This window comes from Adiantum capillus-veneris, chromosome 25 (assembly GCF_014529385.1).
Source record: "Adiantum capillus-veneris isolate H3 chromosome 25, ASM1452938v2, whole genome shotgun sequence".
Lineage (NCBI taxonomy): Eukaryota > Viridiplantae > Streptophyta > Polypodiopsida > Polypodiales > Pteridaceae > Adiantum > Adiantum capillus-veneris.
The window spans coordinates 127,180,371-127,252,459 of record NC_140955.1 but is presented as its reverse complement, the minus strand read 5'-3'; the positions used below and the strand labels follow the sequence as shown (position 1 = coordinate 127,252,459).

Genomic DNA, 72,089 nt, shown 5'->3' with positions numbered 1-72,089 from the left:
AGCCAATCATAAGCTTTGTCATGGTCAAGTTGAAGGAGGATACATTTTTGGTCAGTGAAGTTTGCATATACTATGCTAACCATTCTTGCAAGAATATTGTCATAGATTGATCTTCCTTTTATAAATCCTTATTGGTGGGGAGTGATCACGTTATCCAAGATGGGACACAACCTTAGGGTGATAAATTTAGCAATGATTTTGTAGGACATTGTCATCATTGTTATAGGCTACCAATGTTTTATCTAGGAGCATCATACTTGCTTAGGTATAGGTTTGACAAGACCTCTTTCAAGCTCAAGTAAAACACTCCCTCAAACAATGCTTTGTTTGTTGAACGAGTAATGTGAGTTTTCCCTATCATCCCAAAAGTCCTTGAAGAACTCTATTGTTATTCTATGTCATCCTAGCAATTTCTCGTTGCTCAAGGATTGTAAGGCAAGTGAACATTTGTCTTCGGTGATGATTTTTTCCAAGAGGTAAGCTTTTGTGGGTGTTGTAGCTTTATTAACAATGCTGAGGAGTGAGGCTCTTGCTTGTTCAACCTCTTTTGACCAAACTTCTAGTTGCCCTAGGATTCTACTTAAATGATCCAGTATCTCTTTGGCCATTTTGTATGGGCGTGCACTTTATTCCCTATGTCGTTCATGATTGTTTTAATGGTACTTAGTCTTTGTTTGGTTTGAAGGTCTCTAAAGAAGAGCAATTGATTGGCAGCTTTAGGTTTAAGGCAGATATCCCTAGACAATAATCTTGCCTTTCTGACTTCTTTGAGTTGTTGTTCTACTAGAGCTACTTTCACTTCAAGACACCTCTTGTGATATGCCTTAGTGGCCATGTAATGGAAATGGCCTATATGAACTTTGAGAATAGCGGAATTAGGAGAATTAAAGAGAGCACTTTTGTGAGACTACTTTGAGAAAATAGAGGGTGAACTTAATTGATGGTAGCAACATAATCATAGTACTTAATTAACTTGGCATGAACAATACTTTTGCAAGAGAGAGAGTTTAGAGAACTTGACAACAATTGAGGACCGGATTTATGTGGAGCCGGTCCCCCCTTCAATAGGCTTTTGTATTATAGATTCTCCCATCAAGAGAGACTTGGTACAACACAATCTTTGTGTTCCTTGTGACCTAGGTGACGCAATGAAGATGGAAAGCTTCATGCATCACGAGCATATCATAGACTTTGTAAAAAGCATTAACTATCCCCAGTCTCAGTCCCAAGGCCTCAAACACCTTCAAAGGAGGTGAGAGCTAGCAGGGAATGAGGGTAGGCAAGAGGAAGAAGAAACATTCATAGGAGAAAGAAATAGTTCCTCACTTATCATCACTCTTCTTGCTAGCATACATAATAGCATAGTAATGAAGATGCAAAAGATGGCAAGCTTAAGAATTGAAGCATGGCTCTTGGTTGGATTTGCATTCCATAGCCAAGAGTGTTGGTATAGGCTCTCAACTTACCTACTAGCTTGGAGAAGGAGATGGATCTCTTGCACTTTGCACTTCACACACAATGTGTGTGTGTGTGTGTGTGTGTGTGTGTGAGAGAGAGAGAGAGAGAGAGAGAGAGAGAGAGAGAGAGAGAGAGGGAGAGTATACCACCCAAGCTAGCCCCCTTATTGCTTTGGTCAACCCCCTCTTCTAGCACTCTCTAGCACTTGATTGGACCTCCTCAAGCTTGGCCAATCATAGGCTTAATGCATATCAAGCAACAAGGGTAGCCCTGGGACAAGTGTCCCCCTTTTCCCTTCGAGAGAGAGGACTTGATAAATGCAAAAACAATTAATTAAATCAACTAAATTATCATTGGACCCCTTGGGTGGCTAACCAATAGGCTTTAGGCACACTATGAGGGCAACATGAAGAGGAGGTTGACAAGTGTCCCTGCTGCTTTCTTTGTACCAAGGATGCCTTGTGTGAGGGTGTATGTGTTCTCTCTCTAGCCCCTACAATGAGGGCTCGCCCCCCCTTGTGTAGGGATATGCTTTGACTTTTGAGTACCATACCCCCCTCAAGCACCTTAGTCATTAAGCACCTCAAGCACCTTAGTCAGCAAGCAGGATAAGCACCTTAAGAACTCTAGTCAGCAAGCATGACACGCACCTCAAGCACCTTAGTCAGCAAGCACAACAAGCACCTTAGTCAACAAGCACGACAAACACCTCAAGCTTGGGCCGGGTTCCCACCTCAAGCACATCCCTAACTTACCTAAGGTCAAAGGACTTTTAATTACTAAGCATTGGAGGTCTTTAATGAAGCTAACAAGCTAAGGTCTTTAAACTCCATTAGCTAACCTTGCTCTTTGACAGATTGTCTCTCATTTGGACCCCTTTACCATTGGCCCCGTGTTGAGATAGACCCATAAGCACATGTCTATATTCTAACCCTTACTCCTGTTTATTCTCCCACATTAAAGGATCAGTTTAATATGAGAAAATCATTTGGGTTGGTTAGATATTAGATTTTATGCCAAGCCATACCTTCTTGTTTTCTGATAGTTAGTGCCTCCACTTCTTCTTTATTGTTTTGGAATTTGAAATCACGAGCCTTCTTCATCCTTGGTCATAATCTTTTTATTTCCATGTGGAGACTTCATGCCAGAATGTCCTAAGCCCTTGGATTATCTGCACCCACATCTTTTTTGACCTTGCTAATTGTTGTTTTGACCAGGTTTTTAAACATTCACTCCTTGAAGAGGTGTTTCCCCATGACTTGTTTCTTCTTTTTCTCTTCATGACAGTGCCCTTCACCCTTTAATCCAACCCAATTTGATTGATATTGGCAAGTGATTTGATAAGACGGAGGCATCCAACTTCATATCTACTGACAATGGTAGTTTGGTGGGAGCAGTAACATCCGGCATCTCAAATCACTACTTTGATATACTCACTTGGCAAGCATTGTAGCAAGATTTTCCTACTATGGTATTGAAGGCTAGCGGAGCTTTAGTGATATGCTTGCAACCTTCTTCTCATCATCTCTTAGCCTTGCCGGACGTGCTCCTTTGCCGTGACTCTTGTTCCTTGTCTGCTTCATGTTTGCTTCGTCTTCCATGATGTATTTCATTGCCTATCAAAACTTCTCTCAAACCTCTTCATATGAACTGCTATCAATTGCTAGAAAGTTCTAGTGGGATTGCTAATGAGCACCATATGGTCTATGACATGGTTTTTCCAAAGTGTTCACATAGATATAAAGCTATTTGAAATAATACGTTAAGCCACAAGCAAACACTACTATTATGATTATTGGCCATAGAGAAATTTCAATTGATGTTGGCAAGGCCAAACAATTGGAAAGTGGCCACTGTATATATATTGTAGATGTCAATTAGATGAAAGACCATGCACCCCCACTTCTATTCAGGCTCAACAAATAAAGGTAATTTAAGAGTGATTTAGGAGTAGTTTAATATAACCCACCCTTCTAATGGAAACATGCACTTAGTTTCATTGACTATCTGAGTGGTAATACTTCACAGATTTGTGTTAGACTCCTATTGCATTTTTGCTTAAGACCTCTTTTGGAAACAATGCCGCCTCAAGGCACATGTAGTGCTTGAGGTTGATTGTATATTCTTTTTAGAGTTAATGTAACATCTGCACCACAATTGTAAGCGTGGCCAAAAAAAAAAGAAGATAACCCACCCTTCTCAATTTCAAAGAGAAAGCTTTTGTTAGGGAATGTAGAGGACCAAATGTCCTCATCTAGCACATTTTTAGAGGTTCGTTCATTTGATTCATTTCACAATACAAAACTAAAGTACTATATGGAGGGACCCTTGTGACCTTGTCCACTACCTGCTACAAAAGTTCATTCATATTAAAGAGGCCCTGAGCACCCTAGAGGGAGATTTCTATCAATTCTCTATTCAAAGAGTCAACCCTTGGCAGTTTTGGTATAGAAGACTCTTAGTCCAATATTCCGCCAAAAGGATTCAAACTTCGAATGGTTTTTATTTTTATTTTCCTAAATGTCAACTTATAGGGCCTTCATCGTCGATTCAAAGACCCAATTTCTCTCAACAGTTAGAAAGGCTCTTTCCACTGCTTTGAGCAAGATTTACAACTTTGTTTTTAATGTTTAAGATATTTTTGAATTCAAAAAATAAAGTGGTGTTGGTGGACCAAAACATTTGCAGTGTTGGAATTAGGGTTGCAGAGAAACGTACACAGCTTGGAGAAGACGAAGGAAGCTCAAGGCACACAATAGAGAGTGTGTTACTTAGTGTGCAATGGAAAGATAGATAGCCCTAGAGTGATGGGCGTATATACAATGCACGGGGGAGAAGACCTCCTAAAGAGGGAAAAAATGCCCCGGCGGTCCTACTGTGTTCACACACATCACTACCACATGTATATGGTAACAAATCCCCCCCTGGAGTGATGCGGTGAACGAGAGCTGGCACATGAGTAAAGGGAAGTGCCATGCCCTGAGGACATGATCAGTCCACAAAGGGGACCAAGCCCAAAGCTTTGCGGAAAGCTTCAAGCTTCTCACGAGACAATGCCTTTGTGAAAAGATCTGCAAGGTTGTCCTGTGTTGGCACATAAGCCAAGCTAATCTCTCCTCCTCAGAGCCTCTCCCTGACATAGTGGTAATGCACCTCAATGTGCTTTGTGCGAGCATGAAAAACAGGGTTTCTCGCAACTGCCAATGCGCTCTGACTGTTAGTGTAGATAGTGTTGGCAATGTCCTGTCCAACACCCAAATCAGCCATAAGGCGTCTGAGCCATACACACTCAACCGTAGCTGTGAAGACTGCCCTGTACTCAGCCTCACAACTCGAAGTGGCCACAGTAGGTTGCTTCTTGCTCAACCATGATATACATGAACTGCCAAGCATGAAACAAAAACCACTTGTGGACACTCGCATGTCAAAACAACCAGCCCAATCTGAGTCCGAAAAAGCATGTAAGTCTGGCGGCAATGATCCCCCCTTGGGATAAAACAAGCCAAGGTGTAAAGTGCCACTAAGGTAGCGGAAAATCCTCTTGACAGCTTGCCAATGCTTAGACCCTGGGCTATGCATGAATCTACTGACCTGTGAGACTGCAAACTGAATATCTGGCCTCGTGTTGCACACATAAATGAGGCAGCCAACAGCAGTTTGGTAAAGAGTGAAATCAGCAAGATCGCCAGCATCATGTAGACTCAACTTCAAACATGTTTCCATGGGAGTGTCAATAGGTTTACAATCCTCAAGTCCAAACTTACATAGCAATGTCTCTATGTAACTTTTCTGACACAAGGCAATACCGCCATCACACTGCTTAAACTGTATACCCAAGTAATGATGCAACAACCCCAAATCTTTCATCTTGAAAGTAGTATTCAAATCAGCCTTCAATATGTCTCTCATTTGGTCCAATGATCAGAAAATCATCAACATAAAGAACCACAATGAGAAGTACATCACCTCACGCTTTACATACAATGTGCTTTTCTGTTGGACTGTTACAAAAGCCTCATTTAACCAAATGAGTGTCAGCTTTCTCATACCAAGCACGAGGAGATTGCTTCAACCCATACGAAGCCTTCTTACATTTGCACACTTTGTCCTCTTGTCCTTTTATGACAAAACCGCGAGGCTGTGTTACATAAACTTCCTCAAATATGTCACCATTCAAGAAAGCAGTAACAATGTCTGATTGATGTACATCCCAATCAAAATGAGCTGCCAATGCACATAGAAAACGCACAGTAGTCATACGACAAGTGGGAGCAAAAGTCTCTTCATAATCTATGCCTTTTTGCTTTGCATAACCCTTTGCAACAAGTCGAGCCTTATGGCGATCAATCTCACCATCCGGCTTGCGTTTCAACTTGTAAACCCATTTCGTACCAATGACCTTTTTGCCAGGAGGCAAATCACATAAAGTCCATGTGTCATTTTCTATAAGTGCATCATATTCTGATTGCATGGCAGCCATCCAATTTTTTGAATTCTGTGCTTCATGAAAAGATAGAGGCTCCTCAACATCATGTAAGCTAGACAGAGCCAAAGCATAACAATCTGATGCATAAGATGCATGGCAAGAGCCTGAACGAGTACGACTAGACAAAGGTGCATCCAATTTACTGTCACGCAAAGTGTGCACTGGCCATTTTGGCATACCCCTAGCCTGCTTATTTTCAGCCCTTTCCTCATCAAGTACATCATGTACATCTGCATCAGTAATAGGCCGATCTGTAACATTTTCAGAAAACCCCATAGGTTGTACATTTGCCTCATTGGAAATTACATTCGTATTTCCACCACTGAAAAGAGGCAACAAAGTATCATAAATGTCCTGTGAGCTTACATTACTGTCTCTAGTACATGACAGCAAGGGCTGAACAGAATCTTCCACAAACACTACATCACGTGAAACCAGAAAACGTTTTGTTTGCGGATGATACAACCTGTAACCTTTGCTTTCAACACTATAACCAACAAAAATACATTTGACAACCTTATCATCCAATTTTCTACGCTGTGTTTGTGGCACCAAAGCATATGCCAAACAACCGAAAACACGCATGTGCTCAATAGAAGGCTTTCTATCATGCCATGCTTCATATGGAGTAATAGACTGCAAAGCTTTCGTAGGACACCTGTTAAGTACATAAGTGGCACACATGATGGCCTCCAGCCAAAAAGAATGGGGCAAAGCTTGACTTTTGACCATACATCGTCCCATTTCCGTAAGTGACCTATTTTTCCTCTCAACAACACCATTTTGCTGAGGTGTATAAGGCACTGTACATTGGTGTTTTATCCCACGACTAGCCAGAAATGCATTAAATTCATGAGACATATACTCCCCCCCTCGATCGGAACGGAGGGTGCCCATAGTACATTTCAAGACATTTTCAGCCATAGTCGAAATTGTTTGAAGCACATAAAAACTTCGGACTTCGCTTTAAGCGGAAATACCCACGCATGCCTGGAGTAATCATCAATGAAAGTCACAAAGTACACATAATTGCCCAAGGACGGAGTTTGCATGGGCCCACAAACATCACTATGCACAAGCTGCAACCTGCATGTGGCCCGCACTGAACCATCCTTTGGAAACTTAGAACGCTGCATCTTACCCAAAATACAGCCTTCACAAACATGTTTGACAGGTGCTTCAAGAGGCGGCAAAGAAGCAACCATATCAGATTTCTGCAAACGCAGCAAACTGGCAAAATTCAGATGACCAAAACGTGCATGTCAAAGTTGTGCATCTGAAATAGCCCTTGAATTTGCAACATCATTTGCAAAATTTTAACCACACTTGTTATACAAAGTGAGCTTATACAACCCACGGCACAAAAGGCCAGATGCAACAATTTCATCACCAAAACTGAGATCATGAACTGTACATCTGTCATCCATAAATTTGACTACAAGTCCAAGTGTAGCAAGTGCAGATACAGACAAGCGATTCTTCTTGATCCCAAGTACATAAAGTGCATCAACAAGTGTGAAAGAACTGCCATTAGCAACAGTAAGCACAATCTTTCCAACTCCCTGAACTGGATAAGAGGCATTGTTGGCATACGTGATTGAATTCCCATGAGGGACAGACTCGAGAGAGGTAAACAATTCACGATGTGAGGTAATGTGCTTTGTAGCACCACTGTCGAAATACCACACATGTGAATCTACAGCAATTGACAAGCATGCATCATGGACAACAGGATTGTAAGTGCACTCTGCGCTAAAAGCCCATTCTGCATCAACATCAGCATTACAGTCTCCTTTCACAGAAGACTCAACAATGGCTGCATTTGTAGTGGAACCAACATTTCCAGTGGAACCACCCTTTTTCTTCTTAGCCTCTTTGGCCTTCAACTTAGGACAAGACTTGATCAAGTGATCATTAGCTTTACAATAAGGGCAACGCAACTTCTTTTTGCCCTTATAACCAAAATTTCCAGACGAATTGCTGCTAGAGCAGAAGCATTAGGAACAGAATTTTTGCCACTCACAACAGAACCATAAGAAGTGGCTGCATTACTGTTACCACCCTTTCTTTGAGAAGCAATAAAAGCTTGTTCAACTGCACGCTGCCTAGTCCTGTTTTTTCTAGAAAGTGACTCTTGCAACAGCAATGTGCATAATGCATCAAACTTGACAACTTCAGGATTTCCTTGGGTCATCAGCCTACAAGTACTAGCAAAAGTCTGGTAGGAATCTGGTAAGGCATCAAGAACATCTGCACAAGGGAACTGTCTGAAATGACTTCACCTGCAAAAATAAGTTTCTCATTGTTATCCTTGACACTAGCAAGGAAAGTGCCCATATCATCTTCCTCATGCATCATCTTCGACTCCAGCTCTTTACGCAGCAAAGCAATTTTAGCCTCATTGCCGCTTACATAAAGACCTGCTAGAATATCCCAAGCCTGTTTTGCAGATTTTGCTAAACGGATGTGAGGAACAATGGTGCGCTTCACAGACAACGCAATCAATGCATGAGCCTGTGCATCCTTTACATCCCAACAAGCTTGTTCTGCCGTAGGCAAAACAACTCTAACAGCAGCAATCCTTGCAGCAAGACCTACAACATCCTCAACATCGCCTACATCCTCAGAACCAGGACGTACATCAATGCCCTGCACAATATTCTAGACGCCCTTTGACACAAGAACGTGTTGCATCATATAAGCCCAAATAGGGTAATTGTCCCCATCCAACCTGTCCTTAGTAGCAAACATCTTGAACACATCTATGTTGTTGTTGTCAGCCATGGTAAATGCTGCACCTGATGTGAAAACTGCCCGAAAATAGGAGACACGGAACAGGAAGACTGTAAGGCACCTGTTATGCAGAAAACAACACTGACAGAAATTTTGCACAAAATGATGAAATTGCCTGTGCAGACTTGCCTGTAGTGGAAACGGAGGCCGAAATGAGCCCAATATTTGTCGAACTGCGAACACTCGCCAAAGCTCATTGAAATCAAAGAAAGTGAGCAGGTGTGTACTGGAGTAGATGGCGACTAAGCCGGGAGGACGCAACCTGCTCTGATACCAATTGTTGGAATTAGGGTCGCAGAGAAACGCACACAGCTTGGAGAAGACGAAGGAAGCTCAAGGCACACAATAGAGAGTGTGTTACTTAGTGTGCAATGGAAAGATAGATAGCCCTAGAGTGATGGGCGCATATACAATGCTCGGGGGAAAAAACCTCCTAAAGAGGGAAAAAATGCCCCGGCAGTCCTAGTGTGTTCACACACATCACTATCACATGTATATGGTAACATGCAGCAGTGACAGGGATGCCAAAGTACTCCCCCTCGTGCATATTTGTATAGATAAATACCTTCCAACAAGACATTGCTTACCATTGTACAAATTTTTGTTTGCTTCTATACATCATATGAAGTTCTTGCAATGTGACTTTTATGCCATAATTACATGGGTGCTCGAAAGTTTTGCTTTACAACTTGTTAGGTCTCTACTAGCAAGTGAAGATTATTGTTTTCTCAACAAGTTATGGTAATGTAAAAAACTTTATGGGCATTCGTGATATATGTATGGTTGACAAGTGGAGTGGTGTCTATCATCATATATGAATCATACTGGACAACTCACATTGGATGCATATAAAAAAAAAACTATGTTATTATTGATGGAGACATCTTTCTATTTTTGAAACCTTTATGAAATATAATAAATAAAGCTCACAACGGTTATTGAGGGATCCTTGTACAAGGGGGAGAGTATCCTTTGTCCCAGTCTTGTGTTGCTCTCTCCTCTACCTCTCATCTCCTCTCGTACTTGCATAACAACACTAGTCTATGAGGTGTGCATGCTATATTTGATCTTGCTCTCTTGCATGCATCCTTAGAAGGTTCACTCATGGCAAGTCGATCACTTACTAATCTTTAAAGAGGTAGTCATGGATTACCTATGATTTGTGCTAAGGGACTATTCCACATCTTTCATAACATCTTGCTCAATGCAATTTTCACATTGTTGCTACGTCAATAAATGATAACGCTCTCTTGATGGCGTAGTACAACTAAGGATCGCACATGCAACTAAGCAGAAAACCACCTAGTTGCCAAACCAAAGGCAAAGTTTTAAACAACTAAGCCTTCCGTGTGAGCATGCATGATGGTCAGATAATCACATTCCAAATAACTAAGACTCCTCAGAGCATGGTTGGTGAATTATGAACGTTGAAAACGAATACGTAAATGTTCATAGTCAAAATTCCATGGCGCAAGCCTTTTGCTAGCTATGCAAACAAAGAAATCATAAATACCTTGACAAAAGGATTATGAAATGCAAAGATGCCGGTCTGTTACAAGAGCACAATTAAGGGAGAGCCCAACTAAGGGAATGCATGTGCCAATAAAAGAATCACAAATAGCCTACCTTGACCAAAGGACTATGAGATGCAAAGGTGTTGATTGATCAGAAGAAATATTGGAAGTCAATGGAGGCCTTAAGAGTGATTGATAGATAGACGGACCCTACACATTTTGTGTAAGTTATAACTAAAGAAAACCACAAAATGGCATGTTGCCACGTTGTGTTTTAGAAAAAGAAAAGGAAGGGAAAAAAAGGTTATAATTAAAGAAAACCACAAAAATGGCATGTTGCCACGTTGTATTATAGAAAAAGAAAAGGAAGAGTACAAGGAGCATGGGTTACAACAATACCATTGAGCAAGATCAAGATGGCATATGCCATTCATTTAAAAGACAAGGGCTTTTGATGTAAACAAGGTGAAGGTTCACGTTGGCATTCTAAATGAATAAAATGCAAAGAATCTCAAGTCATTTACTGCTTTGAAATGAAAAGATCCAGCAATTAATCTGGAATGCTAGGTTGAATGCGAATGTGGATTGGGTCCCAGGTTGATTTGGATTGCTTTTGTTCAATTATCTAGCCTCTTTTGTAGGCTTTGTGATGTATATCTTGTTCCTTTTTAATACAAATCACGCATTTTTAATACAATCCGGTTGGGCCTTGCTCTGTAAAGGATTGGACTTTTGGCATGAGCTTGAGACTGATTTGTATATTTCTCGGCGGCTTTTCAATACAATCACTCACTGTTGTGAGTTTTGCACAAAAGACAAAAGAAAAAAAAAAGACGATATCAACTTTTCATATGAAAAGCTAGTTCCAATAAGCAATGGAAATATTAAATTTTTTTAATGTCTACCTATGTGTCCTTTTACAAAACCAAAAATTGGACCCATGATCTCATGACAAAGTTTGTGTAAGCACTATCATATGAAGGTTGGGTTAAAACAAGTCTCGAGAAGGAAAAGCCTCATTTGAACTACGTTGGAGGAGGAAGAGCGAAAAAGAGAGAGAGGTTGAGAGAGGCCAACAATTCTTTTGAGTGGTGAAGTTGGAAGAACTATGGTGGGCCCAGAGAAAAAGAAACTGCAACTACAACGAACCAATTCTAGCCATGCAACTTTGATACCCCTCTCTGCAAGATTTCCACCACACTTACACTAGGAACCCCTTTCAATTTTCTCGGACAAGATTAGGGCTAGAAAAACATTTTTCCTAATCGGTGAAAATAAGGGCAAACTTGAAATTCTCTTGATTTATAGGTCCAAATCCGAAGCTTTTGTCGGTAATCAAACTAAAACGTGTGTAAATTTCTCGGTTATCTTAAAGGCAAGCTCAAAATTCAATCGAGATTTTACAATTCCAGTCGGTTAAAATACATTGGACCTCGGTTTTTTTCCAACATTGAACAACCAATTAAAATACACCGGACCTCAATTTGTTTCTAACACTGGACAGGATAACCCCCATCCTCCCCTAGGGTAATTGTAAATTTTCCATCTTTTTTATAATCCACTTATCTTCTCCCGAATTTTTTTTTCCACCGCATTGTGTGAACCTACCCTAACTTTCCAAGAGTAACCTTGAACACACAAACTCAATCACAAATGATGTCACCAAGGGTAGCTCATGGCTAAGTAAAATGGAGGGTGCAAATTGCAAAAATGAAATCATCCACGTGGCGTCTCAACTCAACGCTTTGATGTACTCACTTGGCAGGAAGCATCGTAGTGGGCTTTTCCTACTGCGGTACTGAAGGTCAGCGGAGCTTCAATGGCGGGCTTGCAAGCTTCTTCTCATCGTCTCGCAGCCTCGCCGACGGTGCCCCTCTGCCAAGAGTCTTGTCCCTCTTCTGCTTCATGCCTTCGTCTCACTTTTGACAGCCGTGCCGCCCGTCCTCTCTCCATCTCCGCTAACACCTCCCTTGCTCCGGGTCGTCTGTACCACTCTTCCTTCTCCTTCTCCCTTTCTTCCCCGGAATGTAAGTTTTTTCCTTTCTACATACATTTAAGTGTGCGCTTGCAATGCACCTCTCTCTCTCTCTCTCACACACACACACACACACACACACACACACACACATAGTTCGCTTATGAAAATCAGCTCTCTCTCTCTCTCTCTCTCTCTCTCTCTCTCACAGCCCAAAGCTAATTGTGTGCTTGCATGTGTGTGTGTGTGTGTGAGAGAGAGAGAGAGAGAGAGAGAGAGAGAGAGAGAGAGAGAGAGAGAGAGAGAGAGGCAGTCTGGTAGCCTAGTTTCTGTACTGTCTATCCTGTGCAAGAATAGGAAAACTCAGTTGAGAGTCCCGACTTCCCTCCTTTTCAGTTTTATGGCAGGGCAAGTGGATTGACAATAACTTTAATTTTAATGGTTGCCCTTTCATTCAGCAGACAACCTTGATGTACATACCCTTGGATTCCTCACAGCGTGTGCACTTTCTTAAAGTGCAGGCATTTTGTCATTTATCAGATCTTCAGCACTTAGTAATACAGTACTATTTTTGGAGAGAGAGAGAAAGAAATTCATTTTAATGTCTTGTTAGGATGGGATACATATTACAAAGTGGGGCACCTAACTCTTGCTCATGTATCCTTCTTGATCTCTTTCTTGGCCATTCCTCAGTCACTTCTGTACCTCATCATTAGACCGCCCATTTGACTCATTTTCGGGCTTGAGAGAGAGAGAGAGAGAGAGAGAGAGAGAGAGAGAGAGAGAGAGAGAGAGAGAGAGAGAGCTCTATCAATGGCCTTTTTAGGTCAAAGTTGACCTATCGGACAAACCAAGTATATCTATATAATACTCCACTTTGGGCATTGCTGAGATATCAAGCTCAACGCATGGTATGTCCGGATGACTTCTCGCCTAGATTGCACGAGCTAGCGGATACGAGGATCATTGCCAGTGATAATATAGCTTGACTTCACCGTCTTGGTCTACTTACCGAGAATGATGGACACTTATCTTGCCAACTCACTCATTAGCGGTTTCACATTGATCATTGTAGATAGTCTATTATTATGCTGTATTTTCCACTTATGTGTTCTAGATCATCTCATTATTTTGAGTAGTGAAGAGAAAGAAGACACAACTCTCAACCCCATCTCCATTGTGTGCTATCTTGGTTGTGAGCGTGTGTGCTTGCAAGAGCGCAAGCTCTCTCATTCTCTATCTTTTTACATGGTATCAGATCTTGATTGTAGCTAAGAAGTTGTTAGCGGCAAGTAAGACCAGCGGAAGAAGTTGTTGAGGGTAAGGGTTTCTCCGTTCTCCTCCCGATTCTACACCCATCCTTGAGATTTTTGGGAGACATCAGAAATGATCTACAATCTTGACGGTTTTTGTGGGAGATCGTGTGCTTTGGGATTCTTGACTACTACTATGCCACCGGACTTCCACTTCGGGCGAGTATTGGCCTCCATTTTGGAATTAAGAGTGGGATCATGTGCAAGAACGCAAAGGTTAGGCGTTTCTGCAAATCTCCCATTTTGATGTTGCATAAATCTCAGTTGGTGTTGTAGTTTTCATAACTATAATAGTGTGGAATAGTTTATTGGGTTGTGTACGCATATTGTGGTCATAGAAAGTGCTAGATACAAGCTTTTTTTGTCTGCTGGAGGGTTTTGTGGAGATTTTGATTTTTTGAAAATATGTCTTAACAATGATGAAACTGATGCTATTGTTAGTGAGGAGCACGACGAGAACACCTTCCATGCTTGGAAGTTCAAATGGGTGTTGGAATTAGGGTTGCAGGGTGCATACGCAATGTGGAGAAGATGAAGAAGCTCAAGGAACACAATAGAGTGTGTTGCTTAGTGCGCAGATAGAAAGATAACTTAGTCCTATAGTGATGCGCATATATACAAGGCACGAGAAAAAATTTCCTAGTGAGGGAAAAAGTGCCCCCACGGTCCTAAGTGTGTACACACGTCACTCCCACATATATGGTAACAAATCCCCCTTGGGAATGATGCGGTGAACGAGAGCTGGCACATAGTGTGTAAGGGAGTGCCATGCCCTAAGGACACGATCAATCCACAAAGGGAAGAAGCCCAAAGCTTTGCATAAAGCTTCAAACTTCTGACGAGGCAATGCCTTTGTGGACACATATGCAAGGTTGTCCTGAGTTGGCACATAAGCCAAGCTGATCTCTCCTGCTGATGGTCTCTTCCTAACATAGTGATAATGTACGTGAATGCGCTTTGTGTGAGCATGAAAAAGTATGTTCCTTGCTATTGCGAATGCGCATAGTGTAGAGAATGTTGGTGGTGTCTTGTCCAACACCCAAATCAACCAGAAGGCGTTTGAGCCATACACTCTCAACTGTAGCTGTGAAGAGTGCCCTGTACTCAGAGCATAAAAAAGTGTGTTCCTTGCAATTGCGAATGCGCTCTGACTATTAGTGTAGAGGATGTTGACGGTGTCTTGTCCAACACCCAAATCAGCCAGAAGGTGTTTGAGCCATACACTCTCAACCGTAGCTGTGAAGAGTGCCCTGTACTCAGCCTCACAAGTGGAAGTGGCCATGGTAAGGTGCTTCTTGCTCAACTATGATATGCATGAACTACCGAGCATGAAACAAAAACCAACCCAATTTGAGTCCAAAAAAGCATGCAAATCTAGCGGCAATGATCCCCCTTTGGGATAAAACAACCCAAGATGTTCGTGCCACTCAAGGAACGAAAGATCTTTTTAAGAGCTTGCCGATGCTTAGATCAGGGGCTATGCATAAATCTGTTGACCTGTGAGATTGCAAACTGAATATGCGGCCGTGTATTGCATACATAAATAAGGCATCCAACAAATAGTGACATCACCAAGATCTCCAGTATCATGAAGACTCAATTTCAAGCCTATATCCATTGGAGTAGCAATATGTTTGCAGTTCTCAAGTCCAAACTTACATAGTAATGTTTCTATATATCTTGCTTGACACAAAGCAATACCTCCATCACACTATCTTGACTGTATGCCAAAGGTCCAAGTCTTTCATCTTGAAAGTTGCATTCAATTCAGACTTGAATTCAACAATGTGTGTCTCATTCATATCAATAATCAGCGAATCATCATACAAAACGACAATGAGAAATACTTCACCCCCCTCACGTTTGACGTACGAAGTAGTTTCAATTGGATTGTAAATGAGTGTCAACTTTTTCATACCAAGTACGAGGAGATTGCTTCAACCCATATAAACCTTTCTTATGTTTGCACACTTCCTTTTCTTGTCCTTCCTTGACAAAAGCACGAGGCTTTGTTACATATACTTCCTTAAACATATCCTCATTCAAGAAAGTAGTAGTAATGTCTGATTGATGTACGTTTCATCCAAAGTAAGCTGCCAATGCACATAGAAAACAAATTGTCACGTGCACATCTAACCCTATGTGTACGTGGACAAGCTACTTCATGACAAGGGTTCAGTTAGCCTAGCTTAGGAAGTGTTTTGGCACTTTTGTGAGTCTGTTCGCAGACCGTGCATGTCGAGGCACTTAGAGTAGATGCATATCCTTTGGTTGCACACAACATGAGCATCAGATTACCATCAGATTCCGTCAGGAGCATTTTTACAGTGCACATACCTATTTTTCCTATTTTAGCCATTTTTTCACTTATTTTTAATAAGTGACTTTGTTGGAAACTGGGTAGGGCAAATTGACTGAGGCAATATAGCGCTAGCACTTTCTGGCAAAAGAGGCAACAGGGACAAGTGTTCGACAGTGCACCTACTCAGCAAGACCCCCCGGCAAGCAACCTAGCGTATTCAGCCACAAGGACCAGCCAACGTTTTTCATCCAATGTAGATCAGCCCCAGCGTTTTTCAGCATTGCAGATCAGCCTGGCGACAACAGAACCCATAACGTTTTTGCAGCAGGTTACAGATCAGCCCTGGCGTTAGCAGAACCACAACAACATGCCTAGCGTTTTTGCAATTGCAGACCAACCTCAACGTTTTGCAGATTCCCGGCGACAGATTCAGCCCTAGCTTCAGCGTTTTCAGTTTTCAGCATATAGACACCGTAGTACAACCCCCAAACCTCGTAGACCTCACCTTCCCGCAGCAGCAGATCGTCGCTGCATGGTCTGATTAGCCAGCGTTTGTAGATTCAGCCCGCTATTCACAGATTTCAGCATCTATGTTTTCAACGCATCATCGTTGCGTCGTCGTCATCGCCATCGCCATCCTCACCGACATAGAGTCAAAATTCAGCAGACACAAGATTTGCAGATTTCAGCCCCTTAGCGTTTTCAGTTTTCAGCTTGTCTCGTCGTCATCCTCATCGTCATCAATATCGCCGGCAAGTCCATTGCATTGTAGAGATTTGTGCAATCAATAGTAGACCGCTCTCGCCATGTAGACCGGGGCCTTCGGAGGAGGGTTTGACAACATTCTGGTGTCGTATTCTTCTCTCTCTATCTCTCAGTCTCAACACCTTCATGCACAGTGTTTATCCACTTTGTTTGTGATCGTTTGCACTTTCTCACTAAAGGAACGGAAGGCTCTCCCTTCCGTAAGTAAAGGGAACCCTTGAGCATAGTTCGGAGTACTCATCTTGAGCAAAGTTCAACATTCACTTCCGCTGCACCTTAGATTGGTATCAGAGCTTTGACAGTGTTTTGATATCACTCAAGAAAAGAACCACAAGAATTTTTTTTGCTTGTTGCGGTCGCACGTAACCCAAGTCCACTTGGGCGTGTCGATTCCTCATCGTGTTTTTGAAGAGTGATAGGAAACCCAAGAAAGAAGGGCTTGTCCAGCCTCCCCTTGTTTCTCTTTTCACTCATTGAGAGCGGATCGTGCACTTAGCGGCTGGCCAATCGACGTGAGGTGGGGAAAAGCAACCTTGGTGTGAGCGCAAGGCCGCAAGGGGTGCTCCCGCAGGAAAGAGTAGAGCTCGGGTAAGAGAAGATCCTTCTCTAACATAGATTGCAAGCTAAAGAAAAACCTCAAGAACCTCAAGAACCTCAAGACTCAAGACCCTCAAGAACCTCAGGAAGCAAGAACCACAAGAACCCAAGTTCCTCATGAACTTAAGAACCCAAGACTTCAGTGTATGGTCATCACCCGAAGCGGAATGGATACTTCGCATGGAGGTGGCGAAGAAGAATTTTGCCCACCAGGAGGCTTTTCCGACCCTCCCCCTTCCCCATCTACGCCAAGGATTGCACCAAATCCTATGGAGGCTTTGGTCAAGACGACAATGGACATGATGATAGGACAAGAAGCGCAACGCATCACCTTGGGGCGCGAGCACGAAGAAAGAAAGGCAGAATTGGATCGTGAACGCGAAGAAAGAACGGCAGCCTTAGAGCGTGAGTGCGAGCAAGCGCACTTGGTGGCCGAAGAAAGAAAGGCAGAATTGGATCGCGAGCGCAAAGAAAGAAAGGCCGAATTGGATCGCGAGCGCGAAGAAAGACGGTTAGCCTTGCAGCATGAGCGCGAGCAAGCGCGTTTCGCGGCCGAAGATAGGCGAGCGGCCTTGGAGTTAGAGCGTGAGGTGCAGAGAGACCAACGCATGCAAGAGTTGGTCCTACAGGGGCCGGTCAAAGATGTTGGTAGTTCATCAAGTAGCAGAGACTCGAACTCCAACAACCCTGTCACAGAGAAGATCACGTTCAATAAGTATGACGGTAAGATGGATGCTAGTGTTATTCATTCTTGGTTGCATCTATTTAATGCTTATTTTGCGACAACTAAGAAGACAGGGAATAGCAAGGTTTTGACGACAGCCAAGCATGATCATCAGATTACCATCAAAACCCATTAGGAGCATTTTTACAATGCACATACCTATTTTCCCTATTTTAGCCATTTTTCACTTATTATTAATAAGCGACTTTGTTGGGAACTGGGTAGGGCAAATTGATTAAGGTAATATATAAGAAAAGCTAGCGCTAGCACTTTCTTGCAGAAGAGGCAGCAGGGACTCAGTGTTCGACAGTGCACCTTCTCAGCAAGACGCCCCCGCAAGCAACCTAGCGTTTTCAGCCACAAGGACGAGCCAACGTTTTTCATCCAATGCAGATCAGCCCCAACGTTTTTCAACATTGCAGATCAGCCTGACGACAGCAAAACCCATAGCATTTTTGTAGCAGAGTACAGATCAGCCCTGGCGTTAGCAAAACCACAACAACATGCCTAGCGTTTTTGCAATTGCAGACCAAACTCAGCGTTTTGCAGAGCAAAACCACAACAACATGCCTAGCGTTTTTGCAATTGCAGACCAACCTCAGCGTTTTGCAGATTCCTGGCGACAGATTCAGCCCTACCTTCAGCGTTTTCAGTTTTCAGCATATAGACACCGCAGTACAACCCTCAAACCTCGCAGATCTCACCTTCCCGCAACAGATCCTCGCCGCACGGTCAGATCAGCCAGTGTTTGCAGATTCAGCCCGCTATTCACAGATTTCAGCATCTGCGTTTTCAACGCATCGTCGTCGTGTTGTCGTCATCGCCGTCGTGACCGACATAGAGTCAGAATTCAATAGATACAATGTTTGCAGATTTCAGCCCCTTAGCGTTTTCAGTTTTCAGCCCGTCTCGTCGTCATCCTCATCATTGTCGACATCGTCGGCAAGTCCATTGTATTGTAGAGATTTGTGCAATCAATAGTAGACCGCTCTCTCCATAGAGACCGGGTGTCACGTGACACATCCAACCCTATTGTCCGCGGACAAGCTACAACATGACCAAGGTTGAGGTCAGTCAAGTCAGTCTAGAATAGGAAGTGATCTGGCACTTTTGTGAGTCTGTTCGCAGACCGTGCATGTCCAGACACTTAGATTAGATGCATATCCTCTGGTTGCACACAATATGACCGTCAGATTCCAGTCAGATCCCATCAGTAGCATTTTTACAGTGCATAGACCTATTTTCCCTATTTTTGACATTTTTCACTTATTATTTTTAAGTGACTTTTGTTGGAAAGTAGGTAGGGTAAATTTACTAAGTTTGTATAAGTAGAAACCTAGCGCTAGCACTTTCTGGCAGAAGAGGCAGCAGGAGCACCTTGTTCAACAGGCAACTTCTCAGCAAGACCAACCCCCGCGACAACTCTGGCGTTTTCTCTCAACAGAAGGCCTAGCGTTTTTGCACCAGATCAGCCAGCGTTTTTGCACTTGCAGATTCCCGACGACAGTAGACAGCAGATCAGCCCTAGCGTTAGCAGATTCCCACAACAACACAGCAGATTTCCCCGCAAGGTCAATTTTCAGCCCTAGCGTTTTTGGTTTGCAGATCAACCTCAGCGTTTTTGCAGATCTTCGCGACAAATTCAGCCCTAGAACCAGCGTTTTCAGTTTTCAGCAGTTAGACATTGCAGAACAAGTCCTGAACCTCGCAGATTTCACCTTCCCACAACAGTTCCTCGTCGCACGGTAGGATCCATCGAAGTTTGCAGTTTCAGCCCGGAAAACGCAGATGCTGACCCGGAAAACGCAGATTTCAGCATCTGCGTTTTCAGCGAGTCGTCGACGCATCGTCGCCTTCGACATCGTCACCTACATAGAGTCAGAATCAGCTGATAGAAGATTTGCAGATTTCAGCCCTTAGAGTTTCCAGATTTCAGCCCGTCTCGTCGTTGCCCTCATCGTCGTCGACATCGTCGGCAAGTCCAAGCATTGTAGAGATTTGTGCAATCATAAGTAAGGATGGACAGTCACCTAGATTGGCTGAAAATGATTTTCAGCAGCATGATAGAGCTGAAAATGAGTTGCCTTATGATATAGGACCGTTGCCTGAGAATGTAGATCATTGGGTACACATGTCAACTCGTTTGAGAAGGCAACCGCAGAGATTTAACCCATCTTTGAATCATGTAATGTTGACAGATGAGGGTGAACCTCTTACATATAACGAGGCCAAATCATGTGAGTGAAGCAGTAAGTGGGAGCTTGCAATGCAAGAGGAAATGAAATCCTTGTATGCAAATGATACTTTGGATCTTGTGCCATTGCCTAAAGGGAGAAAGGCTCTTCCTAACAAATGGGTGTATAAGATTAAGATTGTGGATGAAAAACCCTAGTACAAGGCAAGATTGGTTGCAAAAGGATATGCACAGAAAGAAGGAATCGATTTTCAAGAAATCTTTTCTCCTGTTGTAAAGCTTACAACTTTACGTGTCCTTTTTGCTCTCGTTGCGGTGCTTGATTTGGAATTGAATCAAATGGATGCAAAGACAGCGTTTTTGCATGGTGACATTGAAGAGGACATATGTCACGTGACACATCCCAACCCTATGTGTCCGTGGACAAGCTACACCACAGCAGGGTTCAGTCAGTTCAGACAAGTCTAGATTAGCAGTGATCTGGCACTTTTGTGAGTCTATTCGTAGACCGTGCATGCCCAGTCACTTAGCATAGATGCATATCCTCCGGTTGCACTCAGCATGATCATCGAAATTCCCATCAGAATCCATTAGCATCAGTTACGGGAATTTTCCAGTGCATTTAGCTTATTTTCCTATTTATTGGTATTTTCACTTATTATTTGTAAGTGACTTTCCAACAAAAGTAGGTAGGGCAATTTTGCTAAGTTAATATATAAGCAAACCCAAGTTAGCGCTTTCTGGCAGAAGAGGCAGCAGGAGCTTCCCGCTCAACAGGCAACTTCTCAGCAGTACCCGCCCTCAGCATTGGACCATCGCCAATATCTCCCTCCCTTGACATTTTCCTCCTACAGCATATCCTCAGCCAATGCAGCATTTTACTGACGCTAGCATTCTCTGCGACCCTCAGCGTTTTCAGCCAAAAACGCCAGCCCACTCCAGTAGATCATCAGCGTTTCCATCCTTAGCAGACCCCAGCGACATCAGTCAAAAACGCTAGCAGATCTCAGATTTTGGTAGCGTTTTTGCAGCAGAATTTCAGCCTTTGAAAGACGCAGTTTTTCATCAGATGAATAGAAGCGGATCATCCCTAAGTTGGTTCCAGAAGTCCCCCCAAGTTTAGCCCCAGAAAATGCAGCCAAAACAGTCATTTTCAGCCACCGAAACAGTCCCGAAAAACAGCAGATAGAAGACTACAGATTTCAACCATCGAGTCGTCGTCGTCATCACCGTCGTCGTCATCGGCATAGTCCCTTTGCATCAGTCCATTGCATTCGCATTGTATACCTTTGTGCAATCAAAGTAGACCACTCTCGCCGACGAGAGTGGGGCCGTCGGAGGAGGGTTTTACAACCTCTCGGGTGTTGTATCTCTTCACTCTCCTTCTCTCAGTCTCATTCACTTGCACGCACAATATCCACTCACTTTGTTCGTGATCATAGCACTCTCCATAAAGACGGAAAGCTCTCTCTTTCCTTAAGAACTAAAAGGAACCTTGAGCAATAAAGATCACTAATCTTGAGAAAATACAACATTCATTCCGCTGCACCTTACATTGGTATCAGAGCTTTGGAAGTGTTCTGCATTACTCAAGGAAAGAACCACAAGAATTTTTTTTTGCTTGTTGCGATTGCACGAAACCCAAGTTTACTTGGGCGTGGTGATTCCTAATCGTGTTTTGTTGAAGAGTGACAGGAATCTCAAGAAAGAAGGTCTTGTCCAGCCTCCCGTTGTGTCTCTTTTCACTCATTGAGAGCGGACCGTGCACTTAGCGGCTGGCCAATCGACGTGAGGTGGGAAAAAGCAACCTTGGTGTGAGCGCAAGGCCGCGAAGGGGTGTGCCTGCAGCAACCTTGGGTGAAGAGAAGATCCTTCTCCAACGCGATTTGCAAGCGAAAGAAACTCTCAAGAACCTCAAGATCCTCAAGAACCCAAGAACTCAAGAACCTCAAGAACCTCAAGACCCTCAAGAACCAAGTTCCTCGTGAACTTAAGAACCAAAGATCCTAGTGCATGGTCGTCACCCGAAGCGGCATGGATACTTCGCATTCAGGTGACGAGCATGAGAGAGGCGACGAAGGATTCTCCCTACCGGGAGATTTTTCCAACCCTTCCCCTTCGCCATCTACGCTACGAGTTGTCCTCACTCCTATGGAGATGATGGTCAAGTCGATGTTGGACATGATGGCACAACAACAAGAAACGAATCGAGTTGCATTGGCACAACTCGCAAGCAAAGCAGAAGAACAAGCAGCCAAGGACTGTGAGTGCGATGGAAGAAACGCCACACTTGCCCCAAAACAAGAAGAAAATCGCCTTGCTCAGGAACGTGAGCGCATTGCTCTTGCCGCAAAACAAGAAGAAAATCGACTTGCTTTCGAACGCGAGCGCGATGAACGAGAGGCTCAAAGGGAGATTCATCATCAAGAATTTATTTCCCACATCCTAGCCTCGAAGATCGAACCACCCAAAGATCGTGGAAGTCCGTCAAGTGGCGCAAGCCACGGCGCGGATTCTAACCATCCAGTCATAGAAAAGTTGACTTTCAGTAAGTATGACGGTAAGATGGATGCTACAGTTATTCATTCTTGGTTGCATCAATTTAATGCTTATTTTGCGACAACTAAGGATAGGAATTAGCAAAGTTTTGACGGCAGCTATGTACCTTGCCGGTGATGCCATTAATTGGTACCACGCATGGCAAGTGGCACAGCTAGCCGCGCACCTTGAGGCAGCCGACGATTTCACGTCCCTCTCTTTTAGTTGGGCTGATTTCCAAGACAAGCTCAAGGCGCGGTTTATGCCACCTCAGTACCTGGCACGATTGAAGGACGATTGGCGCGCTCTCAAGCAAAATGGTATTCCGGTTATGTCTTTTTCTAATCGTGTTTTGCAGCTAGGTACCCTATTACGCATCTCGGAAGATGATTGCAAAGAGGCTTTTCTCTTTGGATTGGACGAGTATATCAAGTACGATGTCGAGGTATTCGATCCAATCGATCTCAACAAGGCGGTAGCGATTGCTCTCGCACAGGAGATGAAGCACAACAAGGGAAAGCCTAAGGAGAACAAGACTTCCACAAGTACCTCGCAGACTTCTCAGAACCCTCCGAACGGTAAGAATGGTATGAATGATAACTCTTCTAACCAATCTTTCAACAGTCTCTCATCAAAGAATTCTTCCAATGAATCTAAGGGTAAGGCTAACACATTTGCTAAACCTAAGCTTACTCCAGATGAAAAGGTAGCACAAGGAATTGTAGGAGGTTACATCTTCGGAAGAACAAAGCACTTATTCTAAAGAAGGTCGTTGTTTTCATTGTCACATTAAGGGTCACATAAAAAGAACACGTCCTAAGCTTGAATCGAATGAATCTAAAGAACCCACAGCACCTTCTACATCTGTCAATGCAATGAATGATAACATGATTGTGTCCAAAGTTTCTCAGGACCCTTCCATTGATGATTCTCTCATTAAATGTTATGGTCGTACGTCGGGGCACCGTTTTGTCATATTGTTTGACCTAGGTAGTATGCATGATGTGATCAGTTCCTCTCTTGTTGAGAAAGCCCGCCTCGAAGTTAGTCCGAGATCTCCTATCGTTCTGGTATGGACGCTCTCGTCACGAAGGAGTGCCTTGATGTGTTGTTTGCAATTCAACAGACTGTCTTCACTAGAAGATATGTTGTTTCTCCTCTCTCAGGATGTGATATGATTTTAGGCATGAAATGGTTTCGGGAAATAAACCCTCTTGTTGATTGGGAGGCTAGCACTTTAACTCTCAATGCCAAAAGTGATTCTCCTACTGTCTTTCATGGAATGGACACTGCTCCTTCTCAATCTCTCATTGCTAATATGCAGGACAAGGTTGAAAGAATTCGGGATAAGGAGATTCTCTCAATCTCTTTTTGTCCACAACATGACACACAGGATTTGCATGATTATGAGAAGCATGATGATTTGATGGATAATGATTTGCATGATGATTTGGATGACAAAGACAAGCATGATGAATTACATAAAGATGATGTGATTGTTCACAAGGATGATGTGTTAGTGGATGCTTTTCCTAGCGAATCTAACCTCGTTGTAGACTCGATCAATCACGAAGATCCGATCTTGGCTTTCGAGTCGAGGTCCAAAGAATCCCCACAGGACGATCCGATCATTCAGGACGAACCGATCTTGGCTCTCGAGCCTTGGTCCAAAGAACCATCACAGGAAGTATTATGTGTTTGCATGATTGATACGCACGCATTGTCCGAGTGTTTCATTCGTGAAGGTTTACTGTATTTTAGTCAACATCGTTATGTGATCCCTTTTACTAGGCATGACATATTGTATGTTGAGCACGTTTCTCTCATGGATGAGCACGAATGTATGCGGATTGTTCATGAAAAGTTGAAAAGTTTGTATGTAAGGAAGTCGCATTCTATGTCTCTTCCTTGGCATGACACAGTTTCCGAACGAGCACATGATAGTATGAGCACCAAGCATGTGCATTTCCATCGTGATTTGCCACAGTTGATTGATTTCGATCAAATAGAAAAGATTCGAACGCATTGTTTGCATATGTTTGATGAATGGGTTGTCACTCCGTCTCTATGTTCATCTACATTGCATACACGGTCTTTAGAGAAGACAAGATTTTTTTCCTTCACTTTACATGGAATGGGTATGTTCATGGTTTTGTGTTGGAGACGGTTTCAGGAATTTTCAGCCATGGAGATTCTTGAAGACGAAAGAAGCAGGACTTCAAACGAAGTTGAAGCAAGAAAGGAGATTCAGAAGACTTTGTGTCGCTTTCGGCACGGCCCAAAGAAGCAAGCGTTGCAGACCTTTACGAAGTTCAAGTACCGCACGACCCACACATCAGAGTGGGCCGGCGAAGAGTCCCTTCCAAGATTCTGGATGCTGATGGCGATCTCCTTCGACGCCATACAGTTCGGTACCAGTACCTCACTTTGAAAAGGAGGGGATGTCACGTGACACATCCCAACCCTATGTGCCCGTGGACAAGTTACACCACAGCAGGGTTCAGTCAGTTCAGTCAAGTCTAGATTAGCAATGATCTGGCACTTTTGTGAGTCTATTCGTAGACCGTGCATGCCCAGTCACTTAGCATAGATGCATATCCTCTGGTTGCACACAGCATGATCATCGGAATTCCCATCAGAATCCATCAGCATTAGTTAGGGGAATTTTCCAGTGCATTTAGCCTATTTTCCTATTTATTGGTATTTTCACTTATTATTTTTAAGTGACTTTCCAACAAAAGTAGGTAGGGCAATTTTGCTAAGTTAATATATAAGCAAACCCAAGTTAGCACTTTCTGGCAAAAGAGGCAGCAGGAGCTTCCCGCTCAACAGGCAACTTCCCAACAGTAAACCCCCTCAGCATTGGGCCATCCCCAGTATCTCCCTCCCTTGGCGTTTTCCTCCTACAGCATACCCTCAGCCAATGCAGCGTTTTACTAACGCTAGCATCCTCTGCGACGCTCAGAGTTTTCAGCCAAAAACGCCAACCCACTCCAGCAGATCATCAGCGTTTCCATCCTCAGCAGACCCCCAGCGACATCAGTCAAAAATGCCAGCAGATCTCAGATTTTGATAGCGTTTTTGCAGCAGAATTTCAGCCTTTGAAAGATGCAGTTTTTCAGCAGATGAATAGAAGCAGATCATCCCTAAGTTGGTTGCAAAAGTCCCCCCAAGTTTAGCCCCAGAAAACGCAGCCAAAACAGTCATTTTCAGCCACCGAAACAGTCCCGAAAAACAGCAGATAGAAGACTACAGATTTCAGCCATCGAGTCGTCGTCGTCATCACCATTGTCGTCATCGGCATAGTCCCATTGCATCAGTCCATTGCATTCGCATTGTACACCTTTGTGCAATCAAAGTAGACCACTCTTGTCGACGAGAGTGGGGCCTTCGGAGGAGGGTTTTACAACCTCTCGGGTGTCGTATCTCTTCACTCTCCTTCTCTTAGTCTCATTCACTTGCACGCACAATATCCACTCACTTTGTTCGTGATCATAGCACTCTCCATAAAGACGGAAAGCTCTCTCTTTCCCTAAGAACTAAAAGGAACTTTGAGTAATAAAGATCACTAATCTTGGGAAAATACAACATTCATTCCGCTGCACCTTACAACAATACACGAAACAATCTGAAGGTTTTGTGGTTCCTACACGCGAGGAACTTGTATGCATATTGAAAAGGGCTCTGTATGGTCTGAGACAATTATCATGACAGTGGTATAAGAAGTTTGACACTTTTATGCTGTCTCAAGGCTTTAAACGCAGCCATGCAGGTCGTCGTTTGTATACAAAAAGGATGAAGATGGTAGTCCCATCATACTTGTTCTCTATGTTGATGACATGCTACTTGCTAAGAAACATAAGACTAGTCTGGATGCTCTGAAACGTAAGCTAAATTCAACATTTGCTATGAAGGATTTTGGTGATGCAGAGCATATTTTGGGCATGTGTTTTAAAAGAGATAGAAAGCTGAAATTGCTGTTTTTATCTCAAGAAAGGTACATTGCAAAAGTACTTGGCAGATTTAATATGGCTGATACTAAGCCTCTTGGAGTACCTTTACCTCCATACACTAAGCTTAGCAAAGCAGATTGCCCAAAGGATGAGGTGGCATTGAAAGCAATGAAGGGAATCCCTTATGCATCAGCTTGTGGTTTTCTTATGTATGCTATGGTTGCCACTCGTCCCAACATTGCTTATGCAGTGGGAGTTGTTAGTCGATACATGTCGAATCTTGGCAAAGCGCATTGGGAAGCTGTCAAATGCATTTTGAGATATTTGAAAGGTACACAATCAAAGTGTATTTGTTTATGGCAAAAGTGACTTACTGTTGCAGGCATATTGTGATGCAGACATGGCAAGTGACATGGATACTAGGAAATCTACTAGTGGATATGTATTTGCTATTGCTAGTGGTGCAGTCTCTTGGTGTTCTAGGTTGCAGAAAATTGTGGCATTGAGTACTACTGAGGCTGAATATATTTCAGCCACAGAGGCTTCAAAGGAGGCTATTTGGCTGGACAGACTTGCAAAAGAACTTGGCATGCTTGCCCATACATCCGTGTTGGGTTGTGATAGCCAGAGTACTGTCTACTTAGCCAAAAATGCCATGTTTCGTGTGCGTATCAAACACATAGATGTGCGGTACTACTTCATACGTCAGGTATGGGAAGATGGTCTATTCACCTTGACTCATATAGCTGGTGGGAGTTGGTTAACTTAAAGGCGTCATTTATGCCTTTAAGTGGGAGGAGGTTGGGGTAAAAGCCCTAAGTGATCTCCATGTTGTACTTTAATGTACATTTTATACTTTGTTCATGTCCAGGTCCACATTGAACCCGGACCAATTTTTAAAGTCACTTATAATAAAAGTGGGATAACCCACAAACTCACTATTGTGAGTTTATACCAAATCGTATGAGCTCTCTCTCTCTCTCTCTCTCTCTCTCTCTCTTCCTGCTTCGATCCCTAGTGCTTCCTCTCTGCTGTACTTCGCCTCCCGCTTTTTCCCCAATGCTACACTACATCGCGACGCGCACCTACCTGTAGCCTCTCCTTCGCGCTTTCATTTGGAACCCAAAATCGCATTGTGAAGCTTCCAAATACATGTATTTACACCTTTCTGTGTACATATGGCCATGCATATACACACTACTTTGTACACGCCAAAAGTTGTCTATCATCATTGCTCACCCTCTAGGTCGACTATTTATGCTCAACCAAGAGACTATTTGCAAATTGCATCTGGAACCACATCCCTTGCAAAATATTCTTCAATCTATAACCATTTATTGTGTAGCGCAAAGGTTTACAAGAGAGTGTTTCCAACTCATTGTTAGGTGTCACCAGGACATGTAATTTTCCTGTTGCCTTTCGTAAATAAGTACTAGATATTTTTATTTATTTATTTATTTCTACTTGTTTTCCTCGGAACCCTTGAAAAGGTGCAAGTGGACATTGCATGGCCAGTGTGAAACGGCTAAGGCCGAATAGGTTTCTCACATCGGGAGTCTGGGTCGGTTAGTTTGGGACTGGTCGGGCTAGTTAGCACTGAATTTTGATGAGTCTGGAAGCCTGTGTGCGCCAAATGAAGTCTGGGCCACTCGGAAAGTAAGTTATAACTTTATAAGACAGTGGGAACTAGCGAATTAACTCAAAAGGGGCAAACTGGACACATGGCGGCTCCAGGCAGTTTTGCCACTTCCAGCATGAGGAGGGGGCGTCCAATTTGAGAGAGGAAGCTGAATTTTACACTAAGTGAGCTACAGTGTGTGTGAGTAGTGGGTGTAGGTATACAGCTTTAATGGAAAGCTTGCCTTCTGCTCTCTCTCATGTAGCGCGATGATTTGCTCTCGTACATCTCTCTCTCCCCTTTGGTACATATGGTAATGCCCCACTAGTTGGGCTACTCAGATGAACATGTACAATTCTGGGGGTTTATGCGCGTTTGCCAAGGCAAGAGCCTTCTGGACAGGAACCGGATTAGCTAATTGCTAATCCCCCACAGGTACGCACAGTTCCATCGTGAAAGATTGCGAGTTTGGAGAGTTTTCTCGCGTGAAAACTCGTCGAATTCACAGGGGAACTGTCCCATTGTGTGCGGGAGCCCTTGGGATACGCGTAGGCGTGTTCGCTCCGCTAAAAACGATCCGAAACAGCGAATTACAGCCTGCTGTGTTTTTCTGCAGGTTTAGGGTTTCACACCTAAACTGCAAGGGAACCCCGGGGGAGCCTCGTGAGAGCCTTGGGATAGGTGTACAGGCTTTTGGGCACCTGGCAGTGAAAAACAGAGAATTACAACCCGTTGAATTTCTGTGGCAGCTCACCAGAAAGCTTCCAGATAGCGAGGGGATCCGTCCTAGACAGGTGCTTTTGACCTATAGGGGTTTTTGCACCGTTATGCTACCGAAGATTAGAGGAAAGGTTGCAAGACGCTATTTGGTGAAGTTCAAGAACTATCCATCGTTGGATGCCAAATGGATGGAAGAGTCTGAATTGGTTGATTCACCTTAGCTGTTGCAATTGTATCTTGAAGCCTTTCAGATGGAACCCACAGTGACTTGATGTGGCCTTTTTGCAGCAAGGCAAGAGCATGGTTCATGATGCTCAAGAGAGTAGTTAAGCAATTGTATCTACTCTTTCTATACAGAATTTAGCTAGAGAAGTTTGTGCTTGAGAGTACACTAGAAGACTTCTATGCTTGATATATGTGTCGTAGCCAGGTTGGTGGGATTGTTTAATCGTCGAACGCTACATTTCCGGAAGCATGTATATCTTGGATTCCCATCATAGAATATGTGTGATATCAAGAGATACTCCATGTATTATTGGCATGCAAGCGAGGTCGCTTGCAGTATTTCAAGGGTGGGGTGTGTCACCAGGAGGTGTAATTTTCCTGTTGCCTTTTGTAAATAAGTACTAGATTTAAAAAATAAAAATAAAAAATTCTACTTGTTTTCCCTGGAACCCTTGAAAAGGTGCAAGTAGACATTGCATGGCCAGTGTGTAACGGCTGCGGCCGAATAGGTTTCTCACATCGGGAGTCTGGGTCGGTCAGTTTGGGACTGGTCGGGCCAGTTAGCATTGAATTCTGATGAGTATGGAAGCCTGTGTGCGCCAAATGAAGTCTGGACCACTCGGAAAGTCACTTATAACTTTATAAGTCAGTGGGAACTAGAGAATTAACTCAAAAGGGGCAAACTGGACACATGGCGGCTCCAGGCAGTTTAGCCACTTCCAGCATGAAGAGGAGGCGCCTAATTTGAGAGGAGGCTGAATTTTACACTAAGTGAGCTATAGTGTGTGTGTGAGTAGTGGGTGCAGGTCTACAGCTTTAATGGAAAGCTTGCCTTCTCCTCTGTCTCATGTAGCGCGATGATTTGCTCTCGTGCATCTCTCTCTCCCCTTTGGCACATATGGTAATGCCCCACTAATTGGGCTACTCTGATGAACATGTACAATTGTGGGGGTTTATGCGCGTTTGCCAAGGCAAGAGCCTTCTGAACAGGAACCGGATTAGCTAATTGCTAATCCCCCACAGGTACGCACAGTTCCATCGCGAAAGATTGCGAGTTTGGAGAGTTTTCTCGCGTGAAAACTCATCCAATTCATAGGGGAACTGTCCCATTGTGTGCGGGAGCCCTTGCGACACGCGTAGGCGTGTTCGCTCCGCTAGAAACAATCCGAAACAGCGAATTACAACCTGCTGTGTTTTTTTGCAGGTTTAGGTTTCGCACCTAAACTGCAAGGGAACCCGGGGGGAGCCTCGTGAGAGCCTTGGGATGGGTGTACAGGCTTTTGGGCACCCGACAGTGAAAAACAGAGAATTACAGCCCGCTGAATTTCTGTGACAGCTCACCAGAAAGCTTCCTGATAGCAAGGGAATCCGTCCTAGACAGGTGCTTTTGACCTATAGGGGTTTTTGCGTCGTTATGCTACCGAAATCCTGTCGAAAACCTGCGTTTTCAGCCCTCGCCAGGTTTGGACAGCTTTGTGAAAGCTTGTGCTAAGTGGTCGGATCGTCTACCTTAATTTGAATAAAGAAATACCGAAAGGGGCGCCAGTCTTTGGGGCCTACAGGGTGTTGGTCTCGTGTGCGCAGTGACATTCTAGTCGCTGGACGCTACTGTGTTCTCTTCCCTTCTCAGTGTTCTGTGTAAAGTTAATAGGTAATATAAATAGTACCGTCCTCTACGTTGTATAGGCCGGTTTTATTAGGTGCAGTGGGAGTGTTTAAGGATTTTAGTTGGGATCTATTACTCCGCACAAACACAAGGATACTTCACTTGAAAGAACTGAATTGAACTGAATGAAAGAGAGAGAGAGAGAGAAAAGAGAGACGACACCGCATGTCGGGTCTCAACCATCCTCAAGGGCCCCCTTGCTCTATTGCCAGAGCAAGTACTTGCTTTATTACTTGCACAAATGTTGATACAATGATGCTAAATGATGAGATGCTGAGATGCTAATGGGTACTTGATGCTACTGATGCTGAGAGGCTAAGGATTGGATATTGCTGGTACTTGGTGCTTGATATTGTGGTATACTTTGGTGCTTGGTATTGCAGGGTACTTTGGGTATTGAAGGTACTTGGGTGCTAAGGACATGGAGGTCCTGATGATCCTTACGTTGAGCTAGGTAGGAGCCAAGCCAAAACGCAAGGGATGCTAGACGGTGGGGTATTGCGACGACGACGACGACGAGGGGTACTTGTGCTGCGGTGTTGCTGAGGTACTAATGGGTATTGTTGAAGATGCTTGGTACTACGACAACGACAAGGCTGTGGGCTGATCTGCTATTGCCGAGGACGACGATGGCTGAAAATTGAAAACGCTGATGGAGTTGCGGTGAAGACCGCGATTGCGACGAGGCTAGGGCTGTATGTTGAAAACGATGAGGCTTTGAATGCCAAAACGTTGGTAGGATGAGAATAAAAACGTTGGTACTGGTGGGTACCACTGAGAAGAGGCGCTGTTGCGGGTCTTGCTTCTTCTTCTGCCTCTTCTGCCTTCTCTAGCGCCCAAAAGGCTTCATTTATAGGTGCCAAATGCATGAGTCCCCACAATTTGGAAGTTGACTAGTCACTTGTTAATTAAATGCCCCACAAGAGGTGGTTCACATGCGTAAAATACATATATGCGCAGTTATATAAGCCCACAAACACTTTTCCAAGTCCTAATCCCACTCTTTGGGATGCTCTCTAGCATACTTTGACAACATCTTTACAATTTGACCATTGCAGTTTTCAACTAGTCCATTGCATTGTGGGTAGTAAGGAGAAGAGTGCCTATGCTGAATTTTCAATTTCTCCATGAGAGCACCAACAAGTTTTCCCCTAAACCCTGGTCCATGATAAAAAAGGATAGCCATAGGAGCTCCGAAACTGCAACACACTTATTCATACAAAAAAGAGGCCACTCTTCCTACTGTTACATCTTTTATAGCTCTCGCTTCCACCCATTTTGTCAAATAGTCCACGGCCACAAGGATATACTTTTTGCCATTATTGGTCCTTGGCATCAGACCTACAACATCCACTCCCCATTTTGTAAATGCATCAAAAGACATTATTGCTTTTTGATGCTCAACCAAAAGCTTTCGATTTCCAAACACTTGGCATGCATGGCATGACTTGCACCAAAAATAAGCATCTCTCATCATGGAGGGCCAACAGTTTCCCGCTCTCAGAATACGAAATACAACCTGGTCCTTGCCTTGATGACCTGTTTCTTCATGGCAATGATTCAAAATCAAGCCTATTTCTTCTTTGTATGGTACTTTCCTTAGAATGCTATCTCTGCCATAAAACATGAGATCCTCACCTACTTGGCGATAGTAAATACTCTTTATGCAATGATATAACACACACATATATGTAACGCACACAAGACTAATTGAGCTCCAGAGGGGGCTAACCTTTCATGCTTTATAGGTCAATCCAGCTAGCTAATTCTTACCCCCACAACCTTGAGGCGGCCAACAAATCTACTCAAAGTGAGAGAGAACTTGGCTTGAAACAATCCGTAAACACGGGTTTTTTCCCCAATACGGTTAATGAGGTTGATATGGGTGCCCAAAACAAGGGCTCATTCCCACCATAGTTGACTTCAAGTTCCCCGATAGGATCTCATTGTTAGTTTTGGGAGTTTTGGAGGCATAGGTGCACACAGTTCCCTGTGTGTGGTCAGAGGAGCTAGTGCACATGAATATGTTTGTGTGTGTTTGTGTTCTTTCCTGCTTTGAGTGTATCCCAGTGGACTTCTAATGTATGACAGTATTTTTGTGTCTGGACAGCTATTTTGTCGTCTTCTTTCGCGACAAATGCCTCCCCAAAAGACTCTGGCGACCAAGAGACTATTTCTGATTCTGCCATCGAAAGATCGCAGAGAGTGATGGAATCAAAGAGTGAGATGGAGCTTAGAGAACGCATTTTGGCTGGCGAATTCTCTGTTCAGTACTCAGGGTAAAGTCATTTAAAATATATGACCTTTTTCCAGTCTGTAGCAGTAACATCAGTAACTGTGGACTTTTTTTCCAGAAGCAAGACCAGGGGAGTACGTGAATTTTTTATGAAGTGGGGAAAGTTGGGGCGCAGTCTTGCCTATATTCTGGCAAGCTCAGAGCGAAGTTACTTATTGAGGCAGGCTAAGAAGGTGCCGGAAGCTAAAGGGGATGTCAGAGCAATCACTGGACAACCTTTTTTCATACCTTTGTATGATCTTTATCTAACTTATGGAGGCATTTTCAGGCTGAACTTTGGACCCAAGGTTCTGATATTACTCTTGATATTTTCATTCTTGATTAGCCTTGGATGTGCTTATAATCGCCTGATGCATGCATGTTTTTGATGGTGTTTTGTCACTTCAGTCATTCCTGATCATCTCAGACCCTGCCATAGCAAAACATTTGTTGAAGGAAAATTCAAAGGCATACTCCAAGGTGTAAGAAGGAAGTGTTTATTTAAGGAGTATTTTCTAAGGTCACATCACATCGCCAAGAGTGTGAAGAGTTCTTTCTGTAGGGTATCCTTGCAGAGATTCTGGAGTTTGTAATGGGCAAGGGGCTTATACCTGCAGATGATGAAGTATGGCGAGTTCGGCGACGAGCAATAGTTCCAGCTCTGCATAGAAAGGTGCTTTCTTGAAGTAGAGAGTTAATGATTTGCGGCTTGGAAAGCCAACATGAGCAACACTTCAAAGCCATAAGACTGTGGTTAACAGTATGTTTCAGAGATGGTTGGCTTATTTGGAAGAGCTGCAGAAAATTTATGCCACAAATTGGATACTGCTGCTAAACATGGCGAGGATGTGGAAATGGAGTCCTTGTTTTCTCACCTGACGCTGGATATAATTGGGAAGGCTGTCTTCAACTACGACTTCAACTCTTTGTCAAGAGATACAGGAGTTGTAGAGGCATGTAGATCAGTAGCTTGTTTTAGGCATTCGATTTTCTATCAGGATAATTCCTTTTCCTTCAATCCCAACCAAAGGTCTGTAACACTCCTTGTTTGGCCAGGCTGTTTACACAGTTTTGCGGGAGGCTGAACATCGGAGCATAGCCATAATTCCATACTGGGACTTTCCTATCATCAAAGACCTATCTCCAAGACAGCGGAAAGTGGCAGCAGCTCTTAAATTTGTCAACGAGACATTAAACGACCTTATCAGCATCTGTAAGGTGTGTTCCAGGATCTGTTCACAAATTGTATAAACATTGTTTAAAGAGGTGCTTGCCACCTTTTGAAATTTTATGTCAGTAACCAATGCAAGTCAGATCTATTGTAGAGATAGAGATGTACGCTCCTGGGAAATTTCTTCCCATCAATGCTAGAATAGTCTGGTAGAAAAGATTATTGAAATATAGGGGACTGGCTTATGCTAATTAATCGTAGCCAGTAAAGCCAAGTCTTAGTTTAGTGCAGTCTTACTTACAGATGCGTTTTTACATTGGTAAATCCTTTTTATTGTTGATGAGTTCAAAGGGCTTTGGCAAGGTTGACATGCCCAAGAAGTAGAGTCCGATGGTACGATGGTGCTAATTGCATGTAATTCGACATTTAGATTCAAGGCTTAAAACATTTTAGAGGCTAACCAGGCCTTTCCATGGCAAGCTTTGGTGGTATTGTGTCCGTTACACCTAGCTTCTCTAGGCAAAAATCTATCATACCATTTTCAAAGGAAACCCTGCTAAATATCTGTAACCTCTGCAAATTTGCAGAAGCAAGACAAATCTTTAATCCTTCCTACAATTTTGGATCTTATTTTGTTTTAGAAAAGTGTGAGTTTCAAGACTCATGATGCAAAGTCTCTCTAAACAAGCCAATTTTTAGCCTTTTATCTGCGCAATTTTACTGGTTTCTGGGTGCCATGTTGTGAGCATGTGTGTGATCATCGGTTTTTCTTTTGAGTATCTGCTGTTAAATTAGGAGTCTTTAGTGTAGGCAAGTGGACATACGGAGCGCGCGCGCGTGCACACACACACACACACACACACTTTTTTTTGTAAATCACTGGTATTAATTTACAAGTGGGAAACCTCAACACGAGGAAAACCACTAGAAGAGGATATACACCAGAAGAGAACACTAGTGTTCTCATGGAAAGAGAGCTAAAAACAGTCAAAGAAAATTTTGTAGGCATTGAGGGAAATATCTCCAGCCTCCAAGGCATAATGTAAGGATTGCCCAAGCGACAATTTAAAGTGGTGAAAAGGATCAGCCAAAGAGCCATGAAACATCTGAAGGTTGCGCTGGTTCCATAGGGCCCACAAAGCCCAAAATTTGACCCAGCTAAAGAATACCTCAAACTGAGAATGCCGAGGCTGTATCACACCAAAGAGCCAAAACCGTCTATGAAAGGTGCCTGAGGGGAAACGAAGATGAAGGGCAGCCAAGAGCCTGCGATAGAAAAGACGAGAGTGTCTACACTGCCACAACATGTGCAACACTGATTCCTCAACAACGTCACATCAGGAACATGAAGAGGATGTGATACGCCTTGCCTGTAGGAAGCGACCAACTGGAAGAGCACCCACCACACATCGCCATAGGAAGATGCTCTCTTTAAGAGGCAAATGATTCTTCCATATACGAGACAAAGTGCGTTTCCACCACAATCTGGATTCATGAATAGACCATAACTGGTTGCCATGCTGCACTATCCAAGCCTCCGCTTGTAAGAAGGCATAAACACAGGCAGAAGACAAGTGATCAGAACGAGTGGTGGAGAGGCACCAATTCAGCAACGAGAATCCATGATGCATGGAGGTATTGGGGCAAAGTCCGCAAGCATGGACTGAATCTCCCGCCAAACATGACGGTAATGAGGCCCCAATGTGAAGCACTCAGCCGCATCCTGAAAAGGCAAAACATGCCCATCAATATCAACCACCTGGTCAACCTGCGATAGTCCTTTTTGAGAAAGGAAGTATGCCTGACGAGGAGAGCGCTGAGTTAGAGTGGCTGAGAAGACCTTAATCCAATGGATACTCTCCAATCTCAGAGAATTCCCAGAAGGGAATTGACGACCATGCCATGATAAATGCACTGTAACAGCCCTCCAATCAACAATAAGGGAAGAAGCAAAGGGGCAGCCTGGAATACGTACGGCCTTCAAGCTTGCCAAATATGACCTCCCAATACGATGTATGCCAACGACCAAAAGCAGGTGTAACAATATTGGCGCATAGATAAGAAAGCATTTGAGTCCAAGGTTGCTGCTGGTCCACCAGAATGGGTAACAGCATGGCTTTCCTGGCGTAGACATGTTTTCGCAAATCCTAAATGTTCAATCCTCCAAGGCGCTTAGGAGTGCATATTTTACTCATAGAAAGAAGCCTAAGGCCAAAAATGCAAAGGAGAGGAGGTGAGCCAAAAATGCTCCATGATGCATGACATGAGGCTATTCAATCTTTGTTGTGGCTAGGATAAGAGAGGAAGATAAAACTGCTCTTATGCCACAAGAATACATTGGACAATTCTGAGATGCACATGTAGTGGCCAGGTAGATAATTTCCAGTAATGCAATTTAGATTCAAGGCGATGCCATACCCAATCAAGCTTCTGCTTAGCAAATACATCCAATTGGATATCCCAAATGACGCACCAGAGTGTGAGATGAAACAATTTCACCCGGCCATAATACCTTATGCCATTCATGAGCATTGAGAGGAATCAACCTGGATTTGCGGAAGTTAACTTTCAGTCCAGCCGCCAATCCAAAGAGATGGAGAACATGCATAATTTTCTGAACATCCTCATAATGATTCCGAGGTGTGAACAATGAATCATCCGCATACCCTTGACCAATAAAATGTTTTCTAGATGGCAGTGTCAGGCCATGCAAGTCTCCAGCTGAGGTTAAGGACTCTAAATGCATAAACAAAGGATGAGTAGCAATAGCATAAAGCAAAGCACTGAAAGGACATCCTTGCTTGACAGAACGACCTAGAGACCAAGGATCAATAATGTAACCATCTAGCAAACCAACGGGTGTGCTATGAGCATATAAGAAATACACCACCTGCGCAAGTTTAGGCCCAAATCTAAGCTTTTGCATTACCTCAGCGATGTAGTCCCAAAGGACCAAGTCAAAAGCTTTTTCTATGTCAACCTGCATGACCATCACATCCTGCTTCGTTTCCTTTGCATATTCCATACCAAGAATGACATTTGCCAGATTATCAGTAATTTGGCTTTGTGGAATAAAACCATATTGAGATTGATGTATGCCTGAATGCAGGTAATCTTTAATACGGTTAACAAGCATCTTGGCCATTAACTTATAGACAACAGGCATGAGAGTGATTGTTCGCCAATGGGAGAATTCCTCACATATGACCTGTTTCGGTAACAATTTAAGAAGGCCCTCTTTCCAAGAGGATGGCATCTGATGTTGTTCCCATGCCCTATTCACCATAAATAGCAACGGGTCCTTGAGATGATCCCAGAATGAAATGAAAAACTAAACAGTGAGTCCATCCCAACCCGGGGATTTCCCACGGCCCAAATGCCTTAAGCTATCTTGCAATTCCTCCTCAGTAAAAGGAACCTCAAGCTCCTGTGCTTGCTGCGGGGAAAGGATCGGGTTTACATACGATAGAAACAAAAAACGCGCCTGTCGTGCTTCCTGTGTGACAGATGAGTAGGAGCCGCAAAAACTGTCCCATAATGTATCACCAAAGCTTCAGCAAGCTCCTGCATGGAAGAAGTCCACTCCCCAAATGGAAGTTTAATTCTTTTGATAGCTTGCTTTTGTCTAGTATGATGTAAATGCTTGAAAAACTGCTTGGAAGCACAACCTTTATCTTGAAATGCATGCTGTCTAGCTCTAGTTTGCCACTTGGTCAGTTTTCTTTGTTTATCGAGATGCAATATATTTTGAGCTGAAAATAATTCAGCCAACTGCGCTTCAGAGAGGTGAGAATGATTGACCAATTGCATTAATGTCTGACATGTACTTTTAGCCTGTTGCACTTGCCTTCCTTGGCGTGACATATAGACTTTTCCGTACTCTTGAATGACATGTTGAACTCGCATAACAAAACGATACCAAGCCGTGTCAATATGAACATATATCTGGAACAAAAGAGGCGAAATGGTATCCACAATCATATTGCGAAAGGTTTCATGTGAGAAATATGCATTATTGATATGTAGCAACCGCTTCCTCGGTAATGTGGCAGCATCTTGCATATAGCTAAAGTGTAATGATACACTTATGGGAGCATGATCCGAAATGCCAAGCGTATAATCAATACTCATTTCACATATATAGTCCTCATACTGTTGCATATGCAAAATATACCATCGTTCCAAGCGAGCATGATAAGAGGACAATGCATTGTGCTGGAAAGTGAATCCTGGGTCATTCTTATGCAAAGAATACCACATATCCAATGCATTACATCGTGACATCAAGTGATCCCATGACTGCTTTTCCATGGCTAGCATATGAGAATGACCAGTCGTATTATCTTGAGGATGTGGCGCATTCGAGCCACAAAGAGGATCCCCACAAAGAAATGCATTCGAGCGCCAATTGTAATATGCCATATCATTCCATAGCCTCACCATTTCCGCAGAAGCTGTATAAGCATATACACCTGCAAATTCGAAGATTTTCCCATTCACCATATATTGGATTACCATCCACCTCCCATCAGGATCTTTAAAAGTCAGAATTGGTTGCAGTTCATGACGAATAAGCATAAGCACTCCTGAGTAATCACCAGATCCTGCATAGGCGATCCAATACCCCCCGTAGTAAAATATCTGGCGAGCATACTCATGCTGATTGTGTTCTTGTAAAACTACGATGTCTGCCTTACATGTATGTACATATTGCCAAGTAAGCTGCCACTTTGCGTGATTGCTTAACCCACGCACATTGTATGAAATGCACTTTAGAGAGCTATGCATTATAACTAATATGTACAAAGGGCAAAGAAAGAAGATAATTTAATTGCTGCTGTGCATAAGCACATCCTCATCAACCAAAGGTGGATGAGGAGGTGCTACCTGATAAGACTCCGGCAATATCGAATGGGATGTATTGGGCGAGGAAGAAAGAGGTCTTGAAGTATCCCTTGTGACTACATCCTTATATGAACGAACGACCTTGTCCCAAGCCTCCGCCAAAGACTTGTTATCGTTGCAGAGAAGCTTCTTCTGAGAGAGGTTGGGAGAGGAGGAAGGAGGTACATAATTGCATAAAGAAACCTCATTACGTACTTTAATCACTTTTTTGGGGACTGTCCAAGCCTCCGTGACTGAGTCCAGGGCCTTGCCTTTATCTTTACTCTTGTCTTTCGCTTTATCCTTTGTCGCTGTGTGATCCACAGGCGCATTAGACAATGCTTGTTTCCCTTTGCCTTTATTTCCACCAGTTGCCTCTGTAGGAAGAGAGATTCCAGTGGTTGTGGCCTCACGTGCAGCTCTCGCTAGGGAAGTGGATTGCAGAGGAGGCACATCTGAAAGGGGGGGGGGGGGGGGGTTTGAAGATAGGTTCAGGACACTCCGATTGCATATGACCGAATTTACCAGAGCGGAAACAAGAATTGGCAAATTTGCCCCATTTAAGCTTAAAAGGACGTTTGCCAACAACAGGATCACCCGAATTGACTGTAATGCCTGTTGGCGTAGGAGTATCAGTGTCCCAAAGGATACAAAAACGATTAGTATTTGCATCTAACTTAGGCGGGCAAATCACCTTCCCCAATTGGGCAGACAGTAAAGGAAGAAAGTGACGCCAGGTACGAGGAAAATCGAGCACCTCAACCCATACGGGACACTTGTGGCGAATCAAGCTTTCATAATCTTTAGTGAGAACCCATGGAAGAACATGGGTCATTTGCGTATTACAAAAGAACGGGGACATTTCTAACAGTGAATCCCGTGCTTCCGTATCAGACAACAACACTTCATAGAATCTCCTTGCGTCAAAGCAAACACCACGTACTGCTTGGCGCTTTAACAGGAAATCGATCCATTGCCCGAAAATAAGATGACTGCATTAAGGGTGTATTGCGCAACTGGATCCATGAGCTCTTGCACTGGAATACATACTCCTGTAACAGGAATAGGGCCATCCCACATTTTACGTGCATTTTGAAAATCCTCCTGTAAACAATCCTTGATAATTGATAGGGCATCCATGGTGGAATCATCAATTGCTTTCCTTCTTTTGTAAGTACACGTATCTGCAGGCTCCATGGAGGACTGAAATGACAGCAACTCTGAAGGGACGGAGGGGAAACACCTCCTTCTCTGCTAAGTACACACGCACACGGCATCTTATGCACAGGACAGAGACACGCACGCACACATTGAACCTAAACTAGAGAGATGACGAGCTGTACAGGACTAGTGCAGGAAGCTGACTGTCGAGGCAGGGTTCCCCACACACAGTCTCGCACCTACGCACGCACACACACACTCACAGCTGACTGACGAGAACATGGCTGCAGACTGTCGCGCAGCAACAGGAGCCCAAGATCGCGAGCAGGACTACACACAGCAGACGCACACACGCGCGCGCACCTGTGGGCAGGTTGGGACTCGCGAGGTGAAAGGTTGCAGACTGCGTAGGTTTAGGGTTCGCATCTCTGCAGACTGTGCAGGTTCCTCATACACACATACACACTTTTTTTTTTTTGTAAATATCCATTTGATTAATTTACTAGTGGGAAACATCGAAGCGAGGAAAACCCACTGAAAGGGTCATATACAAGAGGAAGAACACAGACCTACTCAGATGTACAGAGTAGCTAGAAACATTCATAGGAAAGCTGATGTATCTCTACGGTGATATCACCAACTTCCAAAGCAAACCGCAACGATTGCCTAAGAGAAAGCTTGAAGAGTGGGAACGGGTCTGCATGAGTACGATGGAACATGTAAACATTACGCTGACGCCACAGGGTCCAATAAGCCCAATATCTGACCCCCCCCCCCCCCCCCCCCCCACCCCACACACACACACACACACACACACTTGGAGCATGAAATGGGAAACTGTAACAAAGAAGACTTGCAATTTCTTGTCATCTATTGTAGACACACTCGATCAATGAAGAAATACCCAACCGAGAGTGTTGACAGTGGTGATTCAAGGCTGTCCATCTTGCTCTACCATCTTCTCCATGTCCCTCTTGTTGAGTCCATATATTCAGTTGTTTTGAAGGTTCAAAGTGTATCAAGTCTTGCAGATTTTGGCAGTTCATTGTTTTCTGTTCGGCGAGTATCAAAGCTTCATTGCTTCCTTGCCCTTTGCAAACCGAAGCACGGTCCTTTCTGCGAACTACCATGTCCGCCGAGCTTGAAGGAGTGCAAGGCGGATCATAACGAGGATTGTATCAAATTTTGGACTCAACAAAAGCTTTGGGAGGAGACAACTGTTGTACTTAGCCGATTGAAAACAACATGACCAGATTGGGTATTGGCACTCCTGTTTCCCTTGCTTTCCTTCAACAAAATTCTTACCATGATTCTATATCTTCTCATCGTCCCCTACAAACCTCTTCACAGCATAACTGACTGATGTTTCTCAGTTTCTGGGAGGCATCTTACCTCCTCCACCCGGTGGATATCCACATTTTTTTAATCAAGCTCCACCACTTGTTGCACCTGCAATAGAATCTCTTTATGAGGGTGGTGCGGTGCCCAAATCTTTCTTCTCTAGAATTCAAGATTCCAAAAACTCCTCGAAGTTTTTAGAACAGTTCAATGTCGTCTTTCGCGTGGGAACTTCAGCCAACAGTATAAGTTGATCAGAGTTACTCCTTGTCTCAAGAATAGTGCTATGCAATGGTGGGCTATGCTTTTTGCAAAGCGTTAGAATTCCATGAATCGAAATTTTGAGGTGGTCTTAATATCCGCATGGCCCAGTTGACGATGTACCCCACAGATACTTTGGAGACATATAATCAGGTGGTTTTGGACACTTTGCTCCCTATACATACTTTCCGAGATTACACACTTATTGAACTAGAAGGATTTGTTGAAGTGTAAAAGTAGATCTTCCGCTGCACCTGACACTCTCTCGGTGCCATTGTCTCTTTCTCTCTCCCCCTTCCGCTGCACCTCTGACACCAACAACCCAGGATATCAAGAGTTCCGATCTGGAATGAGACTCCTTATTGGATGAGATACTTCTGGGAAACCAAAGACCCATGATATCAAGAGTTCCGACCTGGAATGAGACTCCTTATTGGATGAGATTTTTCCGGGAAGCCAACGAGCGAGGAAATCAGAGCTCCGATTTGGAATGAGAAAATTGATTTGTCTTTCGGAATGTCCCTGGGAATGACCCTCGGAAATTTTTGAGCTAACTTGAGTTGTTTTGCAGATATGCTATAATCGCGGACGATTACTTTCTTTCAAGGAGGAGGGATGTCACAAACTGCTGACGTGTCAAGCCACTGAAGAATGGAGCCAACCTGCAGATCTCGGCCGAGGAGCCTAAACCCTAGAAGAAGCAGAAGAAGTTTTACCAACTTGCAAAGTCTTGCTGAGTGGCCGAAGAACGGAGCCAACCTGCAAATCCCAGGCGAGGAGCCTAAACCCTAGAAGAAGTTTTACCAATTTGCAAATTCTTCCCGAGTGCCTTAAAAAAAAACAAAGAAGAGTTCCCACCAACTTCTGGGACCCCGTCCGATGGGTCCAAGTGACTAAAGGAATTAAAGTAAAGCCAGCACACACACACACAAAAAAAGAAAAAGAAAAAAGCGTTACCAGCTGATGACGTGGCAGAGGAGTACGAATTTCCACAATTTTCGCTAACCTATTGACGTGGCAGATTTTTGCGATTTGCGCTGACAGCTACCACGTGGCAGCTTGTACGGATTTCCGCGTTTTGCGGGCTGGCAGCTTTTGGACAACAAATGCTTTTGGATTCGAATGCTTTTCATGTAATTGCTTTTCATAGGTCAAGGGCCTTTAAATATGAGCCAAGGGCTCATTCTTTGGCATGCTCCGCGTGAGGTGTAGAGGATGGAGTACCGGCGATGTATTGAGTTCAAGCAACATAAAGAAATACCGAAAGGAGCGCCAAGGTTTGGGGCCAGTGCTCTCTGGGGTGGAACTCCGCCACTCCCCGTCTCATGTGTTGTGCATCTCTTTCAGTTCAATTGTTATTTGAAGTGCTTAAAGTTCTTCAATCTGCTCTTTTCTGTTGGCACGTGGTGCCCCGTCCCGTGACAAATTTCCTTTCCATCTTCGTTGTAAAGAAGACATGCATGTGGGCATGGCTCTGGTGGATCCAGTAGAGGTGGCTGCCTTGACACTGTATATAGGGATGATGCATATCGGCCCCACACCTCTGTAGAAGTAATAGCTAGAGCGGGAGAGGATTCATGAAAAAGCTGCCAAGCCTTAACCGAATCCTAACTCAGAAATAGCTGGTATAACTTCTGCTCAAGGCTAGCCAGAAAACCCCTCTTCGTCTGACGTGCTAAACGCCAGAAGGCAATACGCAATTTTCTATGAGTGACGACTCCCAGAGAAACCTCTCTCTGGAGTCGGGCTCTCAAATCTCTGCACTCCTCATCATACCAACTGTTCTGGGGCATAGTCCCAGAACGACGTCTCTGTTCGGACTGTGTATGTCCCTAGCCGCATCCCGTAGAGTCTTTGTCAGAATATGGGTGAGCTCCTCCAAAGGTCGCCCTGTGCATAGGCGTCTATAAATCCAATCCATGTAAACAGAATCAGTCTCTGAAGTGAAAGTATATCTTGTAGGACCTCTTGCTCGTGTCCTTTGAGCTGTGGTGAATTGGAAGGAGATGTCCAATGTCAAAAGGGCATGGTCCACTACTACCCCAATGGGCCGGGGTCCAACTGTAAAGTCCTCAATATGCGAAAGAAAGCTTCACGTGGCCGTAATATAATCCACTGTGCTAGCCCTGTGATGATGTGGGAAGCAAGTAGACTCGGTGGCTGTTGGGAATCTCTATAAGCCATTAAGTATGGCTAACCTATGTGCGGTGCCCAATCTAGCAAGTATCTCCCATACTCTGTACATTCTGTATCATGTGAGTGTCTGTCTCGCCCCATGTCTATGGTGTCCAGCTCTCTCAACATCTCCTCCGAGGTATCATAGAAGACTGTCTGATGGTTGCCCGTTTTGGCATTGAAGTCCCCCAGGAGAATGATGTCCCCATCCCTAGAGAACTCCCATATGTCATTATCAGGCACAGAGAAAGGAGACTCTGCTCTAGGTGACACATAGGTTGATGTACTTGGAGCAAAGTAGCATATGGCAATATAGAGAAATCTGTCTATGTCAGCCTTCAATCTCACCCACATGTACCTGGCATGATCGTCTCTCCGAACAATATGTACAAACGACTGCAAATCTTCCCTGAAAAGAACTGCTACCCCTCCCCAACCCCCCCTCCCCTCCTTCTGGGATCCTCTACTCCCATGCTCAGATCTTGCATCTACTTGATGAGCCATCTCCCATCTGTATCCAGTCACATGTGGCATCATCTAAAGTGGGGTCCAGTGAGTCTCTGAACATCACACAATATCTCTGTCTCTAAAGATGTCCTCAAAGTCACCCACATCAAGCTTGAAATGAAATGTTATATTAACGTCTTCAAAAGGCCAAATGACCTATGAGACCAATGTGATACAAAATAGTGAATTTGATACCATGAGACCCCAGAGAGAGAGAGAGAGAGAGAGAGAGAGAGAGAGAGAGAGAGAGAGAGAGAGAGAGAGAGAGAGTTCTATTATCGTCCTCGGATGTCAAATATGACCTATGGGACCAAATGAACATGTCACGTGGTGTGAGTGGAGGTTATAAGTGACTCTCGATGCTAAAAAATGGTTGAAATGAGCGTTGCAATAGAGAATCCACCTCGTGGTTGGGAGAGGAAGGTATGTAGGGAGATCTCATGGCTGAATATATGGGGAAAAGAGGACCTAATGTGATCAAAAGCTGAGCACTCAAGTAGTGTGTGGTACTCATTCTCTCGCACTTGACGAGGGCATAAGGTGCAAAGTCGATGAGACTCCTCGCCAGTGCCCCAACGTCCTGTCTCGCAGCGTAGAGAATGGGAGCTAAGACGAATGGAGGCAATGGTGCGGATCGCACTCAACGGGATGGCCTCAAGGATGTAGGGATGGGTTCGGTTACCTCGTTCGGAGAAGAAGCAAGATTTGTAGTTTGGGGCAACGTGTGTGGTGGAATGGCTGAATCTGTGGATTTCTCTCAAGCTGTGATACATTGGCGTTGTAAGAAGGCCTCATTAACTTGGGAGTCGATTGACGCATCCTTGACCAAGTGACATGCATCCCATCTTCCAAACCATTTCTTGATGTCAAGCATCCACCCCGAACTTAGTATTTTGCTCTTGCATGTCTTTTGGACCTTTTGACTTGCTTCATATGCGATTCTAGGAAGTCGGTACAAAGGGCTACGTTGTGTCTTAAGCATGTACTCCGCAACCCTTTGCATGTCCAAGATCTCAATGGGAAGCGATCTAGACTCAAGAAGTAAGAGCATATAGGGTGTTTGTGTCTTGACTTAGAGAAAGTTGGTGAGAAAACGCTCTTGGACATTCTCAAACTCTTTCCAAGTAGACTTTCCGATGCTACCACCCCACACCTCCACTCCATAAAGAAGCACCGGTGTCACCAATGTGTCAAAGAGGTACTTTTTGAGAGCGCAACACTTGATCTCTCCAGCATTGCACATGTTCTCGAATGAATAATAAGCCCTCTTTCCGGCTTCCAAGCGACGCATTGCGCAATCCATCCATTTATGATTGGATGGAACCTCAAGGCCAAGGTACTTGAAGCTATCTACCACTTCAAGTTGCTCATTGTTGTATACAATGCATGGATTTTCGTCATTGAGGGTCTTTACAAGCATAACCTTGGTTTTGGATCCATTCACGATCAGCCCGCTATGCTATGTAGGCAAAAGCGTTCCAAGACACTCATAAGCTTTTGTGCATCTTCTAAGGTATGTGCCAAAGCACTACATCATCGGCATAAAGCAAAAGCATGATCACCGCATTTCCGATCTTAATCTCTTCTATGCCTTCTTGTTGCACAAAATCAAGAACCATGCATTCCAATTCATCAATGAGTAGCCCAAAGAGGGTGGGGGAAAGTGGGCATCCTTGTTTGACACCAATGGTGCTTGCAAAAAATTCTGAAATTCCATCTCCCATACGTAGTCGACATATCACTTTTTGGTAGATGCAAAAGACTGCATGCATAAATTCTCTCGGTACTTGAAGGCTTTGCATACGTCTCCAAAGATTCCTCGCGGTACTATGTCAAAAGCTTTCTTGAAATCCACAAAGCAACAATACAACTTTTTTCCTTTCAATCGAGACGCTTTCATAAGAACTCAAACAGTGACAAGGTGATCAATAGTGCTATGATACTTTCAAAAACTTGCTTGGCCAAGCGCACATTTGCCATTCTTTTCAGCCTAATCGCTTATCTTCATCTCCATGATACGTCCAAATAACTTTGCCATCAAAGAACCAATCATTATAGTGCGATAGTTGTTCACATTGTTTACATCTCCTCCTTTGTGCAAAGGTTTGATCCAATTTGCACTCCAATCATGAGGCATGCCATGTTGAAGTGCAAGGTTAAACATATCGCGTATCCAATATCGTGTTTTCTTGTTTGTCCATTTAATCATTTCAGCCTTGACACCTTGAAGGTCCCTTGCCTTGCGAGTAGCAAGTTTCTCAAACGCGCAGCATACATCTTTAATGGTAAAGAAGGGAGGCATAAACGGAAGGGAGCTACAACACTCCATCTATCAACATTGGGTTGCTCATAGAGGTTCTTGCAATGCGTATACATATTCTCAAGAGCCAAGTCACCAAAGCTCTCAACATGCTTGTCTTTTATTTTGCCAAAACTTGCCACATGCATGTGCTTTCTCTTGGGCTAAAGGAAGTTGTTTTTTGACTTTTCACCTTCTCCTCTTTTTTTGAACAAGTGCTTTGTACGTGTGTGAACGCTCCAAGTAAACTTCCTTGTCTTTGCTTGCATCCAACCTTAGCAAGTGTTTTCGAGCTTGACTACATTCCATGTCAAACCATTTCTTCTTGGTGCTACCCTTCTTAGACCTTTTGCAAGACATGTGTTTCACCGAAAAGCATTCCTTCGCACAAGAGCAAATTACTTCTTTGAAAACTTTCCACTTGCATTCTAATGTTGGGCTCTCTTGATGCTCTGTCATGCTTAACATTTGGTCCACCATATCAGCATATATAAGTGCTCGTTTGAAGTCTAGACGTAGGTACGAATGATTCACATCATGATTGGAGGCTACATGCTCGGGTCTTTTACCACACTTGAGGTCAATACATAACATCCTATGATCCGATTCCGGATTCCACTCACCAAGTGTAAAGCTTTGTATGCATTCTAGAGTGGCTTCCGAAAACAACATATAGTCAATCACGCTATCACCATTGTGCTTTCTACATGTAAAGTCATTGGTGCCTTGCTATAGAGATACACCATTTGCAATGAGCATTCTAGTACTATTGCACATATGTAGAAGTGACTTTCCATAGTGATCTAGTTCTTTTGTATCATTAGAACTTCGATTATACATGTATGAGTTATCCATTCTTCTTGAGACATGCGGCATGTCGACTTGTTGTGTGTCGTGTTGTAACGTATTTGTGCGAGCATTCATGTCTCCAAAGACAATGACTTCACCCTGGTCCTTGTAATGAGCAATGTCTTCCTCTAGTTCAACAAAGGGCTGATCTCTATCCATATCCAAGCGAGCATAAAAGTTGGAGTCATAGCGAGGAATGTAGCAACCAACCACAAACATGACTTGACCATTTTGTGAGCTGATTTTCAGCCATAAGTAGCGTTTATACTTATCTTCTTTGACAATGGAAACATCTTTCGAACCCTTTTTGGTCATACATGTTACGTCTCCTTGGCCTCTACGTTGCTTTGCATTTTTGGCCCACATCAAAGAATGCACATCGGATTTGTCAAATCCAAGAATTCGTTGCGCATTATGCTCCCATGTTTCTACAAGAAGTATCACATCGGAGTCATTGGTAAGCTCATCAATGTCAATTCCTGCATTCCATGGATACCCGTTACAATTCCAAAAGCTTATTCGCAAGCGTGAGTTAGTCTCATAGATCATGTGTCCCTATTTGCTGGGTGGACTTACATCCTCCTCAAGTGTCTTTTCTTCTTGAGATAACACCTTAACCTTCTTGCTTCTTTCCTCATATGCTTTGCGACGTACATTTTGTTGCATAAGAGTGCGATCCTCATATACATTACAACCCGTTTCTTTGAGGTAGATCCAACTATTGTCAAGGATGATCTTTCTCTTTACCTCATCAGCCATGGTACATACAAAAGGTCTTTTCTCCCGAGCGAGGGACTCCTTGTTTTCCAACTCGATGTGCACCATAAGATTCCAGATATGCCAAAGTATGTAGCAAAAAACTCTTCAATAGCAACCGCAAGAGATTGGGGTGTTTTCATGCTTTCCTCCTTGATTCCACGAATGACGATGTTCTTTGAGCGTTTTTGCCGTTCTTGCAATTCTTGAGTGTCCACATTCTCTACATTCTTTGCTTGGACAACGGATTGCGTCATAGGAGATGTAAAAACCACATTATTCTTACATATATCAACCCATGATTTGGATGCATTTCTCATCTCACATACAACATGTCGTATGTATCTATCGTTTCCTCTTTCAATACATGATCACTCTCAACTTTGCTCAAGCGCTCTTTTAATACATTCATGTCAACAAGAGAGGGCTTACATTCTTGAACTTCATTCTCAAGATGCATCAAGCGTGTTGTTTGCATTTCAAGAACCTTCTTGAGGTGCTCATTCTCCACAACGAGAACTCTTAAAGTGCCATTCTCCATTGCAAGTGTGTGCAACTGTTCACCTTGCTTGTTGACAGTTTCTTGTAATGAGACCAAGTAAGCCATGATCATTGCTTCCGTTGTTGTAGATGATGTGGTTGAATTAGCATCCAAATTCCTTGGAGATTTTGCATCATTCTCCATGGCGAGTGTGGATTTTCCACCCTTGCGAGTTTTGTTTGACATTGCCTTCAAGTCGGCAACCAAAACTGAAATGCTGTTACAACAAACATTGCTCAGAAAAATTCTGTCTTTACATCAATGCATAGAGGGCTTTGTGCTCTTCGATTGAGGCTATAGATCACCTAAATCGGAGTTCAAATGAGCAAGTTATGATCAAGAGAGTGAACTGCTGTCTACTAGGTCAAAAAATGGGGGTGAGAGAGAGAGAGAGAGAGAGAGAGAGAGAGAGAGAGAGAGAGAGAGAGAGAGAGAGAGAGAGAGAGAAATGAAATGAAATGTTGTATTAACGTCTTGAAAAGGCCAGAGTGACCTATGAGACCAAACTGATACAAAAGTGGTGAATCTGTTACAATGTCTGAAAAGTGTGAAAGTGTGAAAATAAATGCGAAAAACTAAATACAGATAAACTTTTTAAGAGCATTCTGGGTGTCTGGCTAGAATGCTTCTAATCCTTTGTTGTAGTCTCCTCCGGTGAAGTGTGCTTCTGCCTCTTGGTCTTGGTCGTCTCGATTTCCTAAGCTCAATCGCTCTGTCAATTAGGGTGCCTTTGGTATGAATGTGGGTACTCCTTTGTGTTGGCTGCTGGCCTCCTGCTTCCCCTTCCACTCCTGCTTCACTCGATCCGAAGAAATCTGTGATCTGCCTCTGAGGCTGTAGTGCTCTTTGTCTTCTCATTAGATTATCCCTGTGCCGATGTAGTTCCAGTAGGTACAAGCCTAAGCATCTTTGATCTTGGTATTGCATGATTCTATCTAGAGGTCCAAAGCCTTCTTTAAAGAGGCAGTGAAAACGCTCACGTAGCTCGTAGTATACTGTGCAGTGGCATATGTAGTGTAATTCTGTCTCCGGCTCCATTCCGCATAACTTGCAAATTCTGCTTTCAGGTGGGATTCCCCTAAATCTGCCAAATTCAATTTCCAACTGGTGTGAGGATGTACGAATCTGACCAATAGCACATCTCAAACCATGAGACAGGTGGGTATCCATGTAACTCGGGCGAATCACAAATCCATCTTCAGATAGTTGTAGGAAGTTTTCTTTGTAGTCGGCCATCTTCGTGCCCAGTTCTTGTGTAGGGTCTACCCATGTCCTCTTAGTATCCAACTGTATAAGATCTTGTCGGATGATTTTATTAATCTCCGTTCGTGTAATTGCCAGTGATGGAGCCTCAAGTGAGTATTGGAAGGGGGGTAATCTTTCCATACTGAACCCGTGTCTTTGAAACCACGATGACAGTTGCGCATACCAGCATGATGTATCTCCCCTTTCATTGCCAATTGTCGAGAGGATTCGAGGGCCAATCTAGTATATCGGCAGTTATTTGTATCCCACAAACCATGCATAAAGGACACTGATCTGGTAAGAGTTTCAATTTCTATCGGAGGGGCCGCTAGTTCCGCTTGGGTAATCGCGTGTGGTACGGAGGCCTTGGCTCTAATCAATCGGGAAATCATAGATACCAAAGGTCTCTCCATTGACTTCCAATTATCCTGATCCACAGATGGTCCCCAAATCTGGACCCCATAAAGCATAGCCGAAGCCACCATAGTATCAAAGAGCCACAGTTTTGTTCGTGGTTCCTGAAACTGCACTTGTGAACACATCCTCTCCAACCCTCCCAAGGCCGCAGAGGCTCTAGATAATCTAGCATCCGCTGCTTTCTTAAGAGTAAACTTCGGTCGTGCAAATACCACCCCAAGGTATGTGTATGCATCTGTGTACTCTATTGTATCCTGGCCATATGAAAATGTAGGTGCTGATCTCCTAACCCACTGCGGTGTGGTGTTAAACACCATAACTTTGGTTTTACCCAAGTTTACCGACAGTCCACTGTCCTCCGCGAATTTATATAAAGCATCTAGCTGCCTTTGCATTCCATTTGGTGATTCTGCTATCAATACAATATCATCTGCATACAACAGCAAAGGGATCCATGACCCTGCAAGTTGAGCACCTCTGTCACCTTCTCTCTCAATGTAATCTGATACCTCATCGATGTACATACCAAATAAAGTAGGGGACAGTGGGCATCCCTGCTTTACTCCAACGGTGGAATGAACAACGTCGGAATCCCCTTCTGGAGTACGTACATAACCAGTTACTGATCCGTATAAGGCCATGATCCCCCAAATAATCTCTTTGGGGACCCCTAACTCTTGCATCCTACGCATCAGTCTGGCCCTTGGTATTGTATCAAAAGCTTTCCGAAAATCCACAAAGCAACAATACATCCTTCTCCCGTTTGCTCTTCCTTCCTCAATAATGGCTTTGAGCGTAAGAATATGATCTAAAGTGGAATAACCCCTTCTGAATCCAGCTTGTCTAGTTGCCCTCATGCCCTCATTCTCTGCCCATCTACTGAATTTTTGTTCAAGAATGGATGCGTACAGTCGGGTCAAAGTGTGACCTACCATAATGGTACGGTAGTTCCCGGGTATCATAGGATCCCTTGACTTGGAAAATAGGTACGATAGTAGATAATTTCCAAGATTCACGGAATCCTTCACACATGACCCGATTAAACAGACGAGCAAGGACTTTTGAAAGTAGATCCCTGGCATGGATCAGATGTTCTGCTACTAAACCCTCATGATCATATGCTCTTCTTGTCTTCATCTTATCAATGGCTTTTTCCACCATTTCCATAGTAAAGAAAGTACTAGTAGCAGGGCATGGCTCTAGCGGATCTGGTAATGGAGGCTGTCCAGATAGATACCATATATAATGATGTTACATATTGACCCCAGATCTCAGGAGAAGTGATCGTCGGATGCGGTGAGTGCTCGTGAAATAAGCGCCAGGCCTCATGTGAGTCCTGACTCAAGAAGAGCTGATATAAATCCTTCTCCAGTTTGGCTAAAAATGCCCTTTTCTTGCGACGTACTATACGCCGAAGATCAATCCGAGACTGCTTATATGTGATGATCCCAAGTGTAAGCTCTTTCTGGACTTGGGTTCTCGTCTCTCTGCATTCCTCATCATACCAACTGTTTTGAGGCGTGTTCCCAGATCCTCTCTTCTGATCAGGTTGAGTATGTGGGTATGCCTCTTACGTTGCTCCATGTAGTATCTCTGTGAATTGAGAAGTAATCTCCTCTACAGTATATACTGGCTCGGCTGCCCACATCCTATTATAGATCTTTTCCACATAGACTGAATCAGTTTCAGGCGTGAAAGTATATCTTGTGTGTGTCTTCTTCCTTTGTACTTGAGAGACATTGTATTGGAAGGAGATTGAAAAGGTCAATAGAGCATGATTCACTGCAATCCCAACCGGCCTGGGTCCCACCATAAAGTCCTTGATACTAGAAATAAAGCTTGGTGAAGTCATGACATAATCCACTGTACTGGCCCCATGCTTGTGCGGGAAGCATGTGAATCCCCCAGATAACGGGAAATTCTCTAGACCATTAAGTATGGCCAAACCATGTATAGTTGCCATCTCCATGAGATGTCTCCCATATTCAGTGTGTTCTTTATCTTGTGAGTTTCTAGTAAGCCCTCTCTGTGATAAATCCACTTCTTGGAGCATTTCCTCAGAAGTATCATAGAATACTGCTTGAGAGTTGGCCGTTCTGGCATTAAAGTCTCCTAAGAGAACGATGTCTCCATCTCTAGAGAACTCCCATATGTCATTATTCAATATGGAGAAAGGGGATTGTCCTTTAGGTGAGGAGTAGACTGAGGTACTCGGAGGGAAGTAACATATAGCGATATATAGAAATCTACCTGTCTCGGCTCTCATTCTCACCCACATATACCTTGCTTGCTCATCTTTCCTGATAATTTGTAGTAGTGGTTTCAACTCCTCTTTAAATAAGACTGCTACTCCTCCTGAACCCCGGCTACCCTGTAGAGATCTCTTGTCTGGTCGACCAACTGTTTCCCATAAATAACCCTTCACATGTGGCATACGCTGTCCCAGTATCTGGTGTGTCTCTAAGTAGAAAACTATGTCTCTGTCCCTAAAGCTGTCTTCGAAGGCACCTACATCAAGCCTATATGATCCATTACAATTCCACGCCGCTATCCGGAGCGTCGCCCCATACATCTCGCACCGTCATGATGAGCGCTTTTCCAGAACCACTACCTTCCCTCCTCTATAAAAGGCGATTTTCCCCTTTTCTCTTGCTGCCCTGATCTCTGGCATCAACTCTTGCATGTGTGCCACTTGTGCCAATGTAAGGTCATCTCCCAGGAAAATACCGGTTTTCTTAAGAGTAGGCCTCTTCTTTAGAAATTCTTTCCTTATTTCTATATTCGGGAAGCGGAGAATAAGTGCCCTATCCTTTACGTTTCCCTTCTCATGAGTTCCTTTCTTGCCCACTCTCCATGCACTTGTGTGAGTGGGTTCTGTGATGCCCATGCGTTGTATCAGTTCCTTCACTTCTTCATCTACATTCTCTTTGTCTTTGACTCCTGTGACCTGCACATGCAGAGCCCGAGTCTTCCTTTTCTGCTCTTCCTCAATGGTCATATTAATGATGGTGGAGGTAGGTGTGGTCTTGGGCATCTGGGCCTTCCCTTTCTTTGCATCCTCAATCCATTTCTCTGCTTCATCAACCTTTTCTTGTGTCTTAAAAAGACGTTCCGCCCATGAGGATGCCGTTTTCGATTTTTGTTCATCTCCTTCCCGTAGAGCTTTCATCTGATCCTTCATGTCCTCGAGCTCCTTCAGCACCGAAGGTTGGTCGTCTCCCTTCTCCTTAGTTGCAGATTTGCAAGCCGCCGGTTCTCCTTTTAGCTCCTCGATTATTGCATCTTTTTCCCCCATTTGCTTTTCCATATTTGTTCTCCATGCTTTAAAACTTGCTGATGCCTCATCGATTTTCTTTTGCATAACGCATTCTGTTACATTTACTTCGGCCTTGATTAGGTTTCGTAATTCCGTTTTCAAGATCTGACTCTCCTCATTCTGTATCCCCCGGATCTCTCTCCTTAGTTCTCTCATCATGTCTCCATACATGGAGTTCCTGTAGCTCTCAGCGCTCGCGTGCATTTCCTTCCTGATGTCATCTCTCATGTAGTTTAGCTCTGATTTGAGCATCACCTGGACCTTCTCCATCATTAGTTCATCATGTATCTTGGACGTTTTCCCCACTCGTAATGATCCTGGTGATAGTATAGTATCTCTGTTTCTCTGCTTGAAAGTAGCCGTTGTTTTTTTTGGGGTGGTGTAGCTATCTACACCCGGCCCTTCCTCTTTGGTAGGCGGATCCATCGAACCCGGGCCCCAAATGTGGGGTAAGATACTAGGGTGGGGGACTGAGAATAGGGCCTGCTCGCTCGACGCGTAGGAGGACCAGCTCGCGTATGAGAGAGAGAGAGAGAGAGAGAGAGAGAGAGAGAGAGAGAGAGAGAGAGAGAGAGAGAGAGAGAGAGAGAGAGACGTGTGAACCCACTTCCCGGGCAATGAGCCAAATTTACCTCAGGCTTAAGAGTTTCTTTAAAACTTGAGCTATTGACTTCCTACGTGTAGATGAAGGGACTTGCTACGCGTAGGATGTCGGGACCTGCTACGCGTAGTACTGCCGAGCACCCTGCAGCCCTGCGCGTGCTCTGCTGCCTCTGCTGGTCTGCCGCGCCCCCTACTTGCACCTATACGCTGCATCAGAACTCCCTTGCCCCCTCTGCTGCTGGTTGCCCATCAGTGCCATTGCCGAGCCCCCTGTTGCCGCGTAGGAGATGCCCGCAGAGAGAGAGAGAGAGAGAGAGAGAGAGAGAGAGAGAGAGAGAGAGAGAGAGAGAGAGAGAGAGAGAGAGAGAGAGAGAGAGAGAGAGAGAGAGAGAGAGAGAGAGAGAGAGAGAGAGAGAGAGAGATGAAATGTAATGAAATGTTATATTTTGTCTTCAAAAGGCCAAAATGTCTGGGTACGAAAGAAAATAGAAGAAACATACTACTACTACTAGAATCCATCCTCATGTGCACTCTGGATGTCGAGAGAGTTACTCTGCTGTAGTCTCCGTCAATGCTGTGTAGCCCCTCTCCTCAATCGTGGCCGTGTGGATCTCTGTAGCTCCAGTGCTCGGTCGATGAGAGTGCCGGTAGTGGTCGAATGAATGTGGGCCGAGCTCTACAGTGATGGCTGCTCCTCTGGCTGTCCCATATCTAGCAAAAAGAAAGACAGAGAGAGAGAGCTTGCAAGGCACACTACTTTTGTAACTGTAACATGAAAGCAAGTAGAAAGAGATTCTTGTACCTATAGTTGCAATCCATTACCAACATTAAATTTTTTCTTGAAAGTATACTTTTATCTGCAGAAAATGGTCGATGAAGAAAATCTGAAATTTGAGGACGACTACATGAACGAAAGGGACCCAAGCATTTTGCATTTTCTTCTAGCTTCTGGTGATGATGTAAGTTCATAGTTGATGACACAGGAATCAGTAGTTCGTTAGCTTGAAACATAATTCAAAAATCAAACTTCTATGAGTTTCATGTTGTCTGAATGCTTTAATAGGTTTCGAGCAAGCAGCTCAGAGATGACCTGATGACTTTGTTGATTGCTGGTCACGAGACATCAGCGGCAGTCTTAACATGGGCTTTCTATCTTCTGGCTCAGGTGGTTAGGATTCCAATTTGAATTCTAGCTTGCTTTCTGTAAGAGAAAGCTTGATTTTTCTGCTTGTGTCATGCAGAACCCTACTGTTTTGGCCAAACTTCAACATGAGGTGCATGGCGTTCTCGATTTGGTTTGCTATAATAAAAGCATTTTGATGCTTCCATTCAACCTGAATTGTGCCCATCTACTGTTTTGCAGGTGGATCTTGTACTTGGGGATAGAATGCCTACCATTGAGGACATGAAAAAACTCAAGTACACTACACGCGTAATCAATGAGGTACTGTTGGATGTCCTTTTAAGCTGTGAGGCTGTGTGGTCATTACGTATTTGATTTTGGATGTTATGGTGTCTCAACTTCAAATGACAAGGTTGCACATTTTGACTAGCTAGTAATGAATCTAACTTGTTTCTGAGAACTCTTAATATCGCAGACATTGCGGCTATATCCACAACCACCTGTTTTGATTAGACGATCACTGGAGGAGGATGTTCTTGGAAACTATCCCATTTCGAAGTAAGTGGAATAGCTATGTACCTCTTACCTTCTCCATAGCTTTGATCCGTTTCCATTGGGCCTTGGTACTGGGGGCCACACACTTTTCCATTGATACAAGAAAGTAGGATAGCTGTATAACTTTTTTCAGGTTACGCTATTGTTTTTTTCTTAAGATAATTGAATGGCTCTTGCTCATCAGAGGAGAGGACATTTTTATTTCTGTCTGGAATCTACACCGATCGCCGGTTTTATGGGAGGATCCAGAGGTCTTCAGACCTGAAAGATGGCCTGTGGATGGTCCTGATCCAACAGAAGTGACAGAAAACTTCAGGTGAGTTTTACTAACTAGTATTGAGTAGTCTTATCAGGTGTGAAGATAGTGATGGCCCCTTGTGATTGTGTTATGGCTGCACGCATGAAGTCCTAGAATCTGGCACGTTGAATTGTCCTTCAAATCTTATTGAACGAACTGTGGGCCACCCATTTGTCAGCCAGATTTCAGTTGTACCACAGAACTTAAGCTAATTCTAGTAAGTCGTATTACAGGCTTAATGAATCCAAAAATAGAATCTGTGTCTGCCGGATTACAGTTGTACCACAGAACTTAAGCTAGTTCTAGTACGCTTCAGGATATTTTTCTACGAGACCAACTTTTGACAGAATGGCTGGAGCGAAGTCTGATGGTCTCGATGGGATATTGTGGTTTGAAATTAGAATTTTCAAAAATCTGAGTGACAAACCAAGAGATGCTAACTTGATCCAAGATGTATGCCTAAGGATGTTATTATAGGTGGTCGATTCCTCTTTAATCAGAGATCACAATGGCTATGATATATCTGGGTAAAGGGTTACTGTCAGGAAACCTTACTGGTGGGACCTGCCATGGGATACTACTTGCTGACAAACCCAAGGTTGTCTGTGCATGTGGAGGGTATGTGAAAATGTATATTTATACATTGAAAAAAGTGCTTTTCCTTCGTAACTGAGATTTAAGGTTGACAAGCAGAGAAAGGCAATCTAGGCAGCCCGAGACACTCAATTCACAGACCTCCTGGCCTGGCTGGATTTTGTTGAGCTCTTTAGATACTGCGGAATGGCAATGTTGGGCTCATTAGCTTTTAACTGTAAGGGCATAGCTTGCCTTTCTCCTCAAAATGTTGATGTTGGGCTCATTAGCTTTTAACTGTAAGGGCATAGCTCGCCTTTCTCCTCAAAATGTTGATTGTTTTGCCCCCGAGCAGCTTTTATATTTTGATTCTACAATGTGAGTAGCTAAGAGAAATGAAACAAGAGGACAGCAAGGACATGCTACAGGCACATGCTCGATAGAGCTTACATGTGAGGAACAGAAATAGGTCATAAAGCAGTGAGTACATGTTGGTGTTACATAGTTTATGGGCTTGTGTCTGTTCTCATTATATAGGATGTTTTTTTCAGATACTTACCATTTGGAGGTGGACCTCGTAAATGTGTTGGAGACATGTTTGCCACCTTTGAGGTAAGGTTAAATGAATTCATGGAATTTTTTGTGAGCATCTTGTCGGAGGCACGATATTCTCTTTTCGAGGTCTCATTCAATGCCATGCTGCTTTCCTCTTACATTACATGCAAATTCTTCTGTCAGAACATTACAGCTGTGGCTATGGTCGTTCGGCGGTTCAATTTTGAATTGGCTTTAGGAGCGCCACCTGTAAGTAGGCATTTGGGAAGTGAAGTAGTTTGAAACTTAGATTGAGCGTCATAGAAGAGCTATGACTCTCGGACAGGTATTTCCACCTTTTATCTCATCTCTTGTTTCACAGGTGGGAATGACCACGGGTGCCACCATCCACACAACGGCTGGCTTGAATATGACTGTTACTCACAGAATAAGGCCTCCGGTTATTCCTGTAATTGGAGAGTCGACAATCACTACTATTGAAGAAAATGGATCAGTAAAAAGCTCTAGGCCCAGCAATGGGGTGGTGACACTCAATGCATGTCGGGAAGAAACTCAGAAAGTTACGAAATAGGCCTAAAATGGTCCTTAATGTCAATTCACCACCATTGTTGTTGCAAGGCTGCAGTTTTGCTGGAGAACTGCAATAAAGGAAACAAGCAAATGTGGGAGGTGGTGATAGAGCCAGTCAGCAGCTTGCTGCTCTTCTAAAGATCATTATGGATGCCCTCATATTTGCAATTAAGGTCCTCGACCTTGTGTAAATCCTGACAACACTGAACAAGATCACCTGGGGTTCCTATGGATTGTTGGCATTGTCCTCCTCAAAATGCTCCTACCCCATGATCCGAAGCATCGGGCATTTGTCAACGGGCATTTGATCAAATTGCTTGTGGCTCCTCTGAATTGACAGTGTCATCTTCTGCAAATAATACTCCTACCAACTCATGATCCAAAATATTGACCATTTGTCAAATTGATCAAAATGTTTACGACATGTACAGAAAATGGACAATGCTCAGAAAAAATTTAATGTTTTGGTAAACAGAGTTTCTCTGCCTCATGGATAATTTGTACCTAAAATGGGTGATCTGGGTGGTTAACAACAGCAAACGTTTGAATCTTGATCTTTTGAATTCAAGATGATGTGTAAATTGATAAATCTCACATATGTGGCACCCAAGTCTTGTTGTGGGTGTAACAATTGCAAACCTTTAGTAGGGTTCTGATAATGCACCATTTTTGCCTTTCCTTATGGCCAACCTGTAACGTTGTATGTTTACCTTGGGCCATGAAAACATTCACCTTGTTAGGAACATAGTGTGATCAACGAGATCAATTTACTGACTACCAATGCTTAGGTAAACTGGGTGTGGGGTCCTTCATCTACTACTAGTTACCACATGAAGCTTTGCTAAGCCTTTGTTGGAGTGTGTCCCTCTGTCCTTGTGATAGTATTTAAATGGTTGATGGCTTGTCTTTCCACAATGAGGGCAAGGGTTCTTGATAAAGCAATTTTTGACATAGTGGCCAAGATTGCCGGTACTACTTTTGGTTTGTGGACTTATTCTAATTCTTGAGGGTCTCCCTTCTCTTCTAATTGTTATGACATCCTCTAGTTTTGGAATTGGCTCTCTCTCTCTCTCTCTCTCTCTCTCTCTCTACCTACCCAAGTGTGGTAGATTGGTTATGCCATTTCCCTCTTGAATAACAGGTCTTAAGTTCAACTCCTCGCCGGCTGGATCTTTAAGGTCTCTTGGGATAGTTTCCTACGACGTTAAAACTCTCTTCTTCTTCTTCTTCTCTTTGAGGATAGTGACAAGGTGGTCATCAAAGTCCTTATCGTCCTGTAGGGACTTGAGCAGCACAACACTCCTTTATAAGAGAACAAAACCAGAATAACAAAGCATTTAAGAGCTTGTGATCCTCGGTATAAGGGTGGGGCATTGGCACGGCTATGGTCAAGTATTGTGTATACATGTGTCTATACCCGCACATACATACCCTAGCCTCTTTATAACTATTTAAAAAAGGACATCTGGCCCACCAGCTGGATAATCCAAATGTGTATCATTATGTTTGAACGTGCAAGGAAATAGGCAAAAAAAAAAAAAGCAATTATCGATTAATATCACATACCACTAATATTGAATCAATTTCTGTTAAGTTTCGATGAATGTCACATACCACTAATATTGCATCAATTTCATTTAATATAGAAAATGGCAAGTAAACGACATTGGTAATTACTTTACTCATGTTTAAGCAATTTAATGTATAATTCTTTCTCCAAAGAGTTGTTTAACAGTAAGGCTTTGGCCTCCACCTATGGGTTGTGGGTTCAAATCCCTCGTTGAGTCACCTCTAGAGGGACACCTTGTGTTCACATGGTGTTCAGTTGCTAGGGCTCTTGCTGAAAAGGATTGCGTTTATAGTGGAAATGTGAGTGAGCCGTTCATGATATAATTAGAAAGTTAATTACACAACAGAGTACATAGAGAACCACACTAATACAAGTAGCAAATCATAAGTAGATTAAGATGTAAATGGGTACAAAGTGACGGTTAGTGCATAGAGTGCAAAGTGTGTAGCTTTGGGTTTCTTTTATAGAGTTGGGAGAGGGCATCTAGTGACCTAATCGATGGAAGTGTGTAGGTTTCCAAGCTAGAGGGTGTTCTCACTTGTGGTGGTGCGGATGTGTCACAAAACCCCCCTGTGTGATATAGTAGCACCCAAAAATACAAAGGTGTCCTTCCTAGAGAATGTCTTGGGTATAAGACCAAAGTCACAACATCCTCCCCAAAGAAATGTCAACTGGGTGTAAGATCAAAGTGTGCACCCCCCCTAGATAATTGTAGGCAACTAGAGGGTAGGCCAAGTCAAAGTACAAATGGGTTTTATCAGAGGTGAAGTCCTATTGCAAATCATCAAAGCATTTGTGTTGAGTTGCGGATGTCAGTCGCACATTGTCGATGTCGTCAATGCTTATCCTCACCTCCAAGTGTGTCATCAAAGTGGTCATGGATGTCGATGGCGGAATGGCATACAAAATAGATTTTGTGCAAAAGTGTGTGAGGATGGTCTAACCCAATGTCGGGTTGTGATCCTTTTACAAAGTTGCTTTCCATGAAGCCAATAGTGGTTGTGCTTTGTGTCCAATGCAAGAAGTGAATGCAAATGCTTGTGTTTTGTGTTCGTGCAAATGTGTAAATACAAAGAGTTTGTGCAAGTGCATGGTTTGGTGCTAGTGGGGCTTTTGTACACAGATATTACATTCATTTTGAAGTTTATGAGCATTTGTGACGCCTCATTTGTGCGACTAGGTTCAAATGTTATGGCATACATTTGATAAGGTATTTGTGCTTGGCTTGCAAGAGCCCTAAGGCTGTAGGACGGGAAAATGGCTCTTTGTAATGGTGGATGGCCCTCGGTGTGGAGGTAGCCCATGAGAAGCAAGGCGGCTTTGAGCGTGGATTTAGCTGTAGGAACAAGTTCTAATCTTGAAAGACCCTGAAAATAAAATTGATGAACTCTGCTACAGCGAGATAGGGAGTTGGTTACAGCCATAAATGACAAATAGGGTGTAGTGGGCCGTTTGCAGACGTGCAAGGAGATGCTCTGCAAGTGTAGGTTATGACACTAAATGATATCCTCAACAGTCGGCAGGACTAGCATGTTTCACAAACTGCCATCGCAAGGTTGGTGGCGTGCAATTTCGGTGGCCATGGTCTGCAAGTATTTTTGAATGAGCACCGACGGTAGTGGTGGGGACTGACTTGACAACACACTTTGGTGGCACTAGCTTACGAATGTACATTTCGGCTTTTGGGCGAGCGCCTTTGAGCTTGTGCGGTTCGTGGACCGGCCCTGGCTGCAGAATCAAGTTGAGCACACTTTTGAAGTCCCCCCATTGGGCATTCAAAATTAGGGACTCCTCTTTATTCCAGGAAGTTTTCCCACAATTGTTTGAAAGCCTTTGAAGTATTCAAAGTTTTTATCCCACCAAATATAACTTGGGCATTAAATGTCACAGACACACAATACCTCTAATCACCTGTAGAAAGACCAAAGATCAGAGCTTAACAAGCTTAGAATCTAATCAAGTGAATCTTAGCTCAAAATGTTTGCGGATGGGCTCGATTGAAAGCTTGTGTCGAGGCCTTCTTCCATACATGCACAATGCAAGTGTATCCCCAATTCAAAGGACCTAATTGAGAACTAGTGGAAATGATTCAAAAAACGTCAAACTATGCAAAATTAACTCCCTCTCACCTAATCATCATGGGTAGTGGAGCATGCTCATATCCCAAGCAATGATTAGGGAGTGGATTTATTATTAATGCAAGAGATTAAATGCGATTAATTATTCTAGTGATTGATGATGTAATGATGGAGTTAATTAGGACAAAGTGATGGCTAGTGCATAGGGTGAAAAGTGGATACAAAGTGGGTAGCTTTGAGCTTCTTTTATAGAGTTGGAGAGGGTATCTAGTGACCTATTTATCGATGTCATTTTTTTTAAAAGTTTCTTTACAATAGTTTGACGTAAAAATAGAAAAAATTAAAAGACTTTTAATAGTTATTTACATTGTCACCCTTATTGCCCCTTGAGCCACAAATTTGGGTTGAATTTGGCACATGCCTCACCTTGTTGCTTGTGGACAGAACCTAGTATTGCTAGATGAGATTTGCGGTATGAGAGAGAGAGAGAGAGAGAGAGAGAGAGAGAGAGAGAGAGAGAGAGAAGAGAAGAGAACACACAGGTTGTAGCTTCAAAATATTTGTTGCTAAAGGAAGCTCCATCTACCTATTTACTTGTGTATATAAGATAATTGAAGTAAATGTGACTGAGTTGGTAGGAGACCAAACATGACTGTCGACCACATCAACCCTTTATTACCAACAATATCCCACTTAAAGGCTAATGTCTTTTAAGCACCTTCAAGAGAGCGATGGACATATGTATTCCATGTATACACAGTAGATAGTATTTGAATTTCTACCCAATGCCCATAACTATTTGACAATGCGAAAACTTCTTGGAGGATAGAGCTTTGGTTGGTAGAGCAGCATGGTTATTATCTATATGAATCTTGACAATCTCGATGTGCTTTCCCTCAAGCACCTCACAAATGAATTAATACCTTATATCAATGTGCTTTTCCTTCACATGAAACACTAGATTCTATGCTAGCTGGATAGCACTCTTACTATTGCAATGCAAAATTGGAACCTCTGCATTGACGTCCAAATCTCAAACCAGAAGAAAGAGCCATTTAGCTTCCTTACTAGCGTGTCACATAGCAACATACTCTACGTACATGGTAGACTGAGAGTACACTCTTACAAACAAAATCACCATGCAATTGCACCACCACTGAATGTAAAGACATAGCCTAACATAGATGTTTTCCCCATCTCTTGCACAATCTACGTCCATGTAGCCAACAACACGTGCGCCTTTGCCTCTGAAGCAACTGCACAATTCCTTTATACCATTCTAATATCTCATCACACCTTTCACTACCTCCCAGTGCTTTTTGCAAGGATTTTTCATGAATCTTCTAACAACACTAATTGCAGATGCAATGTTTGAACAATCCCACGCCTGGCATACATCAAAGAACCAATAATAGATGCATAAGAAAACTTGGCCGCCTCAGCCCTTTCCTCATTATAATAATTCTCTTTTCTAAGTTCTACATATAAGCAATGGATTAGATAACGGATTCCCCTCCTCCCTATTGAAATGCTTTAGGACATAGCAAAGGCACTCTTTTTGTGACAAGTAAAGAACTTTCTTTGATCTGTTTCGCATAATACGCATGCCAAGAATATGGTTTGCTTCACGCAAATCCTTTGTGTAAAAGTTCTCAGGCAACTTTGACTTTGATGCATCTACCTCAAAACAATTGTTTCTAGCGATGAGCATACCATCCACATACAATATCAAGATCAAATGACTATGATCTATAGATCTCTTCGTGTAAAGGCAATGATAAATTTTTCCTCATATATACCCTTGAGATGTCATGAAAGCATCAAACTTTTGATACCATTCTCATGGTGTCTGCTTCAAACCATAAAGAATTTTCTTAAGCTTACACACTAACTTCTCTTTGATGTTTTTAGCAAAATCTTCTAGCTATTGCATCTAAATGTTTTCATGAAGATCACCTTGTAAGAATGTTGTTTTAATATCCATTTGGACCAACTCCATAACCTCTTTTTTGACAACCAAAGCAAGTACTATCTGCAAGGTAGTCACTTTGATAGCTAGAGAAAACACCTCGTCAAAATCCATGCCTTTTTCTTGAAACCTTTCGCAATCAATCAGCTTTGTATTGAATGGATTTCTATCATTCGGTGTGATCTTTAACTTATAGATCTATTTACATGAAAAAATATTTGTCCCTTTTGGCAATGATACTATCATCCTAAATCTATTTCTTCTTCAAAGAATCCATCTTTGATCTCATAGCTCTCTCCTACTTAAGTTTGATATCTTGCAACATAGCCACATCATAGAAAGAGGGGGCTCACCACAATTCATCCAAATAATGTAATTTAGACTCATCACAAACCTCCCAGGTGGCTTAGAAACCCTCGTTGACCATTTCAATGCAGCAGGCTCTACAAGAGGAATTCTTTGTCCCATTGGAATTTCATTACCACTGACTACAGTGAAACTACTTTTTACATGGTTAGAGCTACTAGAAGCCTCACTGTGTACACTTTCTTTACCCTATGGCAAATGGACAACTGCTTGTCTTTAATGGTGTAACATCTTGAAATGTAAACTTATCTCAACCTCCTTGGGAGGCTTTTTGTGCATCTTATTCTCATTGAATATTACATCATTGTTATGGATAATCTTATGAGAAACTGGATTCCACAAAGGATAACACGTTTCATCACTTTCTCCATAGCCAATGAAAATGCATTTTGTAGACATTCAAGTGCACTACAATTAACTTCTTAAGATTTTTTCTTTTTGACATACTTAAATGGGTTGATCTAACATGCCTATAATACATACAATCCTCATACACTTCAAAATTTAAAAAGTTGAAAATGAACAAGTAATCCAAATAATATAGAGCTTCCATTCTTCTAGCTCAATGGCCTAATTGGCTATGCCACAAGGAGGTGTTTGGCGGCTCATATATATTCAAAACATTATCATGGAATGTGGACACATATAAAGGGTAACAATACCATGTTTGTCTCCTCAAGTGAAGACCAAAGATCCTCTCTGAATCTTCCAAGTGTTATTTCCATAGCATGTATGATAGCTTCAATCATCTACCTACTCAAAGGAAATCAAGCTCTTGGTGAGAGTAGGCACATGTCTCACATACTTGAGCTCAAATGGAGAGCCATTACCAAGCCTCAAATGTATGTCTCTCACACCAACGATATCATAAGACTATTGTCCAAGAGTATGTGTCCATGTGTTCCATCATCATAGGTAGTGAACCATTTCCATGGAGAGTAACACAAAAGGACACGCCAAAATCCAAGATCCAATCTTCATGAACGAGCCATTCTTTCTCATCAAGAAGTATGCAAGTAGAGAAGAGGAAAATAGAATATCCCGATGATCACCGGCAGTAGCATTTATTTCCTTTATTTTTCCCTTGTCCTTGTTCTGTTTCTTGCCATCTCTCAGGCATCTCTCACACTTTTCCTTCTTCTTCTCTTCTTTTCACTTAGAAGAGTTATTCTTGACATGACTCTTCTTCTTGCTGTGAAAGCATTCAAAATCCCTCTTATCTTGAGACTTATTGTGACGTCGACAAGATCTACTGCGCTCATGGAACCTCTCCTCAAACTTCTTTTTTCCTCAATCAACTTTGAGGATGGCACTTTTCTTGCTTTGATCCGCAAAATTCCCTCTAATCTTTTCAACAAGAAAGTTGCCAACTATGCCTTTAAATGTTAGGGTATGATTAATTGGCACGCAATAATTGACAGGAGTAAAACATATGTCTCATGAAGATGGTGAGCATAAAATACATATTGCTTTCACTTACTCATCCAACTTAGATTTTGATCCATAGTTGGCCGAAAATTATATTGAACTCATTCAAATGAGAAGCAACAATGATGCCTTCTTTCATCTTCAAATCAAAGAGATTCTTCATAAGCTAAATCTTATTCACAATAGTTTATTTCTCATAACCGCTACAAATCGTTTTCCATAAAGATGCACTAGTCTTCTAATTAATCATAGTATAGCTCCAAGAGACAACTGGGCTATTGAACGAGAACCTAAATCCCATTTATACATGTCCTATGACGAGGCTGCATTAAGAAAAGTCCAATGACCTAATCTACTTCACACTAGGTAACCCGGCCCTCAATGGTTGGCTTCAAAGAACCTTATGATGACCCTCACAAGAAAGGCTATGCAGACAAAATCAAGACAAGGCTTAGGCACAAATCCTAACAATCCTCCCCTATTTGTGTCTGAGCACAGCAAATGTCAAAGGTACCTTCTAGTGGTGTCTAAGTCTTCCATCTAGATATGTGTACAAAGGTGCCTCCCTTAGAGAGTAGTGGTAGCAGGGTGTAGGCCAAAAATCCCTCCCCTTGAGAGTGGTAGTCAACAAGGATGTAAGGCAGAAAATTCCTCCCCTAGAGAATTGTAAGAAACTAGGGTGTAGGAAAAAAAACAAATTTTGTCCATCTGAGTACATCTGCATAGCAAACTGCTCTGTTGTCTTCCTCACTAGATTCTTTAGTAATGTTAACTTTGCCTTCACCTTTGTTTTTATCTTTGTACAGACACCAATTAGACCCATGATTAGTTTTACCACAATGCACACAAGGGTTGATTTTGTAACATTTGTCAAATGTGTGGTTGGTGCAATTGCAGTGTTTGCATCTTTGCTTGATTTGGTTCCTCGATGATGAGGCAACATAAGCTCCTCCTGAAATCTTTGTGTCTCGGATATTCTTCTTGTTTTGTCCTCTAGGTTTGGTACGAGCTCCTTTTCCTTGAGAACTATAACAATATGACCATACTTTGCCTATGGTACCGCTTTGAATAGATCGATACTTGGTCTTTGTTCTCCATTAGGCATTTTATGTATGCCAACTGGGTGCATATTCTCTTCATTCGGTTGACAAGAGAAGCAAGATCTTCTCGTGGTTCCATGGTAAGACCATAGACCTGCATTTTGAGAGAGATTCTGAAGTGTTTGGCTATGGCTCCGAATGCCTCTCAAGTGTGACCCATACATCATATGAAGTAGTACATTCATCTACGCAGTGGTCCTTGGATGTAATTATCCCCTACAACGGTGAGAAGGATCCCCAATGCTTGCTATTCCCGTTTTGTGAATTGTGCGTGAGAGCCTCTAGTCTCAATTCTCTCTCCCTCTCCCAATGGCTTGACCATGGAACACAATTGATTCTTCATTAAATACCCCTTGGTTTTTATCTGCCAAGTGTGGATCCCTTGGTCATAAAAAATTGTGAGATTATCCATGCCCATAGTGCACTCCCCAAAATGTGTGTAACAATAATGGTGCCCTCATAGAAGTGTGTGAGATCTTATGAAGTTCCTTTCACAAAAAAACTTGGAAGCTCAGGAAATTCCTTTGAGGTAGAGTTTACAAAGCTTGGGACTATTTAGGAAGAAGCACACACAAAGGGTAATTGACCGAGATATAAAATTTGAAGTGCACGTGTACGCCCTATCATTTGTTGATTAAGAAAAACCTTGTGAGAACATCTTCCTTGAAAAATGAGGCTCTACAGATACACCAGTGGGAAGGTCCCCTAAGTTGGGCCAGGGGTTCAAAAATCCTTTGGACTTTGTCTTTTTTTTTCTTCATATGGGAATGACTGCTAATGTTCAGGCCATCGGACGATTACTGAGCTGATTGGGTGAAGGTCAACAAAGCTTGAAGGTGGCTGAGCGGAAAAGGGTAACCGGTTGGCAGTAGGCTGGCCGACTAGGCGCCTTCGCAACCAAATCCAGTGCATAACAGCGCATCGGGTCCGCCGATGTGGCTCCCCCATAAAAGATAAAGGGGTTTGACCCCGAGACCGAATGCCAATAGTATGAGGTCACTCCACTGAGCCAACCCACCAGAGTGGTTGCTTGTCGGAAATCCAGAGCCCGCAGGTAATGAAGCTTCTCTTGCAATTGGCCAAGAGCTTAAAGCCTCGAAATAGGTCCAATTCAAGCATACAATAGCCCATTAGAGAGCTATTAACAAGCTTTATGCACACAAAACATGCTTAGCAGAGAGTTGAGGTGATGAAGAGCTCAAAAAATTTCAAATCATGAGTTGAAACACAACTCTCACAAACACACACAAAAGGTAATCCAACTGTACCACAAAAAACCTAAATGCAATGCAAGAGAATTTAATGGCAATCATCTAAGCAAGAGAGAGAGTTCTTAGATGATCTAGAAAATGGAGTTATGTACCTACACACACACACACACACACTAACAACACCAAGATCTAATGAGGCTAGGAAATGCTAGCCCTTATTAAGCTTTGATACCACTTGTTAAGTACATAGATTAGGGTTTATAGATTAGGCTTGCATTCATGATGATGGTGGGAGCATCATGTGCAACCACATTAAGCACAATTAGGAGACTCAAAGCACAAAGAGAATAAGAAAATATTGGGTTGATTCTTGAACTATTATGCAAATAAATAGAGAGCCATTATATAAGCTTTTGGGGAAATCTTTGAATGATATCACCAATGATGGTAGGCATCATTAGCCCAAATATATTCTAGGTCGTGCATGCCTCTCCATGTGTGTGTGTGTGTGTGTTTGTGTGTGCCCCATGTGGAGTTAATGGAAGCATCAAGTGAAAGTGGTAGGCAAGGTTAATAGGCAGATACATTGAATCTAGCTAAGGTAGAGTAAGGGGAGAGCTCCATGGTATGGGCTTAGGCACAAACCCTAAAAAAATGGTACCATACAAGCATACAAATAATATCCAAAACTCATAAACATGAGAAATATGAACTAATACATTGGCAATAGTAGGTGATGCATGCAAAGAGACAGTAAATGAAACAAGAAACTTTACATATGTCACCAATTTTCCAAGATCCCACCTCAAATAAACTTGTCTCAATCATGCATGAGAAGTTACAACAATCAAGAGAGAAAAAAATCTCACAAAAGTACATCGAATTTTCCATAAACTAGTATCAAAGACCATAAAAAAACATAACTAGCAAGACCATCAAAGTGGCATCAAGATGCTCTAATGTCATGTAAAGAGAGCATATGCAAAAAAGCCAAGCTCAATGGCATAAACACAATACATATGGAAATCTTTAATATCCACAGCTCTCGCATTGACACCAAGCCATAAAGCATAAACTATAAGCCATTATGGCATCAAACATAGCACTAAATATGAAAGGTGCACATAAACCACAAGAGGATATACCATAGATTGACATGCATTAAATTAATCTTAAACAATGCTCATAAATGTATATGAGTGTAGTATACACATTTGCCAATGCATAATCAAGGATACAAGTAGCTTCTTTAAACAATTTTCTAAATTTTAATTTGGAAAACTACAAATGCATGTACACACAACTAGACAAATAACTTGTCAAGAACTTTAATGATTTTCAAAATCACTCCATGTAATACACATGTCATCAAAGGCTCTAATGCAAAACAACATTGTCTTGTCAATGCATACATTTGATACTTTTGGCAGGAAATTTTGGAACGATTTCCCTTGCATTGAACTCCAACGCTATTTGTTCTAGGATGCACACAGAGTGTCACACACTCTGCTCAATGCACACAAGGTTCTACCTCTACTTTTTAATAAACTTATGTTGTAGATTTCTAGTGTTGCAATAACCAATGCTCACCTAATAGACAAAGTTATGGAACTCAAGTAAATTCCTACACTTTTAAAAATTTAATCAACACCAATTGCCTACCCTTGGTTTCAAGTAGCGTTTCCTTTTCCATTGCTTGCTAGCATTAGTGTTGCACACAATGGATGCAATCAATTCCTTTTCCTATGGTTTAATTTTCAATCAGTTCCTTTCTCAAGCGTGTGGTCTAAAACACTACTCAACCTTCTATTTTGGTACCATGTTGACCTGATTATTGCTAGTGCTGCTTGCTTTTGCTTGAATCTCTAGCGTAAGAGTTTTTATTTAATTTACGAGCTCTTCTAGTGCTTGATTTTCAAGTCTACCTAGCGCAAACTACTCAGTGAACCTACTACTGACCAATCCGTCATTTTTTATCAACCTTGACCTATTGCATACTTTTGACATGTTGATTACAAAAACACACATAACATACATGACCTATTGCATACTTTTGACATGTTGATTACAAAAACACACATAACATACATGACGTGTGGAAAAATCTCTCTAAATTGAGCTTGAATTATCTTAGTTCTTGCAGTTCCAAAGTCAAGTCTTGTATTATCTTGGTGAAACCCAAAGATCGAGCCACCATTCGCTTTGTACCACTGAAGGTGATTTTTTGATGTGCACACACGCGGAGAGAGAGAGAGAGAGAGAGAGAGAGAGAGAGAGAGAGAGAGAGAGAGAGAGAGAGAGAGAGAGAGAGAGAGAGAGAGAGAGAGAGAGAAAGAGAGAACACACAAGATGCAGGTGGAGCTTCCTCTAGTAGCAAGTTTTGTGCAACTTTTTAATTACTTGTGTAATGAGATGGAAAATAATGGTTAGGGAGTTAGTGCGTGATTGGATACGACCAAACACATTAACCCTTTGTTAACCCTCACGGCACACGGACACCCTATGATCTATAAACGTTGTATTATTTAGAGTCAGGTACCGGGCTTGTCGGACCAATAGGAACAGGGTAAGGGTGATCGCCGATGACAGGCGCACTCTAACTGGAATATTCAAGGAGTTAGTTGGCTAAGAATGGGCGCCCAAGTGTGAATGAGGTGAGCTCATATAAAAGCCACTAAACCTAATTTTTACTCATTCTCTCATTGTGCAATAGAAGCTGCTCTTGCTCCATCTCCACCTTCTCCTTCATCATCTCCTTGTGTGTGTGTGTGTGTGTACGTGTGTGAGAGAGAGAGAGAGAGAGAGAGAGAGAGAGAGAGAGAGAGAGAGAGAGAGAGAGAGAGAGAGAGAGAGAGAGAGAGAGAGAGAGAGAGAGAGAGAGAGAGAGAGAGAGAGAGAGTGAGAGTGTGTGTGTGATCGAGCGTTGCGGCGGCACGACGGCGGCGAGGCGGTTGAGTGCGGCGTAGCGGCGTCTCCCTCTTCTTCGCGGCGCGGGAATCCTTCATTCGCAACTACGCAGGAAGGTGAGTGACACACCATTCTTCCTTGTGAGCTTGTTTGTTGTATAACTGTGTGCTAGGAGCCTTTGTGGCTCGCACACGGCGCGTAGCAAGTCCCTAGTCGTGACATTTTTGGCGCCGCTGCCGAGGAGCTGCTGCGCGTGAAGCTCCAATGGCGACCTGTAAATTGTATTGAAGCTATTTTTTATGTAGGAAAGGCGCGGCTTAAGTTTGATTATTGTTGTTATGCAAAAACAGTAGAGAAAGACACAATGTTGTTGACTGCATTCAAGTTTTCTGTGTTCTGTTAAGCTCTGTTTTGCTAGTTCTATTAAGCTCAGATTTCAGCTTACACAGTTAGCATTTCTTGCGTTTCTGCGTTTTCTGCATTTTCTGGTTTGCACTGCACAGTTCTGTCAAGTTTCAATTTTCTGCATTTTCTGGTTTGTGCACAGTTAGGCGCACAGTTAGTTAATTAAGTAGGTTAGTAATTAGGTGAACCACTGATTAGTAGGTCAGTAGGTAGGTGGGACAATAAATTGTTAGGTGAGGTCAACGTGCACCAAAACGCGTACCAAATAATATCCAAAAAAAAAGAAAAAAAAAGAAAAAAAGAAAAAAAAAACGAAAAATAAAAACGTGAGTGAGAGGGAGGTTATAAAAACGGACGGGAAAAAATCGAAAATATTTAAGCGTGAGTGACTGGGGGGATCACTAAATTTTTGATCGGGATCGGGATCATTTCCCTAAGCCCAAGCCCAAGCCCAGGCCCAGGCCTCAGTCCTATGATATATACTAGACTCACTCTTATATATATACCCTACCCCCTCAAGAGGGAATGAGAGCATGTGGGGCAAGTCCTCCACTCTCCTCCCTTCTCTTCCCAGTTGCACCCTTAGACTTGCTATTTGGAGCCTAGTTCCCCAGCTAGGAAAAGACTGTTTCGGGCTTTTCTGGAGCAAAATAGAACCAAACGGTGGGCTCTAAAGCACAGCGCGTCCCTCCTAGCGATACGCTCGTTTCGAGCTATCACACGGCCCATTCCACGACACGCT

The 72,089-nt window shown here is 43.0% G+C and overlaps 1 protein-coding gene across 2 annotated transcripts; it reads left to right on the top strand.

Moving 5' to 3' along the window:
- The first annotated feature begins 12,010 nt into the window (after positions 1-12,010).
- On the top strand, positions 12,011-58,785 carry LOC147425623 (protein LUTEIN DEFICIENT 5, chloroplastic-like). Of its 2 annotated transcripts, none has more exons than XM_086500283.1 (16): positions 12,011-12,278; positions 32,952-33,120; positions 33,196-33,424; positions 33,525-33,596; positions 33,679-33,789; positions 33,878-34,069; positions 34,173-34,334; positions 55,503-55,598; positions 55,703-55,804; positions 55,881-55,913; positions 56,003-56,083; positions 56,238-56,320; positions 56,502-56,633; positions 57,740-57,800; positions 57,927-57,992; positions 58,105-58,785. In XM_086500283.1, the coding sequence occupies exons 1-16, from the start codon at positions 12,071-12,073 to the stop codon at positions 58,312-58,314; spliced, it is 2,007 nt and encodes a 668-aa protein (XP_086356409.1). In that variant the 5' UTR covers positions 12,011-12,070; the 3' UTR covers positions 58,315-58,785. The 2 variants fall into 2 exon arrangements, with proteins under 2 accessions (XP_086356409.1, XP_086356410.1); XM_086500284.1 differs by lacking the exon at positions 12,011-12,278 and adding an exon at positions 13,541-13,755.
- The last annotated feature ends 13,304 nt before the right edge of the window (positions 58,786-72,089 follow it).

Bases quoted from the DNA above. Each gene is read 5' to 3' on its own strand.
- LOC147425623 (XM_086500283.1), top strand. From the start codon at position 12,071: ATGGCGGGCTTGCAAGCTTCTTCTCATCGTCTCGCAGCCTCGCCGACG. The intron at 33,597-33,678 runs GTGTAAGAAGGA...TTCTTTCTGTAG, and splicing joins ATTCAAAGGCATACTCCAAG to GGTATCCTTGCAGAGATTCT. The intron at 34,335-55,502 runs GTGTGTTCCAGG...TTTTATCTGCAG, and splicing joins ACCTTATCAGCATCTGTAAG to AAAATGGTCGATGAAGAAAA.